Here is a 72089-nt window from a genome sequence, read left to right as displayed (position 1 = left end):
AACACTTCTATTGTTAAACACTTGTGCTGCATTGACCTTTCTCAGGATTGTTTGCAGTTGGATATTTCAACACACCATACCTGCAACTGTATTGACTAGAGTATTTTGCCTGTCAGGATTAAGTTAATGTTGTTATCTTTGGCTGTAATGGGTTTTGAGCCTGCTGATGCTTGCCTGCAAATGCAACTGTAAATTACTTTACAGTAAGACATGATGATTTGCTAAGTCTCTTGATAGGTTCTTTAGTCAGATTTAGTGTAAAATATAAGGTGAAAAAGTTTTTGTGCACTGATGTTCTGCATTGCAGTTGATGTTTTCAGAACCTTACCTCTAATATACCTGAGAAATTTCACTAATTTCCTGGAAATTTCAGCACTCTTCAGAGGATGAACAAAGTAGGAAAAGAGTAAAGAATAAATAAATGGTTATGTGATTTCAGTGTTTCCATTTATTTTGAAAATTACTAGGAACTTCTAGGTCTCACGCAAAAATATTTCTATCCTTGTAACGGAGCCCAGTTGCATGGATAATTGTCACATTCTTTTCAAGCACTTAAGCAAGACCTACCAGTAATGTCATGCTTCCCCAGGTTTCTTCTTCCAAACCATATAGGGGAGACAAGAAAACAGGTTGGACACAGAGAAGCTTACACCTCAGCTGTCCTGTGACTGATGTACCACCAGCTGTGTCTCCTGCCCAACCATGAAGGCAAAACTCTTGTACAAATTCCTGTCATTTGCGGCTCACTTAGTGCAATACTCTTCTTCTGGTTTTGACAAACGCAGTCCTACCTTGTTTATGTTTGTTCAGGACACTTCTGTAAAAATTGCGTTGTTAGGAAGATATTAACTTACAGTTCTGGTGCCTTTCAGCAGTTGCCCTTTGCCTATCACACTGAACATCAAGCTCGTAGTTTCCAATCTGAGTGGCTATTGGAACCTTTCTACATCTTACTTATCATCATGCCAAAGTTAATGGGAGATGAACCAAAATGGGTACTGGAATACAGTGACCAGTGGCATCCTAGAGGTCTGGGAGGACACATTTGTCCTCAGCCGGGTGACGCACTGGGAAACACTGGGAGAGGAAAAAGGAGCAATACTCTAACCTCCCTCCAAAAAATCACCCTTTGACATTGATTATGGCAAACATGAACATATATTTAAACTGAAAGGCAAAGTTGACCTGGTTGAGAAACAAATAATGCATTTAAAAGAGATATCTAAGAAATAAAAAAAAAAAAGTCTTAGCTCAGAATGAAAAGCTAAAACTTAGAAATTTTATTAAATAAAAGTTCAAATTAGTTTGGTCCAAGACTACTGAAAAATTTCATTCCTGCTTCTTTTGTTTAGACTTAGAACTTCAATATGTTAGCTCCTATGTACAACTACATATTATACACAATTATATTGTAGTTTATATTAAGCTATTAATGCCAAGTTTCCTGAATGAAAACATTATTATAAAGAAATTTTGGATATTGTTTGGGGAAAATATAGTTGTTATCTTTTATGTAAAATGGTTAGTTTACAATTAATCTTTTTTACATGGAAGGCACTACACTGGAATGCTTTGGACTGGGTTCACAATTTTCTTGCCAATGGTAACCATTTTAATCTTGAGGACAGGACAGGAAAGTGTGTTCCCATCAGAGCAGCTGTGGTACCAATCAGCTGAACAGAATTCAGTTTTTATTCTGCTCCCAGTTCTATAGACCACGGCTATTGGATTAGCTCATCTGCATTTCAACATGTACATTATAGATATTATATCTGTCTAGTTTTCTAGGCTTTCCTTATAAGAGGTACCATTTAAGATGATTGTCCCTCTCTGCTGAACGTCACTGGAGTCTAATGATTAGTTTAGATGTAGAATTCTAAGGTGAGTTCAGGTGAATGCTACACGATATGAGCAAATTATGCACCAATGCCATTACCTTTTCTTTGTTTCTGTAAGTCATTGGTTCTAAAAGGCAGTAGAAATTTAGGAGATTTCTATGTTTTGCTAAAAACAAATAAATAAACTTTCATGCTAACAGATGGCTATGGTGGAATCTGAATCAGAACTGAACACAGGCTTCGGGATAAATTCAGGGACTTCAACCTGTAGCCTAGTGAATCCCCCCTCATATCCTGCCACAGCTAGGGAAAAACCACTAATGTTCTAATCTCTGGCCAATGTGTAACTCACAAATGTATTCACAGATTTTTTTTTTTTTTTTTAAAGAAACAAGCAATTATATCATCGGATGGTTTATAACAAGAAAAGAAAAAACATGAAAAAGACATCAGTGCTTATATATGCTATAGTATTGTACAAAAGGCAGATACTCTATATAACTCTACTAATAATTATCCACCCAAGGTTTACACTCTATTTGGAAAAAAAACACAGAGGGGAAGGAGAAGAGAGAACTGAAGTTCTAAATTCAGAAAGAAAAAAACAATAAAGTAACAGAAGAACAACTGTCTCTTAGCTGAGTGAACATTAGTCATGATTTATCACACTTTGTCTTGCCAGTGGTTTATAAGCATCATGGATAAGGTGAGGTATTTCACATATTGCCAGAAAAGTAGCAGCACATCCTTGAGTTTTAGGATCATCTATTGAAGCCAAAATACTCATAACTCGGTGTTTAAGGAAAGGCGCCTCGATCTGTTCTTGTCAACTATAAATATTTAAGTGCCTGAGCTGGAATACCACGGGACAGAGCTTGCATGTAACAAAAGTTGCAGCTGCTATTTCCCTAATTCCATCTGGATACTTACAGGAGGGTCCATCAGGTTTCAGTCAATGAAGGTTCTGCAGTGGCTTTACTTGGAGGAAGAGAGCAGGATGTGCTAATATAGACTTGCATATTGTGACCTAAGTACTTCTTTCATATTGACTAGAAACACGAAGATTTCCAATGCAAAAATTTTTAACGACATTTTTGAAACACCTTTTTCTGACTATATAATATACAGTAAAAGAAATATGCACTATAAATTAAAGAAATTTTCAGAAGACTTATTAAAGGATTTTGAAGACAGATTTAGCAGAGTATTCAGCATACATGCAAGGTACTGTATGTTACTGAAAGAAAAAATTGAAGCAAATGGAAACTCTGGGGAGAAAGAGTATACAAACCTCATTGTGATTATGAATTTTCACTCCAGCTGGCTGCACATCTTGCAACAAGAGTTGATTGTATTGTAATATTTTTAGAAACGTTATAACCACAGCTCTTCCTCCCTACCTGTAGAGCCAGCTCTTAGTCTCCATCTACTGCTGAACTTGTTTCACTGTTACTCACACCATTGTTAAAGTGCATGCTAAAAATTGTAGATTATTTCTGTTCACTGCACACTACATTGTTTTACCATAGATAATGTTTTATTTATAAGGAAAATAAATTGTCAGAGTTAAAAAACACGGTGCATTTTGTTCTAGGCAACACATTGCTTTTATCACACAAATAATTTATTGGTTCTGCTCCCAGACGAGTTCTGTGCTGACCTTTCCAGGTATACTGAATATTGGTGCATAATTCGTCTTGTTGGGAAAATGTATTTATTTTAGCCATTAATACATGCTGTCATAACCTTTGTGTTGAGGAGCAAGTTTGTTGTTTTAATTCTGAGACATATTGTTACAGGGGATGCATGGAAAACAAAACTTCCTATCTTAATGCCTTTTGAATTCTGAGGAAGAGAGATGGATTCTAATCTGAATGTATCATATAATCTCTGGTAATGGATTGGGGCCAAAACTAGAACAGCCCTATTTCCCAGTTACAGGGCAGGTACAACCCCATTTCAGTTCAAAAACCACCTCTGCGAATTGTCAGCCCAAAATGGCAGACTCGTCTTCAGAATAGCTCGCTGCATTTCAGTAACACCAACCTTGAGCTTGAATAACCTTCAAATGTTACTTCACAGCATTGCTGTCTTACGCAACCAGTTCAGCCACCACATCAGCCCATCTCTAGGTGAATATTTGCTTTACCAGTTCTATGAAAGGCAGGTCTGCAGGACTGTATGTAGTAATAAAGCTGCACCAAAATATTTTTATAATTTTAAAATAGAACGTGCATTTTGCAACGTAACACTACTGGAAGTTCTTCCCATGAGGTAAAACTCACCATTTACAGGTTACCAAAACCCATTTGTTTAGTCTTAAAAGTTAAGAGAAAGTGGTCTTGCTAAAAAAAAAAAAAAAAAGGCAGAAGAAATGTCAAGACTACCTTTTTCTTAGTTTCAGTTTACAATGAACAGCACATTTTGCAAATTAAAGTTACAGTAAAGATATCCAAGGACTAAAACCAAGCTAGAGTAGTGAAACTATTTAAAGTAATGAAATACGTTTTGACTATAATGCACATAAAGTTTCATGCAGATGTTAGGCTTGAAGTGCTACCTTTGTATATTGTTAAATATATGTCTAATAACTCATTTTGAAATAACCAGTTCAAAATTTATCTTCTGAATATTCTGAAATTTTTGTGATTAAAAATGGTTCATTATAATACCTGCAGAAAGACAGTGTGCAAGCCTGTGGCTTACACTTCTGGAAGAAAGTAATCTCTGAAAATAAAGTTGTATGTGGGGATTTTTTTACTAAACATTAATCACTTGGTATCTGGTGTTTAATTTCTGTAGTTTTCAAGTCCTTCTTCTATAGACTGCTCAAACTCTGGCTTCATGTTTAGTATTTACCCATTCAAGTGATGTTACTGAACATAGTATTTATTACTATGTTGGATTTTTTTAAGGAGAGGGAGAAAAATATTCTGAAAGCAGAAGAATGCTCAGGGATGGAAGATGAGCAATGGCTTGCAAACATTTCCCACTTCAACAGCTGTTCCAGGAGTTTAACATCACTTTATGTTTGGGTGATTTCAATACACCTCCTGTTTAGACAGCTGCCTGAATACATGTTCATGTGCACAGAGAAAAGAATACCCTCTCATAAAATGTGGCACCTCTAAAAAAGGCAAGTCTATGAGTTGGAATATACCTACCTCTGCAATTCTTATCTGTACTGTAATTAATTTGGATAGTTTCTGGCATTTACTGCCTGAGATTTGAAAAATGAACAATGTTTACATCTATGTACTCATGTTCAGTCTTGTGAACTTATGATATAGGTGGCAGGACAAAAATTTCATCAAAATTTTTTATAATTATGACTTTTTTTCTTGAAATGCAGATAAAAAATGAGGCATTTCCCAAAAAAAAACCCAATAAAAGATGTGAAAATGTTATGAGAAAGATCTTAGTGCCAGTATTTCTCCTGCTCTCTCTCTGGCCCATTTATTTAATATTTATTATTTAACAGTAATATTTAATTATTTATGTGAAGTGGAATAACATCAACAAGAGAAGCTGGGAAAAAAAAAAAGACTGACTTTGTAGAGCAGTGGTTATTATACTTGCCCATGATGTGGAAGATGCAAGATGGAAGTGTGAGTTTATATTCCAAAGTAGAGAAAGCAAGTCTTGAAGCTGGTGTGTTCCTATCATGTTCCTATCAGGAGATTAAGCTATTCCATGACACAGACTCTATAGCATTATTTTCCTTTCTAACTTTTCAGGGGATGGCAGTACAATCCACTGCTGCAATTTTTTAAATTAAAAATGGCGTGTCAATATAGAGAATGGACATGATTGCCTTTGGCCTCGAACATCAACTTAGGTATCTCTATAGGCAGCTGTAGGCATCTCAGTAGGGTGGTACACAGCACTTACTTTTGATATATACATTCACTATCCAATCAATGGAGAATTTTAGTTGCTTTCAAAGGGCGGTAGGGAAAGCCTATGGACTGTACTAGGAGATGACTTGAGTTAGTGTGCAGAAAACACAGTAACGTCTTTGAATATCTGCTCCTTTCTAGAGCAGGTACCTCAGACCTGCAAGAACCCAGACTGAAGATTTCTGTTATTTCCATCTTGTCAGTGCATAGACTTTTAGAAAGAAAGATGCTAAAGGCGGGGACAGACTTTGGCACATACCTTCTGTCCAGTTCCTTCCCTGGTCTATACGGATACAAAATCCATACCACAAACTTTCTGATAGGATAGTCTGGCCTGGAAAGTGGGACAAGGAGAGAGAACAAGAAGCTGTCACTCCCAATTAGTGCTGAGACACCCAGAAAAAGGAACTCTGAAATCTGAAATGGTTTCTAGTACAGTTTGTGCCTTAGACTAAGATCATCCAGCCTTGGCAGCTGCAGTATCTGGAAACGCACTGTCCAACCCCATCCCCATCCCCACCATAGACCACTGTGCTCCTTTTCAAGGAAACAACCATTTGCCTTTTCACACCGCCAGCAACAGCTGTCATCAAGAAATCTGTCCCCTCCTGTACCTGTTGGCATGGGTGGCTGGTATGAGGAAGAGAGTAGCAGGGGATGAAGTGAATAGCAGCATCAGTTCCATGCAATCCAGATGCTGCTCTAGGTGGGAGGGTGAAAGAAGGAAAAGGAGAGCAGCAGAACTGGGTGAAATCCAGTGCTGGTACTTCAGGATGCTGAGCTCAGTCCAGGCCCTTCTTCCTGCTGGGGTGGTTGTAGAAGGGTTGGTAGAAGGAAGACCAGTCTGCTGAAAGGCTATCAGGCTAAAGAAACTTTTCAGTCATTCTGGCAGTGTTGGCTGCTGGAATAACCATCTCTGTTTCCAGAAAGATGCAGCAGAGTGGATAGGGGATTCTTGTGGGCTAGACTGGGCCTCTGGTGAAGTGTGCTGTGTTAGGCAAGCAGGGACTAGAGCCCAAGCCCTGCCCTCTAGCAGAGGAATACCTAACAGCCGGGCTCTGCAAGCTTCACAATCTCCATTCATCTCTAGAAATCAGGACGTTCAATACTCTTCTGATCTCTCATCAGCCTTTTAGTGCTTCGTGGTCATGACATACCCTGACCTGAAATTATTCATGCTTGAAGTGTGGATGTGCATATGTGTCTTCAGTATTGTTTGTTCAGCAATAGGGCCTCTGTTTCCATGCAATACACAGTTAAGAAGGCCCACTTTTTCCAGCTGCATCCAGCATCCACTACATTTGTTTGAAAATTAAATTTACCTAATTTCTTTCTTTAGTTCCATGACTGTTGTTCATGATTCTCTGTTCCCCATTGCCCCTTCTGATTACTGGAAAAGTCTTGTGTGTAAATATTTTTTTTCTGAAGACTTTAAAAACAAACTTATGAACTTAAAAGGTGTATCTTTTTTAATATTTCAAAGGGAAAAACTATAGAAATAGCTGTCTATTAAAAAAGAATTTTGATAACTTGTCTTATTTTGTTCTGTGTGGTTAATAATATTTTTTTAAATCAAAATTTCATTGTTATTTTCCAATTCTTCTAGGTAGATTTATTTTAAATCTTCATCATGAATTATCATAATTCTCAGAGAGCAGTCTCCCCTGCCCCCTTTCTAAAATCGGGTTTCCTGAGTCTTTGTCCTGCTTGAGGTTAGATGGGCCTTGAAAAAAGTGTAGCAAATCTGACCAGTTTTAGCATACCATTGCATTTAAGAAATGCAGTGTAACTGCTTTCAGTCACCCCTGGAAGACACTTGCCTCTCTACATTGACTACAGGTCATTTAGGTCTCTAAATTTCAGGAATCTGAATCGGAAGCTTAGTTAGATGTCTAAAGTAAGCTAAAGTTGCTAGTGTATGTATGCCTTAATTGACAAATGATTTGAAGTTGGCGTATTCACTTGTAGGAACAGGCCCAGTCAAGACGAGGATATATATTTGTTTGAATTTGACCGCAGAATGAGGACATGCTCTAATTATAATGTTCACACAGCTGCTATGCTTCAAAACAATTCCAGGCCCCAATCTTGGAAAAAGATTTGTTGTGAGGTACTCTTTGGCCTTGTGGAGTTTTATTGACTTCAACAGGCCTACGAGTATGTATTGGTGCCAAGCATTGCAGCTGCAATAATTAATTAAGATTGGGATGTGTAAGAGTGGGAAAAAGTGTAGTCTTTCTAAATCTTTTAATCCAGAGCTGCTTTGCTGTCATGTGAAGATCTAAAACTTCATAACATGTGAACATCACGATCTTCATGACCATCATTTTGCTGGTCAGCACGCTATGTACTCTATGGTAAGTGTGCCTAAATTCCATGACAATGTTAATTCATTGTTGAAACAGCTTACAACTCCATTCCTTATTCCCATTTTTAAGTATGTACACAGCGATGGCTTGGACTTGAATATATGCACCTTGTGCAAAATACTTGATTATTTCCGTAGTTATTATTCGAAAAAGTGGGGATTCTTTTGGATCTCTAACATTCTCAGGCTGTAGGAAGCTGTTAGGACCTAAAATACCGCTGAGAAGAACCACCTCAGAACCTGTCTCTACCCTCCTCTTCACTCACTATTTTTCAATGGTGGTTTTTTTCTGCAGCTCTTCTTCTTGTATGCCATTTATCTTAACTACTTCCATAGTCACTTGTCAACATCCTTTCATTGTCCTACTCTTAGACCAACAGTGCTGGCAATACCAGCTGTGTAATAAAATTTCGCTCCCTCTTGTGGGAAAATGGGGTTAGGAAGCAGCAACAGGCAGAGATGACTCAGAAGCAGGTAGGCAGAAAATAACACTGGGTGTTTGCTGTTAGCAAAATGGAAAATATCACAGATTTGCAATTGGTTTTCTAGACCCCACCATAAGGGCTAAGAACACAACATTTCCAAATTGAAAGCTGACAGTCCAGAACGTGTTAGTAACAAGAGTTAAATTCCATGGCCAAGGAATCACTCAGTCTTGCTGACACATCTGCCTTGTTAGTAACTGGCAGCAACTCTCCAGGAGTCATTATCTAAATCTGCTCCCAGCTACATCCCCTGTGGTTAAAGTTCCTTTACTTCTCACAGGCTTGGCCAGAACAAGTCTGATCAGGACATGGGCAAGAAAATGTCAAGAGAAATTCAGGATACTTAAAGACATCTCTTCTTTGTAAAACAGTACTGAAGCCATGTCAGCTGGAGTGGTAGAAAAGCTGCTAGGTATCCTGCTGCTAGAGAGGATAGTTTGTCAGGCTGCATGCTAAGCTGGTTTGTTATTTAACCTCGATCTTTATATGCTTGTAGCATGAGGAACATAAAATGTGCGTTCCCATCATGCTAGGCAAGTATAGAGCAATATCACTGTTCTTACCCTGAATGGCTTGCAAACTGAGCTAAGGACAAGCATTAACAGATTAATATAGAAAAACATACAAGTGAGGGGAATGATAGGACAATAAAAGCAATGGCAATTTCAAAATTATTTCAGAATTTCAAAGCTCCATCTATTTAACCACTTTTTTGTTTTGTTTTCTTTTCTTTTCTTGGCTCTGTTTGACTATGAGGGACTGTACAAATGGTATTCAAACAGATTCTTCTGTGTAACATCTAAATCTTTTTGGCATTCTATCAGAATGAAAAACATTACAGAAGCACAATATTATTAAGATGAATTTTTTAGCTTGCCTCATACGTTATTCCTATTACAGCATCTGGAAGGAGGAGATCTGCCAGGTAGTTTAGCAAGTGTAAATTACAGTTGACATGGATAATTGATACTCCTGGGCTGTCTTTTCTGTGTGGTCAACTGGGAGTTTTGGGGCTACACAAGTTTTTATACATCCTTCAGCTAAATTGAAAATCCAAATGTAGAATGCTGCACTAAGGCAGTATGTGAATTTGAGGAAATTACTGAAAGAAAGAAAATCACAGAGTGAGTGAATAGGTTATACTGTCCTATAGCTGTATTGTATCTGTAGCTCTTTGAGATACAGCATTTTTATTTAAGTAACAATAAGCACTATGCCTGAGAATTATGGAATAATATTGCTTATATAAAGCATAGCAACATTTCACAGCCCACTTCTCAGGGAAGTGGAAAGCAAGCAGTGAAACAGCATTTAAGAAGAGCTGGCATACTCTAAATCTTACCTTACTGAAAGAATATTCCTCGAGTGCTTGTGAATGCGTGATGATGTCACACATAGGAACTCTAGTGTTTTGTCTATAAAAATGGTCTTGAAGACTTGTGCCTAGGGCTATCCTTGCATATTTTAATAGATGGTCATGGTATATATGACCAGAGGGCAGGACTCAGGCCTCTGGTCATACACAGAGAGAGAAGCTTGCAACCCCGAACCAGGTGCTCAACCTCTGCAAAATCGTAGGAGTTAAGAGAGACAACTGTGTAAAGTGTTGGTTTTGGCTGGGTTTTAAGGATCGTTTTTCTCAGATATCTAACTTCCATTCACTGAGTGGGAAGCTTAGGTACTGTACTCTGGGTTTTAGATTTTTATCTTGGAGACCCCGTTTGTAAGTCCTCAGGTCTTTTATGCTCTATTGCCCTGTGTTGTTCAGAACTCTAATCATTCCTTTTGGCATGTGAAAACTAAGGAAATTTCGAGTTTCTTGTTTATACATATGTTATACCATATTTTCTTATGTTTTGAAAGAGAATACTCAAAAATAATTTCCTTACTTATGCACCAGGACATCAATTGAAGAGTTCACAGGTCTTCTGAAAAGAATTGATGACATTTGCAAGTAAGGCAAAGAATGAAGATGATTGATTGAGTCTTGGGTTTGTGTGACATTTTTAATGCTCACAGAAAATCCTCTTAGCTGACTTTCAAAAATGGTACATTTCTCAGACTCTTTGCACCTTCTCCTAATGATTTGAGATAGAAATATTTTAGCACTTATTTTAAGCGCTTGCTTGGTCATACATGAATCAGTCATAGTGTTTCTTTGAGAAACAAGTCCACTGCATATAAAGAAAGTTGCAAAATTAAAAGGGCATGTTCTGCTCTTCCTTCTCTTGGGAGAAGTCTGCTGAGTCTTTGATCTTAGACATGTTGCCCTATTACTTGACATAACATCAGTATTTTGGATTGCATTTCTAAGGATTTATAGAAGGGCATAAATAATGATTTTTTAAGAACCTTTGTCAGTTTTAATATACATAGTACCATTTAAAAAATCCAATCCAATTAGCCGATCCAGAGATTGCTTCTCTGATATCCAGAGCTGTTTCTCTGGATATTTAAATCAAGCAAAAAGTACTCTCAGGACTGTCTTTCAGTTAGTTTATTTTCATCCTATCCTGATCTCAGCTAAAGTCTAGGGAATTTGTGAAGTTATATTGAACTTATCATTGATAAGATGTAAAATAGAAGACGGATCTGCTACTTCAGATGTGTTCTTACATTGTAAAATATGGCAGTGCAAAAAAAATGAACCAGCATGAAAAACTGCCGAACGCTTTATAAGTAAACTGTATGAACAAGACATTTCCCACAAAAACTGCATTCTTCAGCTGTGTGGGCAAATTATAATCTTCAGTCTGTTTGGGAGAAGCTTTAGGTCTTAGGGAGACTATTCTGCTTCTGGAACCTTATGTAAAAAATGTGTGAGGATGTACTACAAACACCTTGCAGACATCCTGGGTTATCTAGTGGGGGATTTTCAGAAGAGCTCACTGCTGGCCTAATTTTCGTCTCAGTGACTTCAGAGGCAGCACAGTTTAACTGGAGCAAGTGAGTTAGAAAATCCCACCTTTTTTTATGTAGGGCAAAAGCAACCAACATTTTGATGGTGTCTGGAAATCCAGAGGCATTCAGGCACTTCAGGGATGCGACGATGTGATTTCAGTAAAACAAATTTCTCACCAAGGAGATTGCTGTGAACTGAAGCCACCTCTAGCTTCCAAAAGATGCTACTGCATAATTTGGCATAGCATGGAAGCACAGCAATCCAGTCTCACTGCGGCAAAGACACAAAGCATAGCAGCAAGGTCTCTATTTGAAAGAAACCACCACAGTGTTAGGTTCAGGCAGATGTAGGGGAAAAGTCAACATGCCTGGTCATTATTTTCCTGGACACCATTTCATGATGCTCTAGAACATGTGTTTGATGCACCTGAGATGTAAAAGTGAATATTGACTTCTTTACACCTCTGTTACACAAAACACTGTCCCTATGACCTTTACTGAATATGGCAAATTACAAGTCAGAGATCTTCTAGACCCCTTCTGAGCCAACCTCTGGCATATCAGAAATATAGCCACGTTAAAAATTGTTGACTAAACAATTTTCTTCTCATTTAAATTGCTGACTAAACAAAATCTCTACTTTTCAAACACAAAAAGCTCCGCTTTGATTCATTTCAAATTCCATGTTTTTGATAAATATCCTGAAACCCTTGGAGTATTTTATTCCAAACTTTTGAAGACCAGCAGTCTGCTTTTCACATTCTGGAGGAACTGGGAAAATGGTGTCCTCTCTTCTCTAGTTATTGCCAAGTCCCAGCTTTGTCTTCTGGGACAGCTTGAAAAAGGTAAAATAGCTCACAGAAGGATTTGCTATCCAGCTGGAAGATCCTGGTGGCAGGCTGTGTGTATAAGATGTCCACTTGTAACAGGTTTGTTAATAGTTGATAATGATCCCTTATGTCAGGCATTACTACATACAAAGCTGGAGTGGAAGCATGTCAGGAATCTGTTGCATAAACATTTCCATTATTAATTTCTTAAAAGACTTCCCTCTCTTGGGAGTTATACCTGAATAAATGCTAAAAATGGCAATGCCATCACTATGATGTCCTAAGCAAAGATCTACCTCAAATCCCACCACGTTGTTCTATAGAAGATTGACACCAACAGAAAGGGGCAAATTTTTGGCCTGAATAGTCAAGAGAGAGCGTTTGTTTTTTTTTCTTCCATTTTCTTTTTCATTTTCTTTTTTTGTTTCTTTTTTCTTTTTCACTTCTTTTGAAGACAGGCTAGAGCTATCCAAGTCCAGCAAGATGGTCAGGAAACCTCGTGAAAACTGCACACCAAGCATATACATCTCCTCTTCAACTGTAACACTGCTCCTGAGCAGTCAGAGATGCTAGTCCAAATTAGTGTTAACATCAATTAATTTGGTTGTGGGCTGTGATGCTTGGTGTGGTTTTACGTCTCATCTCTTTCCTCTGTCATGTAATAAATAGTGCCTGTTTTCAGAGAAAGGAGAACCTGTGTGTGACATGAACAGTGACTTCAAGCTTTTGTTGAAAGAAGCTGACTAAAGGGTTGTGAACAATCTATGCGCTTGTTAAGTCTAATTTGAGAATATTTGCCATATCAGGCACAGAAATCTCTTCCTACATTATGCTTTTTGCACAGATGAAAATTAAAGTAGTAAATTTTTTTTCAATGAAGAGTAAAAGGAACAGTCTCCCTGCATATAATGCATTTAAATACCAATTTTCTGCTGCTTTTCACCGACATAACATTGTTAAGTTGTCTTTTAATCACTCTATTTGATATTTAATATGTAGCAGTAAAATGTTTATATTTCAAATTGTACAGTAAACCTTCAGTTTAGGAGCAAATTAATAGTCTGGAACCGTGAGAATCTGACTATATCTGAATATTGATGATCTCACTTTCCGAGTCTCTCTGGGATTGGGGGTGTGAGGTGTTGATCATTGCTTCTCACTGATAAGCAAAATATTTCCAGAGCGTGAAGAATTCTGTGGTGTGTGAGAAGGATAAACCATAATCTGCATCAACACACTAACTTCTCCTCTGCCATTTGCATTGAAAATCAGGTAGAAGTTATGCTAAGCTCTCTATTATAGCCTCATGTATGTGAAAGGTCTTCCCCTTCATTTGAATAAGGCCTCTTATGCATGTGAAAAAAGCACATTTAAAAGGAACGTTCCTTTAATTAGGGTGGCATTTAGAAGCAGAATCCTTAAATGTTCACTTTTTGTGATGCTAAATTGTGGAGTATTTTCAAATATGTTGTAGCAGTCATTTTCATTAACCATTTTTATTTTTATTTATTTTTAAAAGGAAATGACATGCTCTACAATGTGAAGTGAAGGAGTAGATTAATATGACTAGCTAGATTAAGGAAATTTTAAATCAGAGTGTTTGATGAAATGTAGGAAAATGTTTAAATATAGGATTAGACTTACAATATAGAAAGCAGTCAAGGAGATCAAAAGAACTCTGTTCAGAAAGTCCTATTAAAAAGAGAGGAAAAAACCTATTGAGTGAATTCTTATAGCTAAATGATTAAAGTGTTTTTAATATATTACATTCAATCTGACTTTAAAATAAAAATAAACAGTACAGAGTGTGCACGAAGCAGAGATTGTATTCATTTTTTAGTAAAGATGAAGTGACTGTGCCTATATGAAACTGTCATAAAACATATATATGCTACTATGGAATTCAACTTAAAAGGAGTTCCCTGGAGAATAATTTTAAATCTGGCATGCAGCTTTACGGAGACAGAAGTTAACTGATTGGCATCTGTAAGAATATGGATTTCTTTAAATCCATATTTGATTTTCTATCCCTTAAAAAAATCACATGTAAACTAATAACTACATCTTAAGCAAACCTTTAGAAGAACATTCTTAATCCTCTAGAGAGTCAATAGAAATGCCTCTAACTTTGGCATCGTACAACTAACCAAGATCATAGGAGTGTCTTCCATAGCTGTCAGTGTCTTCTGTATCTCAACAATCTAGGTTTGTTTTGCTTTGTTTTTAATTAATGTTAGACTGGGTTCTTGAATCATGGGTAACACTCAGTGTTGACAGGACCCTGCATGCTTCTTTAATCCCCCGTTGGAAAACTTTACAAGATATACACAGTGAATAATTTGGATTACAATGTACTGTTCACATTAGACTGAAGTTTCTTCCTATTTTTTAGCAATCTGAGACTTTAGTAGGTTTTCATTATATAGCATAAACAAATAGTGGGCACATAAATATTGTACAGCTGTATGTGCAGTGTAAATCACCTGTAAAATACACTTCCCATTCTACTGATGTACTTTTGTTTTAGTGCTTTAAAAAGCAAAAATAAAAAAGAGGCTTTAATGTGGTGTACAGCCCCTCAATGCCCAACTGAACCACAGAATTCTTTCTGAATTCATTCCCTAGTCCTTCATTTATTCAAATAAATATCATTACAGCAGTGATGAATTTCAATCAAAATGCATACAAATTTGTATTTCAAAGTCCTATTTTAATTTGGCATGATTATTCACTAGTAGATGTGGACTTCTTACTTTTCCTAGTTTCCTCTATCTCCAGGTGTGTTTGCTACAATTAAAAAAGAAAAAGGGGTCATTTCATTAAGGTCCCCCTTCCCATCAGTCCTTCCCAGTGACATTTACAGCCATTCTTTCCAGATACCATCTAGAGCAACTGTTGGTAGTTTGAATACTGGTGTGTGGAACGGACAGCTTTTCCAGTTGCATATTAGAAATAACTCTGCTCACAGGCCAAACAGATGATAATTTGTTCTAATTAGTCAACAGTAAATGGGATACATTCATCCCTTAGTTCAATAACTAAAAAATATGGGATAGAATAATTTCCCAAATACATACATATTTTGAAAATATTCTTGATGTAAATCGGTGGTTCCAGGTTTCCATTTTTATCTAATGAATTTCAAGCAGGATTAATTTATTGTTTCTTCTTGCTATAGCATCACAAAGGCATGGTCAGTTGATTAGTCTATTAGTGCATACTGACGGTACTCAAGGGCTGCATTCAGAATCTGGGATGTCCTGTAATCAGAGCCGGAGAGCCTTGTGTCAATAAAATTTCCAGTTTTTCCTACAACAAATTCAGTTCCGCAGATAGGAGTGAATGGTGAGAATATCTGTATATAGAGCTACCAGTACTTTAATTTCTGTGCTCTTTGGTACTGCTGTGAGCACAGCTTGGCAATGCAGCTACAATCTAACTGCTGGCAGTTGCTACCATGCAGCAGAATGGGAGACACGCTGCCTGCAAGGTAAACAGAAGCAGTAGCATAAGAAGGTGGAAAGGAGGGAAAAAATCCTGGAGGCCCAGGGGTTAAATGGAGCATAGTCAGGAGCTCAGGAGTGGAAGAAATAAAGACGGAAAAAAATCTAGCATCAGCTTCTCAAAAACGTAGTTTGAAATAATGGAAGACACCATAAATTAAAATAGTGAGGGGGGGAAAAACATCAGCAGAGAAGACTGTACACCTAGCAAGCCTGAAAGAATAGGTGGCCACACAAATCTCTGAAGAAGCCACCAGGCTCTTGGTTTGCAGTAAGTAAACATGATCCATCTCTATCTCACCAGCTGTCGTTTTCTGGTGGAAGCCCAAAGGCTGGCTTACTCTTTACTTCTACTTCTCATGCTTCACTACTCACTTTATCACTTTCTTTTGCACATCTACAGAACTTTTGCTTTAGTCTTTCTATCCTGGCAGTTGGGAAGAGACTCATGATTCAGGGTTTTATTCATTCCCTCCTGCAGTGAGACAAAGTGTAAAAATTAGCATTGATATTGGATATATTTGGCATCTAACTACAATCAGACAGATCTCATCTGAATGTGACATACTAGCACTCTATTAACTTCAAGCAGTCTCATCAGTAACTTCCTAGCTTTCCATATTGACAAGCATTCTTAAAAAACATGTTTAATCAAGCCTTTTTTTTTTCCCTTTACTCTGAAACAGCACTGGGGAGAAATGTTGATATCATGATATGCAGTAAATATTTCAGTGAAAGTAAAGAAGATAGTAATTAGTAGAACTAGAAATTGGAAAGAAGCTGCTAGGTACCCAGGGATCAGGCCTGGGACAGAATGTTTTCATACTGGCATTAATGACTTAGCACAAAAGAGGGTACTGATGAAATTAAATGATAATACAAAGCAATATTGAAATATCATCTGAGAAGAACCAGATGACCTCGAAGACAGACACAGCAGAAATAGGATAACAATTGAAATTTGAACTATTGTGTTTTTTCTGTACTAATGCGATAATTTGATATATCAGACAAGTTATTTCTGGACACAAGATATGATTCCAATTATCCATTTTGAAGATGAATTACACCAATAAAATGCAGAGGACTACTACAGTAATCAGGAGAACAGAAAGGACAACTTATGAAGAGTTAAAGGAATGGGATTGTTTGTCTTAACAAAATAAGGGGTAAGAGGATATAAAATGGACTGCTGCTGTCCATAGGTGCACCAGGAGAAGGATGGAAGAGCAGAAGATAGACTGTAAAAAAGATCATAGAATCATGGAATGATGAATGACACAAGCTTAAATACAGTTTGTGTCAAAGAACTGCAGGGCCATGAACAAGATTAGGATGTTAAGATTGGGAAACAGGAGGAAGTATTTTAATTACCATAGAGTAACCAGTGGAAGAGAACTGGGCTTGATGAACTAAAAGTCCTTTCATGCCTCCTTCCTTTGCTAAGAGGCATTATTTTCCAGTGAAAATCGGCATCTGCAGCAGGTACTATCCTAGATTAATTTACACATTGTTAATTAATTCTCTTAAACATTCTGTTCCTTATCACACAACAGTGGGATTTTGTGAGTTTATGGACATAAACTTAATGGCAGAGGCCACAAGCAAGTACCTGTTGTCAGTGTAGATCTGTGTACTATGAGACCTCATTTGCACACAGTAAAAAAGCATGTGCAGCTGAATCACACAATAGATGACTTCCCTGTGGATCTTCACAGTCTGCGAAGTAACTTTGTCCACTTTCATCTCACAGTGTGTTAACAATACTGACATGGCAAATTACTCCTGACTAGAAAGAATGCATTAAATTCACACCTGTTGTACATTACAAAAAAGTTTTCCATGTAAATGTGTCCTGAATTTACGAGGAATCTAACTGTAGGCTGTGAAAGTGAAGGGAGCTACCTCCCAGGAAAGACCTCCTATCACAAGCAAAAGGACTCAGTTGAGGAAATCATGTTGGCATTCCTGGCACGTTAAGACCTGACTTCCTAAACATTGCCTTCCCTTTACAGAGAAGTCCTAGGTATGAAACTTCAATCCTCATGTTCAACAAGTAAAGCTTAAAAATTTATAGCCTGATTCACTTTTCTATTAGATCAGTATGAAACAGGGGTCACAACATGGTATAGCCCTTCTAATTCAAACAGTAGATATGGTATGCAGCTAATGAGCTTTCAGAAAAACTGGATAAAAACTTACACTGAATCTTAAAACTATGAAGATGATTCATAAAAGTTGATCAAAACCTTTTACATTGTCCCATTGTAAAAGTCACAGGGTCATTCTACAAAATTATTGGTTGACAGATGTAGAACGAATGAAAGATTGAATTTAGCACAGCTCTTAGTAATTTCAGGAACCTTATTTTGAACGACACTTCTAAGTTGTAATAATAACACATGGAAAACTCACTTCCCTATCCAACACACTTAGCCCAGCAGGGTGGAGCATGCAGGTAAGAAAGAAATTCTTCAAAGGAAACATTGGCTCTCAGGAGGTGATATGTTAGCTGAGTTCATGTACAAATCCTGAACTCTACCTGCCTATAAAGTAAACAAAAACATGTTAATTTTAAACAAAACTACATTTATCCATATCCCCCCAAGTGTAAACATGTGTTAAAACATCTCTAAAAATAGAGTTCAAAGACAAATGCCTTTCCTATGGGGATCAATGAGAGAGAATTTCTTTTCATCTCAGTAAAACCCCAATTCAAATGGAAGACTGCAGCCTTTGGGGAAATACCTAAAAACAATGTTAAGATGTTTCAAAAACTGTTTTCCACAGTTTTAAAACAAGCTCACCTGAGTCTAAATTTCTGAGGTATGACAGATCTTGTTAAGTAATTTTAAAAACAAAAACAGAAATAACAATACAAAACCAGTAAAACTCTCAGATGCCTGTTTCCTTTCTCTGCCTAAAAGCAAATATATGCCTTCAGCCTTGTTTCACACCAAAAAATAAAGTTTAATCAGGGAACAAACCCCACTGTTCAAGGCACTGCCTGAAGCTGGTATGGAAAGCTTCAGCATACCTCTTGCACTCTTGGAAAAGTTCCTTCAAGAAGTCAAATCTTCTCCCCTGCCTCTAGACAAAGAACTACAAGTAATGAAATGAACACAGTCATTGTACCCTGAAATCACAGACACCCTTGCTGCTAGGAGCATTTTAAATCACTTGCTTAGTTGGCATTAGAGTTAAACCTTTATGAGGCAGACCCATGGTCAGCGCTAGTACCAGGCCTACATGCATGCCCTGTGTACAGGCTGGTTATTCAAGATTCTAGAAAACACTTATATTAACAGAGGAAAAATTGTCATTGATAAGTATGAGCTACAGCAAATGTTGCCTATGTATCCTCCATTTATTAGCTCCCGAGAATGTAACTTCATGAGAGGAATTTTTGTCATAACTAAATAAGTACAGTTCCATATATGAATACTTTCCAGGCAGTCCCAAACAATTTTGCATGGTACATACCTGTAGGTCACCATTACAAGGGCCTTAGCACTTTGCTGAAACCTAAGGTCAGTTTCTTCAACCCATTATATCACTGATTTTTAATGTAAATGGAATGCTTCCTATTTTTACAGTAGACTTTGTGACCTGTCATTGCAGACTGGCTTTCTGTTATACCAGGCACGGAGTAAACATGGAACAAATGCATGATCCCGGTTTTGAACAGCTTCCAAGCTAAGTAACTCTAAGAACTATACTTCAGTTTGAACATACAACCTCCCAGAAAAAAAATAAAAAAAGAACCAATGCTATTTGTTTGGACTTACGCAAGATCTGTGTCATCATTTTCCAGCTCATTTCTGTTTATTTGTTTACCTCTAACAACTTCTTTATCATCCTCTTTCATATACGAGCTTTCTGGCAAACAGATTAATAAAGTCTTGGGTTAATATGCGAGAAGAGTTTATAGTGTGTGGCACTGGGCCTTATGCGAGACACATCTGACTCATGAGAAATATTGCAGTTGCAATTTAGACCCAAAATCTAGCTGCCTCTGGCTTGATATTCTCTAGAAGAAGATGAAAGACTTGTCTGTATGTGTGTGGGTTTATGGAAGAAAGTCTAGTTTCCAGGTAGCTGCTTCTCTTCCAAAGTAAGTGTAATCTATACAAAAAAGCCTGGATGCCTTTGTCTCCTACACAAATTTAATGCTTCCAGCTCTTGCCGATTAGATGGTGTGCTTGCTCTCACTCTCTCTTCTAAAATCCATGAATGAATGTCATAATATTCATATAAGCTTTTACTAAATTACTTTTTAAAGTGAAATGTATGGGGGGAAAAAAGCAAGATTTCACACTAAAATTATCGAAGGTGAGAAAGAAGGAAATATGTATTCTTAAATGTCTTTGATTAAAATGTAGACTTATTTTCTTTTGAAGAAGAGAGGAATTTGATTTTGATTTTAAGCCTCCTGAAGTGTCCATATGTGTATCTCAACTGTAAGATATGAAAATGAAATACAGGACAGAAGATCTAAAACAGAAAAGAATTTTAGAGCAAGATGATAATATTTCAAGAAGATATATATTCCAGTATTTTTAAAGAGAATATTTCATTTTCTATGAAAACAATTCATTGTACTTTTTAAAAACCTCAACCTTTAAGATGGCTGAAGTTTATTTAATGATTTAAACTATTCAGTGTTTGATATAGGTAGAGACAATTTTTTCCTTGACAGAAATATGCTGAAAGTCTAAAGGAGAAAATTGCCAGGACCTAGAAAGCACATGGTTGATTTCAAGTATATGGAAGGAATTAAGTATGTGTGTATACAGAAAGGAAGTGAAAAAGAAAAGAAATGATCCTGTAAAGAGGATAACAGATGGTTCCATTTGATCAGAAAGCTGGCTAGGATTTCTTTGCAATCACTTTTTGATAATTTATAAGAATTATTTCCTTAGTTTATCTAGCTTGTGGATACTAATTGTCTGATTTCATACATCACTTACTGAACGTTTGACTTAATTAAATGGTAAAACAAGACATCTGTTGACTATCTTTAATATTTGTAAGTAACTAGATGTAATATAGAATGAAGATACTAAATTAGAAGAAAAGAAAAATGTGATAAGAAGGCAATGCCACTTGTTAAATTTACTCTTTTCCGCTTCCCTGGGTGATATATCACAGAAAGGTTGTCTGAGCTGTCACTGTGGCATCACTAAGAGGATGTACACAACATCTTCCATTCAAATTACCTTTCAAATCAATCACCCTCATCAGGCTGCTATCTTCATCTGATGGCTGTAGGACAAATGTTTTGGCTTATAGGTAGGAAATGTTAGCATTTGAAAGAGCTCTGAGAAAGAAGGTTCAATGGTTAACTTTGATAAATTGTGTTAAGAAAGGACAGTAAATAATATACTTGTTGAAATACTTCATGCAACTGGCTTGCAATTTCTGAAATAAAAAGGCTGCTCTATACTTTTTTTTTCCAGAATGAGTAAAAAATATGTCCCTGAAAAACCTAGAATGAATACTTACTGGGTTCTCCCAGAGATGTATTATTCAAAAATGCACTAACATGGCACACCCATGTATTGGTTGTAGAACTGTCTTCTGAATCTTAAATTACTTTGTTTATCTGAAAGACTGTGAATTTTCCCACTAGTGTGTAGAAAAGCATGAAGCAAATAGCTGGGATGGCATGAAGGTTTGTGTTATGTTCCAGTCAGATTAAACCATAAATCAGAAGCCTGATTATGTTATTTAATAACACATTAAACAGTCCTTATGCCCTTAATACTGCATAATTGTGAGTTAAATAACAGCTTCAAATATTTTCTGTGGTATTCTCATTTTTTATACAGTAGCTTTTTAAATATGATAAATGATATTCAGTTTCAAATGCATTGTAAATACTGCAAGCATATTGCCAATACACATTTTAGAATTTTCTAATCTTGCTTTAACACATATGGTATTATCAATTACTTACACTATTTTAATATAATGTAACATTTCTTTAAAATGACATACAATTTATACTGGATGTCACTAGCCCCTGGACTACCTTGGCACATATTTATATATTTCAGCTACAGTTTATCACCTTGTGAAATACACTTTGTGTAATTGAAAATAATGACACAAAAATCATCTACTCTTATACACTGGTAGTATGATATACTATCCTGATAGCTTAGTGTACTATATGAAGTCAGTCTGCAGAGCCATGCCTTTGAAATATGATTTAAAACAGAATTTATAATGTCACAGAATTACATAAAACTGTGTGAAATTGTGCAGATAATCATTTAAATCTCCTTACATGAAAAGATAATTGCTCCAGAAATTAACTGTACCTGGGGTTCATTCATTTGGTCATGGCTAGTTTCTTATATAGTGATGATTTGATATTAGAGCTAATTAAGATCAGGTCAGAGTTGCTGAAGGTCAGACATTAATGCACAGGATCATTGAAATGATAATTATAAACAGATTAGGAAGCTACGGTCTTTTATAAGGGGTTATTAGATAATTACTGTGTGAGTGTACGGCTTACTGTAATAATGGATTATCGACTACTTACAGCGTTTTAAGGGTGAGAGTATATTACTTCCTCAAGGACTAAGAGGAATAATGTTGTTGGAACTCAGGGCTCTGTAAATAACATAGCACCAATTGCTTTTCAATTTTCTTCTAGAGAATATGTTCCCTTCTTGGAATAAACTGTATCATTTTATCTCAATGGGACTTTAAATATTTGTATAGCTGGGAAGGTCCTTTACTTTTTTTTTCCCCTTTTGGAGAAGAAAGAAGAAAATTAATTTTAAAAATAAAGATTTTATTCTGTTTTAGATACATAGCTAAGGCTGCCAGAAGCTTTACCAACAGCAATAGAATGGGAACAATAAACATTTTGCAATGATTCAGGGAAGAGATACTGAAAAGAGTAACCTGAAAATTACTGATGTAACAATTGCACACTTCCTTCTGTTATTGATATGGCTTTTATTCTAACATAATATTTCACAAATAAAAAATAACAACATAACTAAATAATAAAATAATTGTTGTATAGCTGTAGCACACCTTGATCTACTACTGGTTGAACTCCATTTAATTTGGAGCTTTGTGCATCAGAGCATGACCTATAAATCTGTAAGGAGGAAAAGGGCTTGAAAAGAGCTTCTGGAAAGATAGCATCATTTAAATACTGCAGAAGACACTCACGGACAGGTTCCAAAAGTGGCTAGTGTAAAAGAAAAGGAAAGTCATTCATGCCACCTATGGTGACAATGACTGTATGACCAAAAAAGTAAAACAAACATGAAGGACGCCTATGTGGTCTCCTTTGAAAATAAGACTGTTTTTATTGTGTAGTCCTTCTATGCAGAACAAAAGAGATAACCTTTGGAGAGAAGGTACTTTATTCTCTTGGACAAAAATTGTCATACATAATAGCAATGTTGAGTTGTAGATGGAAAAGGATGTATTTAGTCCAATCTTTTCTACAGAGGGAGGAACAAGACACATGAATATGTGACTTCTTGGGTGGGTCCCACACCTGGTTTTAGAGAAGACTGGAAAGGCTACAAGGGGGCTGAGTGGCACTGGTATTGAGGCAAGCAGACCACTTACACCTGCAGACCCCTGAAAATATCTGGCACCTACAGTGGAATAAAACCAGCACAAAACAAGAACAGAAAGGAGTCTTTCCTTGCCCACAACTATGAGAAGAGATCTGCACCACCTGATTCTTCTCAGATCTTTCTCCATCAATGGTAATAGGAGGACTGTTATTGCCTACTATGCCTTAGGATATGCTGCAATACTGGGCCAGTATTTCAGCACAGGAGACAGGAAAGTCCCCTCTCTGAATCTTGGAAAGAAGCAAGCTGGGAGGAGCTTTGAGTCATTGTTTTTTCACCTTTCCTAGGAGACAAAGGTATTCTAGACCGGTCTTATGGATGCCAGAATCAAACACTTCTGGCTGTCCTAAAAGCCTTAAAAAACGTCAGCCCTTGTTGGATGTGAACTGATCCCTGACCTCCGTTCCTCTTACATCCCCAAGTTCAGGCATCAAACTGACCCCCCCCCCATTATCTACCCAGTTTTACTTCTGAGAAAATGTAAATATCATTTAGTAAATAAAGGCAAGTATTGATAATTTAACATTTAGCCTAACTTTGGCTAAACTACAGGCCCAATCTACCTTGCTAACACATATGTATGTCAACAATATTAAAAATAATTACATTTTCATTTGCTTATGTCTGAGGTCAGCCTGTCCTCTATGTTTTCAATCCATGGATGTAAATCTTGCAGCATTGCCATATAAACACAAGTGTCAGCCAAATCTATTTGGCTATATCCTCAATTTTCTATTGAGCATCTTGGGGCTGCTTGGAGCAATGGGTGAAGGAAAAGTCTCAGGAATATAATGCAGGTATAACAGCACCTCCTGGATTAGGGGGAGCACATCACTTTGCCTCGCTCATCTCTTCATGTGAGGTAATATCTGGCACACCAGCCTGATTTTAACAGAATAACTCTTAAAACTGAAGAAATTCTGCACTGTCTGTATTGCAAAAGATTTGCACATCTATATGAGAAAGAATGTGGCATATTAAGGCCTCAAGGATATCATCCCATGCTATCTTTTTACACAGAAAGCTAATGTTTCTGTTACAGAGTAGCTATATTTATTACGTTTAACACTGAACAATGAATACTGATGTCCCACTGCCTTTGAACGTTGCTGCACAATGAATATTTTACAGGTTTTCTTACTACACAGTATGTCTACTTCTCATTTGAAAGTTATTTTAAGCTTCCACTAAATTTGTTCAATTGTTGAAAATGGCAACATACTGATTTTTTCCCCCTAGCTACCACTGCTGAAATACCTATAACTTACAGACTGTCATTTGCCTACTGCATATCAATTGATTATAGGTGCTGAATTGTGATGGATATCCATGTGATAGCAGCAATACTCCATGCTATTATTTTTTTTTCCCGGTGTAATTCTATAGCTGGATTTAAACAGCTCCAATGAAAAATTCTGACTTTTCTTTAAAGGAATGATTCAGAACAAAACAGATATCTGATCTTTATCACGTAGGTTTTTTTCAGGGATTATTCCAAACATGTTTTAAAACAAAAGCACTTTACCTTAAAGGAGGAATCTAATTATAGCAGATATGTTAGATGAAGCTTTCTGTGTATTTGTGAGTCACAGAGGTTTAACTGAAGAGAGACTTTTGTTTGTTGCTATTCAATCACTGAGACTACACTTTGTACAATGGAGGTGTTGAAAGAAGATTTACACAATCATAATGTTATACCATCTCTTTGTTCAGCTTTTGTGGAAGAAAATTACATACATCTCAACAGTTCTCGGAAGATTAAATCTACAGTTTAAATGTGCTATTTGAACCTTGTATTCAAAACAGCATTCCACAATTAGTGAGCTATGCTGTGTGGCCTGGGGTTAAACTAAGCGGGAGACAGGGCGAGGGGTGCCTAGGACCAGTGTTTTCAGGTAAGGTGTGTAAATAATGGTGCTTTGATATTGCAGTTCTCAGCCTACACAGGGCTCATTCATATGTGTCTGTTTTTGACAGTCGTGCAGGTCAGAAAAGATTCTTTTCCGTGGGTGAAAAGTGGCAGCACTTAGGAACAGCATTACTGCCTGTCAAAGAAGAGAAGAAAATCCTGGATGTTCGGATCTTCCCTGTCTTTCTTGCCTTGCATGAATGATAGCAAGATGGCCATGGAGAGAGAGAAAAACAACTCTCTTTGAAGCTAAAAAAAAAAAAAAGCTGAATATTCACCACAACTTGCAGGCCCTAAAATACTATTGACCATATGTCAGTTTTATCTGTTTATAGCCAGTGAAGGCTGGAGTACACTTTTCCTGAGACATGAGCGAAGTGGGGGGCAGAGGAAGAGGAAGGGAGAAGAGGGAGGAGAGGGGCACTTGAAGACAGTGAAATCTTAAAAGGCATTTAGGAACTGCACATTACACTGACTGCTTCTGGAGGATCTCGCAAGATCTGGCAAAAAATCTCTGAAAAACAATACATTTCATGTCTTTAGGGTGGGTGCACAGACAATAGTTTATTTTTACCTCTGATATGTATTTCTATTAATAAGGTCCTGGCATTATACTATGTCTTTAACAGACATTGCACACATGATTTACATGCTTATTTATAACTAGCTACTGCTGATATAATTGAAAGGGTCTTTTGTTATAATGCTGAGGTATTTATCTTATCTCAGCAATAGTAAAACACTTATAAGTTTTTTACTACACAAACACACAGTTTATGCATGTTTAAGTTTGTGAGTATGTGTGTGTATATATATATGTAATATATATAAAATATGTGTGTGTGTATGTATATCTATATCTATATCTATATTTATATCTATATCTATATCTATACCTATCTAAAATGTTTTCCTGAGTATTAAAAGTCCAGACAGAGTTTAGGGTCTGCCAAAGTAAGTGATAATAGGCAATTTCTCTATGCCCACAGCATCACCAGGAAGCAATTCTGAAGCAATCACTTTGCCCACTCCTTTTTTTGCTGTAGTACAATGTAAGTCACAGACAGGTTTATAACATAGGTTGAAAAGGTTTCCCTTTTCTCCTTTGGACCCAACAGGATACTTACACCCAGTAGCTATGGTACTACAGCAAATAACGTTGACACTTCAAAGCATTCAAAACACGTGAGTAAGACCCTTAAGAAATAAGATTTCAAATTAATCTCCTTTTGGAATTTTTCTTTGATTTCTGGGTTGGGGTTTTTTTGTTTTGTTTTGTTTTGTTTTGTTTTTTTTAAAGCTACCTGCTTTGTAGCTTTTGCAGAAATATTTCCACTGCCATGAAGCTGAGATTTTTTTCTGTTCTTGAAAATGAAATTCATAATGTACTGTGTTGAAAGTTGGAGTATGGATGAATGAATGGAGACTGAGAGCTAGGACAGGAAGAGGAGGACAGAAGTAAAAGGGGACAAGAAACAAGATAGAGGGAGAGGAAGAAAAGCTGAAATGGGCTGGGAATGAAAGACAAAAGAGAAAAAAAAAATTTGGAAATGCAGAACCACCCGCTGAAGTTAGGCAAACAACATATACCTGAACTTGTAAATATTCTTCAGGGATCCGCACCTTTATACAGTCGCTGAGCAGCAGTGTAAACTATCAAGCCAAATGTACCTGTCTACGTACCACCACCTATTCATCTAGTCTTTCTCTGACAACAGAAGCATCAGCACACACTAGCATGCTAGCATACTGTACCTTTGCTCAAGAGATCATTTGGATTTCTTTTAATGATTTTTTAATTTTTCCCTCGAATGGAAAAATGTTATCTTGTCAAAACTGTCACCATTTATTTGCAAGCATGAATTTAAATTGAATTAATTTTAGAATGTATCAAAAATATTCATGTTCAAAAAAAAAAGAAAAAATCAAGGTTTTTTTTCAAAATTACTGCTGTTGAGAAAATCACATTAATTCACTATTAAAAATGGTGAAGCATTTCTAGGTTGATGCAAAAGTGAAATATTAAAAATATTTTACTTCGTGCCATCTCAATTATTTTTTGGAAGTTAGGGATTTCAATTTTCAAGATACGTGTAGGATGGGAAACTTTTAAATCTCAGAAATTCTCAGAGGATGGAGAAAAATTTTCTGATTACCCCTCTAAGTATTAAGTTGGCAAGGTGTCCAGAGAAAAGAAAATCTGTAACCGTAGTCCAAAAGGGGAGATAATAAATTCCTGATAAAGTCCTGATTGTACCAGGGCATTGTGAGATGAAGATCCTAGCAGGACCTCTGTCAAAAACGTAAAGGAGGTAGTGTGTGAAAGCTGTGATTCATGAAGTTGTATGTTCTACTTTCAAAGGGAAAAAACACCAATATTCCCCTTTGCTTATCCAACTTCTCTTTTCTATGGGAAGAAGGAAGTGACGTTCCTATTAGATCCCCTACTTCTTTATTTTTAGTAAATGGACAAATAAAAGAACCAAGCAACGATATTCAGGTTTTTTAGTTTACGATTTTGTCCTCCTTAATCTTCTGGCCTATTCTTCAACAGTAGGGGGAAATGAAAAAACATTGGTAAAATATTGTATTATTGACTCTGTGGCTAACAAAGAGACTTATCTGCATTCTCCAAAACCTGTTGTAAGGATTTTTCATAGTCCAGTCCATGCTTTGGTATCTCTCTGCTATAAAGCTGAAGCACATGTAAGAGATTTAGAAATATTCAAGCCTTAGTGCTGTTCAAGGTTTACATCTAAGGAGGATGTATGCTTCCCTTAATGCCATTATATTAAAAAGTGAGGGGAAGGTATAAAAGAACGAGCCTGCCCTCAGAAAGAAGTTCCACTCACTCAAATTTTACAGAGTTTTCCAAGATGAGGCTTTGGGTAGGGAGGACGGAAAGGTGCATCCTCACTACACGATGCTAGGTAACTGGGAGAGATCTCTATTACAGTGAGACCAGGGAGAGATTTCCTGATGTAAGGACTATCCAGAAGAAAGTTGTGTTCAGAAGGATCACATTTCTGGTATTTCTGGATCACTAGATTCCTCAAGTGCAAATTTTGTATCTGAAGGTGATGTACCCTTCATTTGTCTCTCTAGCCATTTCCCTATTATTCTTTCCAGCACATACATACCTATACCAACTGGCAGTTGCAGTCCTGAGGACAAAAATTTTTAGCTCCATACACACTTTATCTACAGTTTAAAATCTGGACATAAAGGGACACAAATTCCAAAACCACAGGTTTTCAACAACCAATATGTTTATTCTCCTTATACCATCATTTACTCCTACCTCAGGAAACTGAGACATTGTAGAATTACCTTTTTACAATGAATTCATTTTATCTTTTTTTTTCCTGTGCTTTAGCTATTTTTTGCAGATTATCATCCATTTAGCTCCAGATACTCCTGATAATTCCAGCTTTATTTTCCACAACATAATGCATACAACAGGACAGTAAGAGAAAACCATTCACAATAAATATGTGCCGAGCAGGCATCTGTGACTGTCAAAAAAGTGTGGTGCTGCCAGGTGGAAGATTCCTTCCATCTGCTCATCAGCAAACAGGGATAAAATTTATTTTCAGATGGGTCAGAGGCAAAAAATGTTAGACAGAAGAGGATGAAAAGTGATAGATGCTCTTTTCTTTGTCACCCAAAATGTAATCCAGCTTGGCATCCTTCGCAGTGCAGCAGGGTAACACAGGCACAGGCACAAGTTGAGTAAAGAATCACCTCATGTTAGGCAGGAAAACACACCGAGGACAGATGGGCTACTGGAACACCTGAGTTGCTTGACTCGAGAGTATTTATATGTGTGTATGGAAGGCTCTGTTAATATGGGATTGATGGCTTGCTATCCCATTGCGACAGTAGGCTTGTGCATCTTTTCTTTGAAAATGAAACAATCTGAAAACAATCATGAGCTGGGAAACTTGAATTCAGAGAAATCAGGTACAAAAAGCTAGTTATTCATATGGCAAAAAAGGATAAAACCCATTTGTTTTGTGACTATGGCATGCTCATCAAGTAGATGGGAGATGTGATTGGACTTCTGCCCTGACCTGAGAGACGCTAATCTGGGATCCTAACCTAGGTGCCTAGCCACTACAGATTTGTATTTGCAGAGTTATTAATAACTGTTTGTGACTCCATTATAACTCCTGGACAAGAAAGGCTTGGTAAAGCAGATATAGAAGGAATTTTGGCGCTCATTTTTAATTTTATTAGAACCTGACAAAATATTTATTCTTTCTCATATGTATAGTAAGGAATTTTAAGAGCTCTAAAGCTGATCAGATCTTCTTTTGCATTTCTCCCAACTCCGCTAACTTTCATGCAGAAAATTAACTTTATACATTGAATGAACTGATTGAAGTAAATATATAGTGAATGAAAAAAAAAGAGAAGCCCAGTTTGTGGTTTGATTATTTTTTTTTAATCATTAGACCTAGAATGACGTTCAGAAAGTTGTTTATTTTACTTGTTCAGATACATGATTTTTTCTTTTTTTTTTAAATAAGAATTTTCAAAAAAAGGACTAATCCTGCTCTCATTTAAAGTAGATGTTTTCTGTTTGTCTGTTTCTGACTAACCTCACAGCTCAGTAGAAAACTTCGGAGCATATAAAAACAGTAAAGTATAGTGATAAGTTTCACTTTTTTCACTTTCAAAGGCCTATGTTTTGGGACAATCATCACATGCAAATGTTCAGTTTCCCTGAAACAGAATTAATTCTTGGCAAGCCATTCATTAGTGCAGAAACTTTTTTATTCCTTTCTTTAAACTGTGAGAAAAAGTTTTTATATTTCCACCTCTTGATTTTCATTCATTACAAAACTGAGTTCCAAATATAAGTAAATTCTATGTTTATCTAGAAATGTCTTGATATTTTGAGGAAAATAAGAGATTGATTCTTCTTTCTTGTCTTGACTAAGTCAGTGCTCACTGCTCAGTGTAACAAATCTTAAGGTTAACCTCAACAGAAGTCAATCAATACATCTTTATTATTCTGTGTATGTGTGTAAAACATCAAAGACTAACTGACAAGAGACAGCTAACATTTCGTTTCTAGGACAAGAACCTGTGAAACTTTACTGTACGGTTAGTAGCTCAATCCTAAATAATTTTAATCTCTTCTTATATTTCAGTGTCTGAAGAGCTCAAAAAGTTGAAGTACATATATAAAGTGAAACAGAGAAAATGTGAGTGCAGGAAAAATGAAACACCTAAAAAATCTAGGTAAATATATAGAACCGTTATAACCATCTTTCAGTATGTGAATCTTCATTATATTAGCTGCCTTTTGTGAGCATGTGCTTCTAGGCAATATTTACCTTATTCAGGCTGGTTGATTTTCTTTTCTGATTAAATGATTTCAGAAACATCTCTAGTTGGTTCAGAGGAAGAAGTCAGTCTTAAATGTCTGCTTTCAATTCCTGTAGTATATTGTACATATATGTACAGTTGAAAGAACAGCTTTCCAAATGCATGAAATGATGCTGACAAATTTTGGCACTTCAAATGGAAAATAAATAAAAAATCTTGTCTAGTAAAATACACACCAACTGTCTATGTTAATCTGGCATGCCATTAGCATGATTTCATAAGACAGTTATTCTATAAATAAGTTGATTTAATAGGAGCATTATTACATGACAAAAATGTAAGTTTTTTTTAATCATATTTAAGTATTTACAGAGCATTGTTATCTTGTATTTTCCCTAATTCCCTTTTCAAACTGTACTTAAACATTCAAAATAACATTGTTCAACTGTTTTTTTATTATAAGAAACTAAAGTTAATGTGAAAATAATTGATACAAGAAAAAAGATGTTCTTAAAGATTGAGAATGTTGTAGTCACAACATTAGCTCTTTTGGTATTACCTGTTCCTACAAAGAATTCTGACATCACCCTTTAATATTTACATTATGTAATATCTATAGTCAAATCACTTTGAGACTTTAGCAGGATGAAGCAACTGCCCTAGTGCTATATAGAACAGAATTATTCAGCTGAAGCTATAGAATTGAAGACCTCTATCCATTGCATTTGAAATTGGTGGGGACCTTTTCCATTTCAGAGTGATAAAAATTGCAAGGGAATGCATATTTTTAGTTTAGAGAGCTGGAGCTGCTACTCATTTATAGAATCATAAAGGTGGCAATGATTATCTAATTTAAATGACAATAGTTACTAATGTTTACTGTGTGACTTAAGTCAATAAGTCTCAAGATACTTTGGTATAAGATAGCTGGATCTCTTCAGTTTAATAACTGGTTATTTAAAAATACACTCTGAAAAAAACCCTTTCAGAACTTGTGTTTGACTATTATTACTTGAAAATCAAAACTGCTTATTAAAAAGAACTTCTTTTACAGAATTTTACTATTTTAGTGTTATTTTTTTCTCTAAGCGTTAAAAAGATGCACTCTTCAGAAAACCAGCTGTGATTATTTGAATGTGTTATCCGTGCCTCTTTTCTTCTCATTCATCTTTGTAAAGCTTCTGGTCTTCCTCCTGAAGGACCTTTCTGCTGTTGCTCAGCTTCTTAAGAGCAATCTTCAGCTTTCCAGGCAGTTTACCCTTTTGCCTGAATGCCTCTCTTGTTGTATTCCTTAATTAATTAGTTACTCCTGAGTAGCTTCTCTACCCTTTCTCCAGAATTCCTTAATGGCTGTCACAGGGCCAGGTATACAAACCCCACTTCTCTGAACAAGTGATGTTGCTCTATTGCTACTCTTCTTTTGCTATTCTGGTACCTCTCACAGCTGCTAACTGGATGGAAGTGGCTGCCTAACTCACAGTAGTTTTGAGTTCTGATAGCTGACATCTCAAATGAGAAACTCATAGCTTGGCAGGTTTGAAACAGCTTCTTCTGCTGTACTGTGCCCATCCACTGAATGTATTATTAGGAAAGGTCAGAAATCTGCAACACTGGCCATAGAAAATATCCATTTTTCTGTGGAGCTTTCTAATAACAAGAAGTCCACTGCAGGACTGAGACTGCAGAAAATACACCCAACAGTGAACAAACACAAGATACCAGTAATATCCAGTCGAGTCTAGATTTCCGTTTCAGTTTGCTTTGGACAGTTTCACTAGATCAGTAGCTTCTAACTAAGATATAATCCCTCTGTTACTCATAAGGTATCTGACGTTATATGCAAAGGCAAAAACCAAGCTGTTTTTGAAGGAACTTACAGTTAAACCATCTTTCTTCACTGTATGCAGTACTGCTGCCACCTTCTTGTATTTTTGTTGTTAAATATCTTAATTCTTGTGTTCCATCATATTTACATGAACAGTACTACCAGAATACCAATGCTACCCTTCCAAACTCAATCCCCCTCAGTTAGGTGTTCTTGCTGTGCTCTGTTCTTGTAGCAGATGGACTATGGTGGAAATCTGTTGTTTATAGTCACCTAAAAGCTTCGGCCTCTCTTTAAATATGTAGCGCATAACATGAGAGACGATTTTCTTCAGCTGCTTCCTACTAGGTTATATATATATATATGCCCCAATCCAGTGTTTGCACACCTCTCAAACTAGGTTGTTTGAGGTATGTTGTGCTTGTTTCCCAAATGGTGCAGGAGATATGCATGTTAATACATTCCAAAAAGTCTCAGACTCCTGACCAGCATCCATTTCAGACAAGGGAGGCTCACTAGCTACACAGAACTAAGCACAGAATCATAGAATCATAGAATCATAAAATCATTTAGGTTGGAAAAGACCTTTAAAATCATCAAGTCCAACCATTAACCTAGCACTGCCAAGTCCACCACTAAACCATGTCCCTAAGCACCACATCTACACGGCTTTTAAATACCTCCAGGGATGGTGACTCAACCACTTCGCTGGGCAGCCTGTTCCAGTGCTTGACAACCCTTTTGGTGAAAAAATTTTTCCTACTAGCAAATCTAAACCTCCCCTGGTGCAACTTGAGGCCATGTCATCATCTCTGTCACTGATGTGAGGACAGGTGGGTGGGAAGGGAAAAAATCGCCAAACATGAGGAGAGTAGGATTGCTTAAATAAATTTGCAGTCTGTATTTGGAAGCAGTACTGCCCATTAACTAAGAAGGCATTTTACTAACTAGTTTTCTGTCTGAGCCAGGTAAAAACATAAGTTTAAGACAAATTGTGGTGCGTTAACTTTGGCTAACAGCCAAACTCCCACCTAGCTGCTCTCTCACTCCTGCCCAAGTGGGATGGGACAGGAAGAAAATAGGAAGAATGGGAGTGAGAAAGCTCATGGCTCAATGTAAAGACAGGGATGTTGTTTATCAGTTACTGTCATGGGCAAACCTGACTCAACTCAGGGAAAATGAATGTATTGACACTTAAATATTTTCTAGTAGTGGTAAACAAAAATACAAACATTAAAACAACACCTTTCCTGTCCCCTTTCTCAGACTCAACTTCACACCTTCAGTCCAGACTCCTCTACCCTCCCTATCCCTGCTCCAAGCTGCGCAAGGGGGATAGAGGAAGGGGGTTATAGTCAGTATGTAACAGTTTCTTTCTTCCGCTCTTTCTTCCTCACACTTTTCCTCAGCTCTAGCATGTGCTGTCCACACAGGCCACAGCTCCTGTCAGGAATATCCACCTGCTCCAGTGCAGGTCCTCCAGCGTCTTCAATGGATAGTCTGGTGCCATGGAGCATCTCCTTCTGCTTTTCCTCCTTCTCTGACCTTGGTATTCCCTCTGCTGCTTCTCACTCTGTTTGTTCCCCCCCTCTGCCTGTCCGGCATTTTTTGTCTTTTCTTAAATACACTTTCCCAGAGGTGCCACCAGTTTGGCTGAGGGGCTGAGCTGTGTCCTGTGGTGGGTTTGTTGGAGCCAGCTAGAACTGGCTGGAACCGTCTGTGTCCGGCACGGGGCAACCCCTGGCCTCTGCTCACAAAAGCCGCCCCTGCAGACTCCCACTGCCAGAGCCTGGGCACCTGCACCCAGTACAGAAAGACATTCATAAAAAGATACAACATACAAGAAATACTGAAGAATGTGCATCTGGTCTGATGTGGAAGAGTAGTCTTGCAATGGTGTGGGACCCAGAGATTGGATTGTGTTTGTGTAAATATCTGTGCTGGCTTTGGCTGGGGTAGAGTTAATTTTCTTCATAGTAGCCAGTATGGGGCTGTGTTTTGGATTTGGGCTGGAAACAGTGTTGATAACACAGGGATGTTTTTGTTGCTGCTGAGCAGTGCTTGCACACAGTCAAGGCCTTTTCTGTTTCTCCCACCACCCCACCAGAGAGTAGGCTGGGGGTGCACAAGAAGTTGGGAGGGGACACAGCTGGGACAGCTGACCCCAACTGACCAAAGGGATATTCCATTCCATATGATGTCATGCTCAGCATACAAAGGTGGGGGAAGAAGAAGGAAGCGGGGGACGTTCAGAGTGATGGTGTTTGTCGTGATGGAGCTCTGCTTTCTTGGAGATGGCTGAACACCTGCCTGCCGATGGGAAGGAGTGAATGAATTCCTTGTGCTTTGCCTGTGTGCATGGCCTTTGCTTTACCTATTAAACTGTCTTTATCTCAGCCCATGAGTTTTCTCATTTTTACTCTTCTGATTCTCTCTGCCATCCCACCTTGGGGGGAGTGAGTGAGCGGCTGTGTGGTTCTTAGTTGCTGGCTGGGGTTAAACCATGACAATATCTCAAAGATAATTAGAAATAAAGCAATTACAGTTTGCCAAGCATCAGAAGTCCACCTACTTCTTGAAGGCTTTACATTGCTCTGACATTGTGGCATGACAGAGGGACCTATGGAAGAAAGGACACTGGATACCAGCTGACAAAGGACAGGGCACTGAGCTTGTTCTGTGGTAAACATCACAAACCAAAACAGATCCTTGCAGTTGAAAAAATTTCTAGTGCCAGCAAGTATGCCCAGATTGTGAGAATAGCATCATTGGCTGTAAGGAATTTTTTTCAGAGTGCCTGTGGAAAACATGTCAGCAGAAGATGAATACAGCATTAAGTTTTGAGCAAATGGATCCCTAGAACCTGATCATTAGATGAGAAGCAGTTCACACAGAATCTACCAGCCTTAGAGTCAGAGGAATGGAAATTGGCAAACAAAAATTTTTAAAAGGGGCCTCAAAGAGTGATCTAGGCACCTGTAAGTCTAGAAAAAGGAGTAACAAAGGTAACAAAGTTTCAGGAGATCTTGTGATATTGAATGACAGTGGTAAAATCATAGAATCATAGAGTCATAGAATACCAGGTTGGAAGGGACCTCATCTGGTCCAACCATTCTTGGCGAAAGCACGGTCTAGACAAAGTGGCCCAGCACCCTGTCCAGCCATATCTTAAAAGTGTCTAATGTTGGGGAATCCACCACTTCCCTGGGGAGATTATTCCAATGACTGATTGTTCTCATTGTGAAAAATTTTCCTCTTGTGTCCAATCAGAATCTCCCCAGGAGTAACTTGTACCCACTACCCCTCATCTTTTCCATGTGACTCCTTGTAAAAAAGGAAGTCTCCATCTTCTTTGTAGCCACCCTTTAAATACTGGAACATGGTGATAAGGTCTCCCCTAAGCCTTCTTTTCTCAAGGCTGAACAAACCCTGTTCTCTCAGCCTTTCCTCATACGGCAGGCTTCCCAGTCCTTTGATCATCTTTGTAGCCCTTGTCTAGACCCTCTCCAGCCTGTCCACATCTTTTTTGCATAGCGGGAACCAAAACTGAGTACAGTATTCCAGGTGTGGCCTGACAAGCACTGAGTAGAGTGGGATAATGACCTCTTTACCTCTGCTAGTGCTGCCCTTGTTGGTGCAACCCAGCATCCTTTTGGCTTTCTTTGCCGCAGCAGCACACTGTTCACTCATATTGAGCTTGTTGTCCACCAGGACCCCCAGGTCCCTTTCCACAGAGCTGCTCCCTAGCCAGGTAGATCCCAGCCTGTGCTGCACGCCTGGATTATATTTTCCCAGGTGCAAGACCTTACATTTGTCTTTGTTGAACTTCACAAGATTCTTGTTAGCTCACTCTTCCAGCCTATCCGGGCCTTCCTGCAGGGTGGCTCTCCCTTCCAAAGTGTCCACTTCCCCACTCAGTTTGGTATCATCAGCAAACTTGATCATGGTACACTTGATCCCATCATCCAGATCACTTATGAAGATATTAAACAGTGTAGGGCCCAATATCAATCCCTGGGGGACCCCATTTGTGACAGGTTGCCAGGTTGAAAAGGAGCTATTTACCACCACCCTCTGGGTGCGGCCCATCAATCAGTTCCCCACTCACCGCAAAGACCACTTGTCTAGACCGTAACACATCAGTTTCTCAAGGAGGAGGCTGTGGGAAACCGTATCGAAGACCTGGAGAAATCCAGGTAGACAATGTCCACCGCTAGCCCCACATCAATCGAGCAGGTTACTTTGTCGTAGAAGGCGATCAGGTTTGTAAAGCACAATTTGCCCTTGGTGAATCCATGTTGGCTTTTCCCAATCATGTGTTTCATTTGGCTTATGATAGCCCCCAGGAGGATTTGTTCCATAACGTTCCCAGGGACTGAAGTAAGACTGATGGGCCTATAATTTCCTGGACCCTCCTTTAAGCCCTTCTTGTAGATGGGGGTGACATTAGCCTTCCTCCAGTCTTCTGGGTTGTCCCCTGATCTCCACAGCTTCTTCAAGATTATGGAGAGCGGTGTCACAACGATGTCAGCCAGGTCTCTTAACACCCTCAGGTGGATATTGTCAGGGCCCATCGATATGTAGGGGTCAATCTCCTGTAATAGTTCACATACCAACTCTTCCTTCACTGACGGTGGTTCTGTGTTTGCATCAACCTGGGTTTTTGTTCCCAAGGCCTGGAGACCAACAGTACTGGTAAAGACAGAGGTGAAGAAAGTGTTGAGAACCTCTGCCTTTTCAGCATTGTTGGTGACTAATTCACCTCTCCAGTTTAACAGTAGGCTAATATTTTCCTTCTGTTTCTGCTTGTTGTTTACGTACCTGAAGAACCCTTTCTTGCTGTTTTTGACATCTCTGGCCAATTTCAATTCGAGCTGAGCTTTTGCTTTTCTAACTGCATCTCTGCACATCCTGGCAATGCCCTTGTAGTTCTCAACGGGTATTCGTCTGCTTTTCCATCGCTGGTATGCCTAAAATGATAGAAGAAATACTCATAAATGATCAGTAAATTATGTGAGGAAACATAAGCCTAACTGTACACACAGAGTGAGGGACCTGAAATTATTACCACTGAAGAAAGAAGCCTCAGAGTTATTGTGGATAGTGCTTTAAAAACATCAGTTTAATGTTCAGTTCATCTGACAAATAGATGCCTAAGATGTGAAGGATTATTAGAAACAGAAAACACAGGAAACCACAGTGTAAATCTAGTGATCTCACTTTTTAAAATATTGCATCCAGATCTATTTCTAGTTCTAGACACCATAATCACACAGCAAAAGGAAACCATCAATGCTTTATGGCAGGAAGGATGATTCTGTGAATGCTGGATGCCCCAGTTTTTTGAAGGTAGGACATACCGGAGGAATTTTAGGTGAGATGTGCCAAGCCATCTACAAAAGAGCCTTGTACAATACAAGCTGGGATTTTTTTGTTTTATTTATTTTTTGTTTACAAATTTGCATCTAAAATTCTAACTGTAAGTCTTGCTTAATGCATGCCTTTTCTCTTTTTTAGCATTAAGCCAATTCGTTACTGTGGAAACAATATTAATTGGGATAATTTGACAAATTAAGGCACATTATGCCTTTAGATATCCTAAATGAAAATAAAATGGCTTGTGGAATGACTCTTGAAGAACCAGAGCCTCAAGACTGGGAAGCTATTCTGCACCAATGAGAGACACTTTAGGAAAAAAAGAGATGAAAGCCTTCATTTACACACAAATTGACAAAAGCAAGTTGTAAATAACATGGAAATGCTCATTTGCTTATACTACCAACTAGAAAACATTCAGAACTGATACTAAATATTTTGCTATATCAAAGGTGTCAGCAGGTTTTCACCAATGACTTTGAAGGGACCATGATATGCAGTTTCATTCCTCTAATCCTCAGGTAGACACTGTTCCCACTCGTAAGGGTGCAGATAGCAACTGAGATATTTCACTGGAAAATGTGAAGGGTGTAGAAGGTACTGATAGTTTGGTCTCCAAGCTGGGGCAGGGCAAAATGTCTGTAGTTTGGGGACACCTTTGAGGAGAGTAAAATGGGTAGTCTGAATGTGGACAAGCAAAAGTACAAGTCTTCACCTAACAGCAACAACATATAAGGGGAAATTCATGGCAGGATGATCAGAGAGACCACCATAAAGACATTCCTACCTAAGCAGGGAGATGATCGAAGCTCCAATGGAGCACTCAGCAATGTAGAGAAATGGGTGACTAATTAGTGCTAATTATTTACCCAAACCAGCACCTAATCATGCTGCTATGCAAAGCTGTCCACTGAAATGGGTAAAAAAGTATTAAGAATTACCTAATTAAGGTAAGTGAAGTGAAGATTAAGGGGCCTTATTTGTGAGATAATATGGCAATAAACATAAAACTAAGTTGCTCATGAATACCTTTAATGAAGATATTGACAAAACTATTGTAAAATTAACTAATGAAAACTATAGACCATAAGTTCCCATGCCAAGTATATGACTAACACTGCAGAGCCATTCATTAAAGGAGAAAAGGAGACCTTGGCCTAAATACAGATGCAAAAAAAGCTTACAAACTTACAGAAAAGACATGTCTTAGTTGACATCAACCATATACAGATTAATGTCATTGCCATACGGGCCCTGGCAACCCATCTCAAAAGCACAAATCTTGGATCTGCATACTGAACACAAATCTGGGGAAGCTGAGATGATTGTATATGTGTTCTCTTGGCCACTTGATAAGTGAACTTTGATATGGAGCTAAATCCAGAACTGCTTTGTGTATGTCAGTCTAATCAATACAAAACAAAAATCATTAACTATGGATTATGATTGTCAGAACTGCAGAGGATAGGAAGTCAGAGAAGATAATTAAGGTTACTATTTACAAGGTGTCTGAGAGCCATATTCCTAGCTGCTTCTACTACACTAGCAAGAGGAAGCTTTTTACACTAATCTGTATTTAGTGCAAAGAGATGAGGACAGTGATTCCTGGGTTTGGAATGACGTTATAGGATATTAAAAATTGTAACCATGTTTAAAAAAAAAAAAAAAAAAAGCATGGAAATCACTTAAAAGTTGGAAAACCTTAGACAATGGCCAAATACATTGTACTTCACATTAGACTCAAATGAGGCTGTGACATCAAAAATGCTATCGTTTTTGACATGGTATGATAACATGGGTCAAACCTGGCAAAAGAACACCTTTGCTGATGCACAGGAAAATCTGACTGCCTGGAAAATGTAGGAAAACTAGGGGGCAAAGGAAAAGAAGTTCTATGCCCTCGCACCGGCTCATCATTTTCACTTCTGTAAACTAATCCCAAGCGAGGTGTGTGATGTAGTATTGGTGCTGGACAGTAGAGGGCACTGCTTATTTGTTCTGAAGTGAAGGGAAAACCAGGCACTCCTGAACGCGTGTAGCTTCGTGGTGTACCCTGCCCCTGGGGCCATGCTGGGCTGTTGCAATCTTTTTCCTGTGCAGTCCTTTAAATTGCCAGAAGTTGATGCACACTTCCATTGGGCAGGACAAATTGGTGATAAAAAAGAAATCCCTCTGTCTCCCACATCGGTACGTATTGTTTCTGCAGCTCCAAGGCATGCCTACAATCCCTTATAGTACTTGGATCAGTGTTGGAAAACAACAAACTTGTAATTTGCAACACAGCTTTTTGAGGAATGAGTGTTGCTTCTTTTACATTGTCTTGGAGCAGAAACCAGCATGTACTCTCTACTTACTCTTTGCTGGTGTTAAATATTGTTTCATTCATGTTCATTTTTTTCTTCCCTTGTCTAAAGGACTCGCCTTAGCTGAATGCTTTAAGTTTTGTCAACACAGACCTGGTCTGAGAAACTGTTGTAAGGAAGCTGATTCTCCCATGCAACTTTGGAAGCTAAAGTGGTCATAGAACACGGCATATGACATGATTGCAGTAACACCAGGCATTATGGAGCACTTACTCCTTGAATCAAACCTAGTGTAACTGTTGTGACTTGGCTGGAATTAGAAAAGTTTAGGGTTTAGAGCAGAGGCTGGGAAAACTGGCATTTACATTTGTAAAGCTATAAAGTTGGGAAACCCTTGACATACAAAGAAAACTGTGCTGTTGATGAGAATCTACACAAAACCAGAAAATTATTATGATCCTACCACAGAAATGCAAACTGAGGAAAGGACAGACATTATGTTCTGGCATTATCATAGATCCCAATCTAAAATATGTGATGTCTCCAGGAGAGTGGGTTCTGTTTTGAACATGAATAATTGCAGTCATAAGTGTTCTGTAGAAGTGCACTGTTAATGTTTTTGCTGCACTGGTGAAAAAAACCCAAAGCAATCTCCCAAAATCCCACATGTGCACACCAAATCAGGCTGTTGAAGTAATATGTGATAGTGTCTTTTTATTTGCTATATCTATTCTGTAGAGCAGTATCAAATGCATGCCTCCATTTAATTCTGTCTAAAGATCATGGATTTCTGTGTGGTTTTGTGTGAGAACAAAAAACCTTATAGAATAAGTAGTCCAATAAGTGTAAAAAATGCTGTATATGTATATTATTGTGTATTGTATATATATAAAATATATATGTGTATATATATTATATACATATAATATACGTATTTTGCAACCAGTACTTTTGAAGACTGGTGTCCCTGATTCTCTGCAGGCAGCCTGGACTCCAGAATTGCCTGGGTGGCGTTACTACACTTGGAAAGATTGCTGGAGGTCATGAGAAGCATACACAGGCATCATTTCAACTAGGCTGAAATAAATTGTTGTCCAAATGTCTTTACAGAGAAACAGTCATGGCTTTCTTGAAGGGAAAGGAAGAGCAGAGAACAGTGTCTCAAACAAAAGTAGAACCTAGCCCAAATGTTTTCTCTGCAGTTACATTCATTTCATGAATACCCATGAAGATTCACAGACAATTTCATTGTATTTAATGTCCTGGCTAGAAACTATATTCCAATTACACTGATTTGGAGCTGCTACAAGCATCTTTTCATGGACCCACATGCCCATCCTGGACTGCTGTCAGCTCATTCCTAAGAAGGAAAAAAAAAATAGTCACCCAAGATCTTACATTATTTGGTTCTGTGCTAACTATACCTGTGATGACTGGAGGCTCAGACTAGGAATATTTTTACTGATAATCATAACCATTCTAAGAGGATCATTATGTTTGTTTTCCAGAGAAAGTACTTTTGAAAAAAAGTACTGAGAGAAGAATAAGCACAAGAAAGTGCTTATTTGCATATTGGCTACACAAAAATGGAGATCCTGCTGTGGAAGTCACAGATTCAAAACAGCCATAGATAACTTGGTGACAGTGTGAGAAAACAAGGACTCAGAAAGGTGGGGATCTGAATTATCACAGAGGTGCTGAGATTCCTTCTGCTCTCATATGACAAGAATTATATTCCAAGAACAAAATATATGACAAAATACCACTTTGAGTGCTTGTTCTTCATTAGGCACTTCACCAGAAGATTGAAATGCAAGAGCAATTATTTCATTAACAAAATTTTAAATTTAAAGCTGTTTGCCTAACAAGTCTAAATTATCAGAAAACATGTGAAGCCCTGGTAGTGATATGCTTAAAAATACTGAACAACTTGGTATAAGGTTCACTCTTCCATATATCATATGACAGAACATCTATGAACTAGATATGTGGTGTGATGTACTCATTTGCTGTGCTGAGGGGAATAGAGGAAAAAATATCATGCAGCCCAATGAAATGTTAGATCAAAATTCTGACTCAAAGGTAGGCATTGGTTGCCACAATAGGATATTCAGATTTAAGGAACTCTAAACTCTTGTGCTACTTCCCAGTGACCATTTGACATGCACAATACCATGAAGTGATATAACAACCTGCTCTTTCCCAGATTCATCAAACCTCACAACTCATATTGTCAATCCGTTTGACAGTGTAGCACTTGAGTGTCCTGAAGTCACCATTATGATAAATGATTTCAGAAAAGGCTGGAAGTAACTTTTATATCTATGTGCTGATTTACAGTTTTCAGAGAGAGAGCACACACCATATTATCTGTATACTATCTTCAAGCTAACTGAAAAGTGGAATATGTCAGTATAACTTTGAAATAGTTTACAGATGACTAATATGAAAGGAAAACCTTTACTACAAACTTTCCTTCATTTGGCATCTTCTGAATTGCTGTTTTGAGCAAAAAATTGCTCAAAACAGCAATTCAGAAGACGCCAAATGAATTTCTACATGGAAAGAGATGTTCTAAATATTGTTAGGTTATGGATGTCTAAGCCTAGAACATAGTCCAGATGGCTAAAGTTCAAGAGATCCTACAGAACTACAGAACGTGCATAAATACATGATGTCAAATGTGGGAAATCAGAGTGATGTTTGTCTGTGCAAGTATGAAGGCCTGAGTATTTTACAAAAAAGGGAGAACTGAGGTTCCCAGTCTTTTACAGTTGTGTTAAAAAAAAAAAAAAAGACCATGTTCATAGATTCATAGAATCATAGAATGGTTTGGGTTGGAAGGGACCTTAAAGATCACCTAGTTCCAACCCCCCTGCCATGGGCAGGGACACCTTCAACTAGAAAATGTTCTACATCTATCCCATCTATCAGACAGCTATGGAATGTTTCTTGCAGGTACTTGCAAGATGTTTCAGAATATCTATTGTAAAATATTAACGATAGTCTCTATTATCTCCAATCTAATGGGTTTCTGAAGATTGATGTCAGAATAAGAAACATACCAAAAATGCTATGTAGTCATATTCAGCTCTCAAGATACAATACAGCACTACTGAAACATAAGGTTTCACAGTAATATTTTCTTCAGTAGAGAATGAATGAAAACAAGCATGCTTGTACTGTGAGAAAAGCTATGACAAAGATTTGGGATCTCCAGATGTATCAGGTGGCAGAGTGCGAAATAAAAAGCTAAACATCATGTGTGTTTGGTGCCATCACCTCCAAGAAATAGATGCTGCATATTTGTAATGAGAAACAATGGTCATATGCAATGGTGGTATCCTAAGAGATTGATCCTGTGGTCATATCAAGTCCTCAATGCACACAGACACATTTGGCAGGGAAGCAGCCAGCACTTCATCCAAATTCCATGAGGGAAAAATTACAAGAGGCTCTGAGAGACTCAGGCAGAGAGCCAGAGCAGGTGGAAACAGCTGAGCCATAGGATGCATCACAACAAGAGCTAACTGACTGCTGACAACAGCAGCGCTGATGTCTGAAGGTGCCTCAGAGTAATTGAGTATCATTGTGTGGGTAATAGTTTGCTCCTTTTTAGCCAAACAAAACACAATTTCAGATTCTTTTAACCAAACAACCACTTCTGTTAACATAATAATAAAATTATTTGGAGAGCTTATGTTTGAGAGGCTCTGGTGGGTTGCCTAACAGTGAGGAGTCGGATGCTGATTAACTTCAGCCTCTAGTCCTGCTGGAAAATTCCTAGGCTCCGATTATTGCCTGACACACCTTGCTCACCACAAAACGCTATTTTAGCACCTTGACCAGAATATTTTTCGGTGTACTAGATCTATACCTTGATTAAAATGAGATCACTGCCTCCTTTTTATCTTTGTCAGCAGTGGAAATAGATGGAGTTTTGAGATGCGAAACTACAAACTTCACAACGAACAGAATGTAAGAGCATATGACAATCTTCTACAGGAAAGTCTCCAGCTTCTCTAAAACTTCCTCCGCCCATTTGAGACCCTATTTTTTTCTTCTTTTGTTGGTCAGTCACCAAGTGGAAGAAATTATTGGCCTTTAATGTCTATTGATAATTCTAAACTAAATATTCTAAATATTAAATGGGTGATAGATGATGAAAAAATCTTACTATCAAAGGCAATCTGATCAAAAATAGTTTGCTGTACAGGCAGGATATCTGAAATACAGTTTTCAACGTCTTTATAAAACAGAGTGAAAATGCAGTTATATTGATGTAAATAATATTTAATCTTGTCTCTAGAAAATGGGTTTCATCGGTGATGTTGGATTCGTACTTTAGGCAGTAGCCACTACATTTGGAATCAATGACTACGTATCTTGACTTTTGCCATTAGTTATAATAAAACAAATATGTATGGATTTTTTTTCTTTTACAGTGAACATTTTACAGGACATGAGTTCAACATATGTGCGGCTCCAGACTGCATGAGCATAATCCAAGCATAAAACAGCACATTATCTCTGAAGTCTCACGTGTCCTTACTTTAAACTTTCCAGTTGGCTCTTGAAAAGCCTTGCTTAAAAAGAACTTTTGTACACAAATAATTGGAAGAAAAATGAGGATTCTTTGTTCTTACCTTGCCATAGTTTAAAAATATTTTTAAAAATACAGGAAATTATGAGGGCAGAACAAAACGCTGTAGATCTTCTGTTTTGATAAAAATGAAGACCCTTTGATGTTAGTAAAAAAAGAATCACAGTTGTGGAGAAGTAGGCCCTCTAGCTGACAAAAACTAATGTCTGACTAGAACTTTTTAGAATTCAGTTATTTTAATGGAAAAACATTTCAGGCTGTCGTTTGAAAGTTAGAAAAGATGATTCCTTCTTCAATCCCCACCTTTCCCTTCTTTGTCCCCTCTCCCCCCCTCCCCCCCCCCCAAGCTGTTTTTCAGTGTTTGCTTTCTCTTTTTTAGAACTGTAGTTGGATGTAGTGAAGTTACATATTTGTAAGTCATGAACATTTACGTTGCACACATTTATTGCATGGCTAATTGTTCTGCTTAGATTCTGTAATGATTTTTTCCAAGGCTGAATCCTCCTCCTTACTTTTCTGCTGTGCTTCAATATTAACTGAAGCAACTTATGAGAATATTATCTGAATATGTATGGCAAGTCAAACAGCTGCTAAGAGTGGGACAGCCAAGAAAGCTGTATAGAGAAGAGCCAGCATCCTTTATTTTTCTTGATGGAACCTTTTTGTGATTCTGTGATGCTTTCACTACCTCTGAATATCTGAAGAATTTAGGATTTTGTCAGATGTCAAGTCTGCCCACTTCATAGCAAGGAAAACAGACAACTGCTTGAAAAAATATGCCATGAATGGCAAATGATCTGGTAGAGAATGAAAATGTAATAATTTCTCCATAAATGTGATAGTTTAAATAACTTCCATAAAACACTTCTGTGCAACTGTTTATATCATTAAGCAGACATACATATGTGTGTACTTAAAACTGAGGTATCTAAAGTGGCAGTTATTAAAAAGACAGAACCAAACTCTTCTCAGGCAAGCACAGCAAAAGAGGCAAGTCACAAGTTGAAGCAAGGGAAATACCGACTACATATGAGGAAAAGAAAATTCACGGTGAAGGTAGTTAAGCGGTGCAAATGGAGATTTTCTAAACCTGACTTGAAAAAGCCATGAGCAACGTGATCTAACTCTGAAGTTAACCTTCCTAGATGATCTCCTGAGGTCTCTTCCAACCTTTTCTGTGACATATATACATGTGCATACATACATAAGTGTATATATATATATATGTATTCTATAAAATATCTATTACAATGTTTTCTGCTGAAAACCCCAATAAGGAAAAGAAAGAGTAGCATCATCTGCCCAGTCTTTTAAAATGATAATCTGAAGAACACTCTAAGGAAAAGAGACATCCAACCAAGAGAACAAAGGCATGAAGAAGCTATTGAGACATTTCAGATGCATATCTACATCAAGGAAGGAAAACATCCTTTTTATTTTTTTCTCTCAGTACATGCTATTTATTAAGGAATCACATGAAAAAATAAAAAAAAAAATCTTTTTTTTTTATTTACAGAAAAAGAAAAGCAGGTTTGGACAAGGTAGAGCCTAGAAAGACAGTCTGTCCTACCTCATAGCCAAAATTGAAATTAAATGATCTATCTTCTTTTTGATCACAGGTACTAAAGCATACTTAGCTGAATTATTCTAGAGTGTAAATACATTTTGTCAATTCAGAAGATTTTTAATCTGCAGTTTAATTACTATTCAAAAATGGATTCCCTTTCCTATTTAATCCATCCCTCCCAAATAAAAAAATCTTAGAAATTATTTTGGATTTCAACAAGTTGGAATCTTGAACTTTTGGCTTAAAACCATCCTTTCCAGTTCAGAAGATCGAAGTTCTGCAATTCATGCTGTGAAGCTTTTTCTTCACTTATTTTTAATTGATCAGAAATTTTTGCATCAGTTTGTTGAGAAGTGCTCTTGCTGAATCTCACATTTCTGCTACTGGGAGTGCAGCATTACTTCAGGAGAGTTTTAAAGAAAGCTTTTTGACTGGATGAAAGAATGATTCTCTGTTCTGAAGTTGCCTTACTGAAACTTGCTACTCACACAATCTTAGTTCTAGAAGGAGAAAGTATTTCATTCAAAAATATGAAAAAGATGAATTTACAAGCACTTAAGACTGACTCTTATACAAAAGTTCCTGTATAGTCTTACACACATGTTGATATTATATAATTCTGCACCTCTTACAACAGTAATGCCTCATTACCTGAGTCAGTCCCTGGGTGAAGAACACCTGAACGATGCTAGATTCAGGCAACACAGAGGTGGAAAGAGGGAAATATTTAGTAATATAGATCACAACTAAGGCCATCTGTCCTGCAATTTTCAAGGCAGTAGACCGCCTCAGGCTCCTCCTGGGCTCTTCATCACTACCAGCTACCTGAATAGTAACAGCTGCTGCACTTTCTTTCATCTGTGGATAGTGAGGAGGCAGTATTCCAGCTTGTCAGATGCTAGTGTGCCCACGTTGAGCCATATATTTTTTATCTTTTGAGTCAGGGTAGTACAATAACACACTTCACACGGGAATACATTCCTATATATAGAAAAACTTCCAATGTTTTAACATTTAAATACAGTAGATGCACTTCAACAAGCCACTTTCTTTCTTTGATTAAATGCTGACTGTTCCTCAGTTATCAAATCAAATTTCAGGTCTTAGTTCTTGGTCTTCAAAGTTCTCATGAGAGTGGATAAATTTAGTGATATAACCATTGTAATCATAATAGGGCTGGTAGGTTACACGAAGAGATCATCTAATCCATCCTCCCTGCCAGAAGGCATAATCAACAAGGCCAGTATCACCTCAGGTATGTATTGGTCGAAGTTATTTTTAAATATCTCCAAAGGAGGAGCTTCCTAGACTCCCCAGACAATCTGTTCCAATGCTTTGCTAACTTTGATCACTATAAAAAAAATTTGTATTAGTAACCTAGGTCTTCCCTGATGCAATTGAAACCCATTATTTCCTGTCCTATCCAACTTGAACGTGGAAAACAGATTTTTCCTTTCCTCCCTGCAGCAGTCTTTTGCATAGTTGAAGACTTTCATGCCTTTCTGTCTTAAATCTCTTCTTTAGGTTAAACAACCCTGACTCATCAAGTCTTTCCATATAAGCCTTCTCATCAATCTCAGTGCTGTCTCTCAGACTCTTTTCAATTGGTTCAAAACTGAACACAGTGGTGCAACTAAAGCTTTACTTTAACTTCTGAATAGAGCAATTAAAAAGGCTGAAATAATAAAAAACTACAGACAAAGAAAATTATCTTTGCAGCTTAATTCTGATTGGACATTAGTAAGGTAATGCTTTCAAAAGGCAGATGAAAAAATGTTATGAAAGTTGAGATACAAGGCAATAAGAACATGAACAAACATGGAAGAACATACTAAACAAAACATACTGAAAGACACTACAAAACAAATGCCATCTGGATCTGAAGTGTTTAATGAGAAGGCATAATCAGAGATGGCACAAATAGCTATGATCCTAAGAAAGGCCATAGCCACAGTCATCCTCATCCACAGTGAAAGGGGAATAGTGGAGGACCTAAAGTAACAAGAATAAATGATTAGGAGACTGCTTTAGCCGTGCTGAGTTTCAGGTGATGTGTAGGTATCCATAGAAAATATTAGAGAGAAAATTGTGACGGGAACTGAGAACTGGGCCAAGAGATCTGAAACCTGATTCTGAAACCTACAAACGTGGCCATCAATTCCATTCATCAGATATTTTTGCACACCCTGTCAATGGAGCTAGAAGAAAGAGGAATTTAGCTATATTCGTATAAACAACATCCTAATTCCTATGGAGATCTATAAAAAGTACATGGCTGTCTTTGTCCAGAGCACTCTGTGGACTCAACCTTCTCTCCCTCCCTTAAAAGTCATCCTGAGAAGTTAATGTTTACTGTGAGCTTCTTCAGATTTCAGTTTTACTGCGGACCAGAGGTGATGGTGATCATTTAAAATATGGTAGTCTATATTTCTGAAAGATCTGACAGGTCAGAGATTATTATTATTATTATTTCTCTGAAGGAAGACTAACCAATGATCAAAAAAAATCCTCCCCTTTAATAAGTTCTCTTTTTCATACAGGTAGTTATCCCAAACAGCTTTAAGATTGTCTTTATTTTCACAGCCGGTAGAAGAGAAGAAAGCTGAATGTTAGCCATATGTTAAATATACCGTCCATTGGCTTTTATTCCTCTACATGCATTTAGATCATCTAGTACAGATGATTTTCTATAAGCAAGTAAATAAACCCGAATAGGCACTCTTAATTCTGAAGACTGTGGAGAAGTCTTCCGGATGTGAATGGAGCTGTAGCTGAAACAGCAGTGTCCATTCAAATCTTAAGCCTACTTCTAACAGTGACTTGGGGTAGGAACTCTCTTATCCCCTATTAATAATGACACTTCGTTGCCACCATTATCTATTCAATCAATTAACCCGAAAGCAAAGGCAATAGAGAAAAAGTGGAGAGGTGAGAGAGAAAACACAGAGAAGCAGGAATTAGGAACTGTTTCAGAAAAGAAAGGGAAGGGAGGAAACAGAGTAAGAGGAAGGTAATACAGTAGAAGAGGAAGCAAGTGGTAGAAATAGCGGTGTCTTTAAGGAGTCTTTTTAAATTGAATTGTACTGAGTGTACCAAACACCTGTTTGTATAGACTCAAAAAATTAGGGACCTAAGCCCAAAGGAAATCTGTTTGTATTACAATAAATTAAAAAGTAGTCACTGACATTTTTAAGAAATCTTTTTCAAAAATCAGTAAGTCACATTACACTGAGTATTTCAGATACGTAATATCAATGAAAAAGAATTCTTTTCTAGAATGAGCAGTTGTATGGGGGGCAAATCTAGTTCATTCATCAGCTCTTAAACTTTTGGCGGTGTTATTAAAAATGCTTGGGAATGATAGTCTCTGTCTTTTAACAACTTCCTCACTGCCATATCCTCTCAGAGATTTCCATCTGAGAAGGTAAGACCAGGCCAAGCATAGAGTGTATTTCTGCCTAGATAGTTGTGAATCTTCCAGGATGTCCTCCATTTAGGAATCTTTTGACCTGGAGATGAATTTACTTAGGGGTAACAGATCTTGAGGAATTTTTCTTGCATTAATTTGCATAAACTATCTCCCTTTTCTCCCCCCTCCATCCCCACCTACCCCCTTCTTTTTTTGAATTTGTAGTAGCATAACAGATCTCCACAGGTCAATGGAACGATATATGAAAAAAAATGCTTATTCTGTTTGATTTTTGCCTGCAATTGGTAATCTCATTTGATGCCTCCTCACTTGTCTGAGCAGCAACTTCCTTACCCATCCTCCTTGTTTCACTCATTATTTTACAGGCCATGATCCTGTACTTCATCAGTTCCCTCTCTGTGGATTCCTTACTTGTAATTTCTTAATTTGGATTAAAAAATCCAAATCTTTTTAGTCATTCCTCATAGAGAGTTTTCTGTACACCTTTACTATCCTCACCTGTAGCTTTACAATCTTACTGTATACTTCTGAGGTGAGTGAGCTAGAAATATAAACTGTGTTCAAGTTCTTGAGTAGTCTCATAACTCGGTCAAAATGTTTTCTGTTTTGTCTTCCATTCCTTTCATTATAACTCTTAAAGTTTGTTTGCTTTTCTAAGCACCTCAGTGTATTGACCTGAGTTTTTCAGAAAACTAGTTGCAGGAAATCCAAGATTTTCTGAGTGGTAACATATAGTTTAGAGCCCATTGGTGTATATGAACAGTTAGGATTATTTTCTCATGTACATTACTTTGCATTTACCAACATTGATATTGCCTGCCATTTTATCTCCCAGTCACTTAGTATCATGACATTGTCCTGCAGTGTTGTCACCTAATTATTGTCTCTCTTTGATCATTTATGCATGTTATAAAATGGAGGTCCCAGGACCCTAGTGGTAACCTTTTGCAGTGTTGATATCAACAACTTTTTAACTCTATCTTTTAATTATTAGTCCATGAGAACTTAGTTTCATTACAAATCTTTACTGAAGAATCTTGTCAAACACTTCCTGAAAAGCCAGTGTCAGATGACTATTTTCAGCTTGGTCATTGATTGAATAAACTCCAAAAATATATTTACAAGAGGCAAATTATGTCTTCCACTTTATGTTCACAGCTATCCATAGAATTACCAAGTCTATTTTTTATTACAGTTTCTACCATTTTCTCCAGTATGGAAATCTGGCTTTCTAGTCTGAAGTTCCATAGTTCAGTCTGAGAACCTTTCTATGAACTGAAACTTTATTTGCCACTACCCATGCTACCAAGGACATTTTATGTTTTAACTGAATCACTTACTTCAGTGCATCTTTTTCATATTTTAGTCCCTTTGAAACTCCTAGGTGAGTACCATCTGGTCCTTGCAATTGCTACAGCTCATGTTATTGATTTGTTCTTCATAAAAATGTAAGAATGACTGCACTATGTCAGACCAAAGGTCTATCTACCTCAGTATCATTCTCGGCCAACACCAGATGTCTAGGGAAGATTATAAGAAGGAAAGGTGTTATGACAGTTCCTCTAAATTCTCCCCTGGCCTTCAACCATTTGTGGTTCAGAGACTGCTGGAGCTCAAATAGTCTGTTAATTTTGAAACTCTTACTGATTTTTTCTTCTGCAAACCTTATGCTAGTTGAAGAGAAGGCTCGACTGACTTTTCACATCTGCAAGATCCCATGGCAAAGAGAACCATGCAGTAACTGTATACTGTGCACAAAGAACCAGATCCTTTTGTTTTGTTTCATGTTTTATTTCTTGCAAGGAAACTTACTACCTTTTCAGCATCTTCATTAAGTTTACAGACACTCATTAAGTTCACAGACTTCCATCTTATCCATCCTTGATTATCACTTTTCCAGGCTGAAACATTGTAGCTTTTTAGTAGTTCCTTGCACGGAATTCTTCCATATACTTACGCAACCTTGCTGACTGTCTGTCCCTCAACTTTGTGTTGGGTTGTTTTTGTGGTCTGCAAGCAATCTCCAAGCTACCTGCAAGTATTATACCTTTTCAAATGCACCTTCTGTTTTCTTTTTAATATACTGCCACATTAGATAATCTCCCTATTTGAAATTAAGTCCCACCTTCCCTCACCTCTGCTCCCACCAGTGGATGAATGTGTGATTACAGTCTACCAGCTACTGCAGAGTAGCTTTTTGGTAGTAAATTTTGAATGGTACCCTAGTCAGTGCTGGGAGTAAGGCAAGCACTAGCTGTCTTCTCTTGGATTTGCTGACTAGCTGCTTTCAGTGTCTCTGGATGAGATACTGGAGTGTCATCTCTGTCATGACCTAACCTGATATTTAGCCAGTCTGTCTATGACTGAAGTCTGCTATCATTCCTGAGTTTTCTTCTGCTGCAGCCTTTCTGGTTTGCCTTTCTGTGTCCCCAGTCACTGTGACTATCATGATTTGGAGAGGAATGGGGAAATCATTAGCATAACTCTAGTATTACCCGCTTCTATTTATTCAATCATAGGGGCGGAACACTGCTGATTGATAGTGTTACCTTATGCCCTTTCTCATTTGACTCTGTTTATACTACAGTGTCCCCAGTACGGCCAAATGCTTGAATAACTTGTACCTTGTATTTATGGCCTTAATACTTATTTTCCTTACATCACGTTTGTAATATGGCTCTTAAGGCAATATCTTCATTTAAAAACAGGCATTCTAGTAGAATGGTCTTGCTTTTGGGAATCATCTATGCATTTGGCCCCAGTGAAGTCACTTTGAGGAGCTCTGTTGAACTAGATTGAAAATTAGATTCACTGCAGCCAGGGTAAATGTCATATGAGGTGGGTATTATGCTTGTGGGAATACGTTTTTCATCTGTCCTTCCCTACCTTTTTAGATGCATTTTCTTGCTCTCTTTGATTTGCCAACTATGAGGGTAGCAAATAACACTGATCAGGAACTGACTCCCTGAGGAATAGACTGTGCTGAGAACAGTTACCTGTTCAGTCAGTGCCTCTCCTATTTTACTTACTGGCATTTCTGGGAAAACACACCTCAAAGAAGAAAGCAAGCTTTTCTGCCTATCTCTGGAAGATATGGAGTTCCTCCAGTTGCTCTCTACAGCCAACCTCTGTCTTCTCTTCCTCCAGCAGAGCTCAAGATTTTGTTGACCATTCATTTGGTCAAGCTGAGAAAGAAGGGAAGGAGAAAGTTCAGTCATCAGCACGTCCAAACAAAGGTTGGGTTAGTCCATAGTAGTCCATAAGAGCTCTCATGGAAAATTATGCAAACCCCATACCTGCAAACATAGATAAAAAAAAGACTAGTTTAGTTTTGAATTAGTAAAGTTCTTACTCGGCAACCATATGAAAACAAGGCATTCATCTTGGATCACCTCCCTTTTGAACGACCAAAAAATGAATGGGAAAAAAATATTCAGGATAGAGAAACTAACAGGGCAAGCAGTGCGTGAAAACTGGTGCGAAAAATCTAACAAGTAATTTAGAAAACGGAAGAGTGAAGAGATATACTGACTAGTGAATTGTTTAATGAAGATGGATTGTTTGGTGCTCTTAATTTAGTCTCATAATGTGAGAACAAGAAGGCACTCAATTACTCTGAGTGTTAGCAAATTTAAAAGTGATAAAAAAAAATAATTCTTTATGCTGTGAACAGTAAATCTTTGGAACCCAAATGCTCTAACTTGAGTTACGTGAGCAATTTAGATTGATTTGAACTGGGCCTTAGCGAATGAGAACAAGCATAGATTTGGTTGCTGTTTTGAAATAGGGGAGCATAGTGAAATAGCATCGCTATATCTAGCATGCCTTTCGGGACTTTAGACTACATTTGCAATTTGATTTCAAGAGCATGTTCTGTCTAGGAAAACATTCTATAGTGGACCAAAGTGTTGGACTTTCACAAAAAGTTCTGACAGCTTTTGGTGTTATATGGTCTCTCAAAGAGCAGCTATAATATGCTGTTTAAGTCCTCATCTACAGTGGTAGATTCATTCTCTTGTGCTAACCAGAGAATTGGAGCCAGCATACCACTCTTCCTGTGAGGACTGTAATAAAATCTGTTGGGCAACTGAGCTGACTACTACAACTAAGTCTTAGATAAACACTATCACTTGTCTAAGGCACACAGAATTAATTTTTCTTGTCTTATTGTCATTATGCTTGATGACATCACTCCTCATATTGAGGAATTATAACTGAATTCTTGTTCACTGGACAGTTAGTTTATCTGCATGATGTAAGTATCTGTGAGAAGTGTGCTTGGTAGAACAAGGTGCAAGCGAATTAAAGTGAAGAAATCGAGGTGAATGTTTACAGCTGTCAAGGGCAAACTTCAGACATTAAGGCTTTCAGATAAGTCTACACTGTTGGAGTGATGATCAGGTATTCTCAGGATTAGCTTCAACAGTCTGTTTCGGTCATTGACATAGTACAACAGACATTGCAGTGTTAAGATCCTGCTGTTAATGAGAAATGCCCTCCCTAGGGCAGGCCAGCAGTCCATCTAGCCCAATGTTATGTCAGGGGCAGGTCAGAGGATGCTTTTTAAGCAGAGTGCATGAGGCTGGCCAACTTGCAAGCCATTACTCACGTACTCCCGCAGCTTCTACAGCTACTTTATTAGGAACATTGCAAATTAAATCTTAACACATGTTTTTATTATCCATCTGTGAGCCTGTTGTTTATGACTTTGTCTGGTCCTTTTTTCTTCAGATCTATCTGCTACTACAGCCTCCTAGGGCAGCAAGTTCCAGATATTCTCCAACCACTGGAAAAACTGGTATTTTATTCTAAATCTGTCTTGTACTAACTTGGTGCCACCTTACTCGCTGCCACAACATTTGTGTATTGCTGAGTTTAGTGAAAAACAGCTCTTAATTTCTGTTTACCTACCCCTTTGAATTCATAAGCCCTGATCATATCCTTTCCTTAGCCTTCTCTCCAGAAAGAATGCTAACCTGTACTTATGAAGTAGCTACTCCATCTCCTTGATCATTTTAGTTTTTCTTCTCCACATGCACATTCTCTGTATCCACTACATCCTTCTGAGCTGCAGAGACAAAGGAGGCACAGGCTACTAGGATGTAGCCATGCCAGATGTGGCCATTGCCACAGAAATGGGCTTAGCTATGACTTCTGCAGTTGTAACTGCCAGTTTGAAGCACATCCTAATTCACCACTCACAAGAAGTTAGCAGCCTAGGAACACAAGCCCATCAATTATCCTCCCACTCAGACTCTAAAATGCCTTACACAGGGCTTGTCATTTGCTGCCAGTCAAACTTCCACTTTAGAGACCCCTGTGACTTTTTTAGTTTCCACTGCTGACAGTTTGGTTCTGTTACAATGAAGGTGCAGCCAAGTCTTTCTAATATAGGCTCTTCCTTTGCCATACATGGAGATTATGGGTCCCTGCCTGCCCTTCACACCATGCAGGATTTCAGAGAATGCTACCATGCATGTCAGGGACATGCATCTTTAAGCAGCTTAAGTATTTTAATCCACTTGATTTAAAATATAATAAAATGGCCTCAGATTTGGAAGAGTCCCTTCGGTTTTGGGAAAGCTGGTGACAAAGACAAGCACTGTTACAGTTATGCACTTGTACATGAATGTGGTGGGAGGGGTTCTGTGATGGGTGGTAGAGGATTTTGATGTGAAGGAATACATTGGCTGAGGTTGGCTGCAGAATGTGGTTAGCTGAAGGGGAATTATGAATATAAATACTTAATAAACATTTCATATGCACTACATTCTTCATTGCTCTCTGAGGAAATAATGTTCAAATGGCCTGCAATCTTAATGACAGAAGTGGTGGGCACAGATCTTCAGCTCATCTGTGGAGATAGGCTCAAAGGCCCTACAGTATTCCCACTGCAGCATAGGATGTTTTAAAGTTCATCTCCTTCACAGTTCTGCTTCGTAGCATTTATCCAGCTCTGCTTCCACAGTTACCATTTCATGGCAATTCTCTAAGGAATTTCTTTAGCACCTCTCTTTTACTTGCAGAGTCACAGATCTCTCCATTAGCATCACTAGTCACTTTTTTGCTCTGCTTGGCCTTTCTGCTACCTACCCCTTTGCACTGCTGGGGCCAGCACTCAGGTTGTTACTACAAATTAATATTTTTTTTCCCGAGCTGCACACTTTTGCATGCATTGACATAATTAACATACACAAATCATAATTAGCATGTTGGAGTGACCTCTTGGGCAGATATCTTCTCAGCTTTGAGCAAGCGGGAAATATGCATAGCCATTTTTGCAAATCCTGCCACGCATCGGATGCTGACACTTCCGTGTGCACCCCGAGGTGTCCAGAACTGTCAGTGCCCTGCGCTCAGGGTATTAATTGGCCAGCCAATAGCATAACAGCCAATCAAACAGCTTAAGTAACAAAGGCAGCATTGTATATTTACTCTGATTATCTTACTTTTGCCTAATGAAGCTGCTTTAAGGTTTCTCTCCTGGCAAGCATCCAAAATGCTTTTATCTGCCTGCATGCAGTGGGCTGTCAAGCTGAAAGAAAAAGCCTCCTTTGTGTGCACAGTCTGTCTTTTTTTTAGAGGAGGAGCTGCAGAGAATAGGGTGGATATCATTGTGGGTGCCTTGACTTTCACATGTTGAAGGAGGCCTATAAGGGTGTCTTTTTCATAAATGTTCTGATTTTTTTAAACTTTGATCCCAATGAATGGAATGTGTGTTGAGAGTGCATCGGGCATACGTAGTTTCATCACCATGCGGCTCCTCCATTCTGGTTAATTTCTGTGTCACTAGTGATATTACTGGGCCCATTGGTTATTTGCTTATGTACCCTAGACCTGCATCTGCTGGATGTCTTCCCTTGCCCCCATCCTTCTCAAAAAGAATAGAGGGATCTTAATGCAATTTTTACAGAAGACATTTAGGGAGGTTTAGATTGGATGTAAGGAAAAATTTCTTTACTGAAAGAGTGGTGAAACATTGGACCAGGCTGCCCAGGGAAGTGGTTGAGTCCCCATCCCTGGAGGTATTTAAAAGACGTGTAGATGAGGCGCTTAGGGACATGGTTTAGTGGGCCTGGTGGTGTTGGTTGACGGTTGGACTCGATGATCTTAGAGGTCTTTTCCAACCTCAATGATTCTATGATTCTATGATTCTATGATTTCTGAAGGGAGAAAGAAAAAAAAATCAAGAAATTAACCTGAGATAGACTTCAAATTGTACATTGCCTTAATTCCCAGTACAATATCCAACATAAGGATACAAATCTGTGAGAAAAATGGTGAGAAGAATTGGGGAGAAGGTGTAAGCAGCATAAGAGGAACCACAGGCCTCTGTTCTCAGGACAAAAAGTTTCGCTAGTTTGTGTACTTATTTCTTAACTTTTAATCCAAATTAAAGCCTGCTCTTGATTCACAGCCATATTTTTCTTCAATTCTAGAGTGATTTAAAACACTTTAAACAAAACACTTTCCTAAAAGTTTGCACAGGTTTCTTATATTACAAATGAGAAGATTATATGTTGGGGATTTTTTCAATTATTTTATAACTGAAAAGACATGTTTACACTCTTGTTTGCACATGATCCTATTTTTCTTTTAAGAAGTTTCTTGCATAGTCAAGTGATAACAACTGTAGTAATTATAGGCCATGCAAATAAAGCTGTGCTGGAATGAGTCCATTCTGGCTTCAACCAGGTGTGCCATTTTTACTGCTGTATGTCAGAGTACTTCAGTAGACCCTAGGTTGGATTTGCAAAAATACTGTTTTTTCACTGGTTTTTGTTTTATATTTACATAAAAATTTATAAAACAGGGCTGCCTGGCTTCATAGTTTCCATAAAAATACAGCCTTTTAGGGGAAAAAGTAAAACTGGTGGTAGATATTTATTAAGTGAAACTTCTACCATAAAGCCATCCTGACAGTGTAGTAGCTGGGGTTTGACTTGTTCACCATTGCTTCTAATTAATAAACAAGTACCTTTTCTCCCAGGTGTTAAGCACATCTCTGAACTGCATGAGACTATCAGAGATTTCAGCAATTGTCTTTTCTTCTTGTTTAGAAACTAACTTCCCCACCAAACTGAAACTCATTGAATAAGTTTAGGATTGTTTCCTAAACAGATGTCAGGGTGCTGCCCAGGTGCCTCTGCTCATCGTCAGCAGGGATGGGGCCATCCGCGGCTGCGCTGGGGCTGAGCTGTCCCTTAGCCCTGGCAGCCAGATCCCGGGAGGGATGCACTAAGGGCTCTGGCACCAAAGTCCTTAAAAGAAATGCACTAACCTGGAAAAAATGCAGGGCCTTAAAAGAACTGAGATCAAATTTGTGGAAGGTGGTAGTGACTTGTTCTCTGCTCTTTCATATTCAGGACGGTTCTGTGTTTTTTACAGTCATGACACCTGAATTTACAGATTTTTGTGAGTGATTTGGGAAAAGCCCAGGGACAGAGTAAGTTAAATATGAGGCATGCTCCAGGGAAGCCAGCATGGGGAGCAGCATGGCACTAGGTCATGTCTCTGTCAGCCACCTCATAAAAGCAACTACTTGTTTTTCCAGTGGCGGAGGAGAGTGAGATGCATCTGGGAACTTCAAAGAGGAAAAAGAGAGCACAGAGATTACAACTGTTCTTATGCAGAAGTCGCCATTTACCTCTATTAATCCATCTCGGCTACAAGGGTGACTGAGTTAAAGAGGAAGGAAGTGAGGTGCTAGCGGATGCACTGGGAAGCTAGTTCTATCCAACCAACGCTTTCCCTTTGGAAAGCCCTAATCAATGCCAAATCATCCCCATATAAAATCCTTTAACATATGCAACCTTCTTAACTTACAAACCCACATTTTTTCCCTATCTAGTCCTTTTGATTTAATTTCCCTTGTGCTGATGTCTATTTCTATTCTAAGTTCTTAAGTAAGAACTTTTTAGGTGTCTGTCTTGGTAGTGCTTACTGCTACTAATAATACTTAATATAATATTGTTATTATTATTTTATTATTATAGAGACAATGTTTTCTCTCATGATATAATTTGACACTAACCATTCAAAATGAGATGAAGAATTTATTTTATCTAATAACAATAAAAGGTTATTAGATATAATAACCTTTATAATAAAGGTTTTTCATTAATATGCAGAACAGCTTGCATTTTTACTACAATAATTAACTACCTAACCTTCCAAAATTTACAATTTTTAGGAACCACAGTATCACACAGTGTTAGATAAGTTTGCTGTTTTTTATAAAACAGATAATGAGTACTCTTCCTTTGAGTATTCAGTGTAAAGTAATTGTAATTATCTTGTGGTTTTAAGAAATGTCCAGCCACCATAAACAACGTATTTCAGTTTACGAAAGACGTACCATATATGTCAATTTGTGTTTAGTGTGTGCCTATTCCAAGATACCAAAGGAGCTGAAGTAGGTTCATAATGGATGTCATTGTTTGCTTTAGGTAAAACAAATACATTTTTTTGATCCTGTGTGTATGAACAGAAAATAGTGTGTGACAAATCCATAGATAAAAGACATATGCAGCTGTTTCTCAGTATCTCAAGCATGGTGCAGTGCAAATAACTAATCAATTTTCTTTTAGGTCAGTAACAAGTCATGTATTAATGAGTAAAACCTGTTTCACAGTTACGTGTCATATGAAAATTTATCCTCTGGAAACATAACGCGGTTGCTGGACAACATGCAACGTTTCTGTAGCAGTCAGTGTTCTATTTCCAGTATCATGTTAAGCTATTGATAACCAGCCCAAACACTCAAATATCTTAGGTCATTAAATCAACAAAACTTTTTACAGAAACTCTGTTACTTTATCAATTATAATCCAGAATTCAGAAGATTTCCTTGTACTTCTTATGCAATGATAAAACAAAAAAGGAAAAGAAAACAGAAAAGCAAACCAACCTCCCCCAAATTATGAGAAGAATATAATTTACTTTTTATTTCTGCATACCTGTTACTGAGGGGTAACTGTTAAGTGCTGCATCAGAATGGAAGGTTCCCTACAGTGAAACTGAGATAGATTACTGCTCAATATATTCAAAATCTAATTAGAAAAGCTGACATTTTTCCTATTTTGACTCACTTTCAATATTACAGTATCTTTACCCAAATATGGTTTAAGTATGAATTTTCATTTGGGGAGGGCTTATTTCACTATGAAATTATTTTAGGAGTTTGTATCTGCCCTGCATGGATCTTTAAAAAGTAAAAAAGCTTTTTTTATTATTGTCTACGTAAAAATTATAATACATTTTTCCTCCTGTGCAGAGTCAACATAAGTATTCTTAATCACAATAAATCATCATCTCTGTATATGCGTGGGTATGTGGGTGTGAGTTTAGGTCTTAGATCTGCTAGAGAAAATTGTGAAAGGTAGTTGGGACTGTCTATGTCTATGTTATATCTACAGTAGCAAGTAGCATGGACCAGTAGAAGCAAGATCTGTAGTATGAAACACTCGGTGTTCATGCCCACACAACATGCATTTTAACGGAGAGATAAGCTCTAGGCTGTCCTATAGACTGCAGCCCATTTGCAGCTGACGTGCAATGGGTATACTCCTTCTTGTTTAGTTTCACCTAAAAGGATTTCAGTTCACGTGCTCCATGACAGCTCCATGATGCAAATCAAAGTACCGTAACTAGGGACAATCGGTAATTCAAAAATGCTCTCCTGATACAAATTAAAACACAAATGTAGGCACATGTTCTATGCCTCAAAAGCCATAATTAAGTCATAATCAAGAAGAAAGGAAACAGCTTTGAAAAGGCCAAAATATGACCTAAGAAATGGCAGATCTAAAGGAAAAGTATACCTATTATGGATATCTGTGTACAAAACCAAGGGAAGAAAATGAATGCTGAAACCTGATCAGAAGCTACGAGTTGTAGAAAAAAAGAAGCAAATGGTCATCTGTTGATACTAGAGCTAAGGGAAATTAATATCTTCTTCAGAATATTAAGGAACAAATGGAATTAAAAAGCAACATTCACTGGTTACTAGATGAAGAAGGTCTGTCAACTAAAATACTGAAAAAGCACAAATATTCATCAAAGAAATCTGTGTAGGGGCAAAAGGCAACATAGGTGTAGCATGCTTCATTCCAAAAATGTCTAAGGAAAATATTAAAAAAACAGCCTATATACAAGCTTGTACAAGTAGAAGGACTGGAGGATTTGAGAAAAGACATAGTGTGCAGAACCATCTGCTGCTGAAACAGTGGATTTACAAACTGAAATTCTCTTGAGTCGCATTGGACAAGAGCCCCTTTTCTTCTTCCCACATACTTCTCATTGCAGTTACATGTGTAGCAGCATGATATATGAGGGAAAGAATAACAAAAGAAGCAGGGAGCAAAGCAACTCTGCACAGATGTCTTCTCACTGCCCCTCCCCCTGATTACTCCTGCAAGTTCTGCTTAGATATTAGAATGTCTATGAATTCATGGGTGAGAATCTGTGCCATCTAATGAAGAAAACTGTCTCACCAAAGGAAGACCTTATTTCTTGCTATTTGAATGGGAAATTTCCTCATAGCAGAACATTTGTTACCATGTAAACATGATGCAATAAATAACACAGCTAGCGTAGTCCACTTTGTATTTCTTGGGCAATGTGTTTACTGTAATTCACTTGAACTCATACAAATCTGTACTAATAGTTTTTTACTAGATGCTATGCTTGACTCAGTAGGTGTTAACTTTGACTTAGTAGATTAAATATCTGATTCAGCAGGTAGTTCACATGTTTCAACAGGTTGTATAGCTGACTCAACCTGTGAAGTATCTGGCAGTGTTTATTTTTACCAAAGGTTAGTTTATCCATTTTAGGATGAACTCTGTCCAGTTCTCCATATGGCACATTAATTTAAGTGCAAGTTAAACATTTTACTGGGAATGTATATTATAAAGTGTTCATTTAAATATATCTATACAGTCCTTCTAAATTTTAAGCAGAAGAACATTCCCTTGTGAAAAGTTTTGTTTCTAAACATTATCCTTCTATTAATATTAGGTTTTGTTCAGTTATCATCCTGAAATCTCAGAAATAAAAAAAGATTTTTTTCTGAGATATTTCATACCAAAAGGATGACAGAAAATAAAAGGGGAATAGGGGGAAGATTCAGGTTTCAGAATATGATGGTTCACCTTTGAGAAATGGGTATCTATTTTTTTTCTTTTTAATTCTTTTATATCTTACAAGATAGACAGCAGAAATTAATTTGAAAGAAACCTTGAAAATAAGGCAGACACAGGAGATTTGGCATAGAAAAATATGTAGAAGAAAGAGTAAAAGGAGAAATCGAAGAGTAATATGGTTAGCACTCTTTGAATAGCTGGGGACAGGCTGTGGAAGAACATGTTACAACATACTTCTGAATTAAATGTTTTGGTATTAGGTAACATTTAAGTTAAGTTTGAAGCAACTGCATCAATGAATGGGAAATGCAGGTGAATACAGAGAAGAACCACAGCATTTCATACTGACTTGTGTGACAGCTAACAAACAGCAGATCTTTTACCACAAACATCCAAGGAAGAGAAGTCGTCGCACTGCCTGTCATACTACCACCTAGTGGTTCCTACTAAGATTACCACTACGCACAAAAGTAAATGAAATCTTGGCTAGTGGAATGGATTAGTTCTGAATCTTTTCTGAACTTTTAGCAATAGATTTATCTGGATTTTAATTGTTAAAATAATGAACTCAGGCAAGCAGGAGTTGATGAGTAGGATCCTAAATATGCAGACTGAACTCCGTCATAGTTAGATACATATCTATTTTAACGCTCATCAAGTGCTCAATCTTCTGTACCTGTTTTTCCTTTCGCACGTTAGACTGCTGATGGCAAGACCTAAACCTGTAATGAAAATCATAGGGTTTTATTTTGTTTGACTTCTTAGAGATGTCACTGAAAGTTACCATTTCATGCAACTTGGGAATCCCATGGTAGCAAATATTCCTTTGTTTAATTGGAATTCTATTGTTTCTCACTTAAAATGATAATTGCAATCCTTCATTGTAGGTGGATAATCTTGCTTTATTTTACTATTCTTGCTTTATTTTGTTTTTTGTTATATATATAATGTTTTCTAGGTATAAGTGAAAGTTGGATAGTTCTGGAAAATGCTAGACAAAGCATAGGGAGCTACAAAATAATAAATAGATAAGGCAGGGGAAGAATCACTGTTGAACTATGGTAAATGTGTTATAAATTTTTAGCCTTCCAAGCTTATCTTAGCTTATTCTAACTTTGCATTTCATAGTCATTGTACTGAGTACTGGCTGTACTGAGTATGTTTGTATTTGCATCGGTATGGATTGACAGAATAAATATGTGATTTTTGCATCTCCATCCTTAATTTTTGTAGAATGTAGAAATTAGGATCTGCTAGACAAGGTGATTTCATTTATTGAAATTGATTTTGGAATGTTCTTGCAGTATACTTTAGAAACAATGGTGTTAAACAACTGTAAATATGATGGTGATGTACTATGCTGTTGAACTATGCTGGAATGGGCTAAATTTTACCTTTGTAATGCATGACTTCTTAATGTATGACTAAAGGTATAAAAGGTAAAGAGAGCATGAATATCAATCTGTTTCTGTACTTAAAATGACCCCTGGTTTTATTAGTAATGGAATCTAAGTGACATCATCTTTTGACAGTCATGATCTTTAACCCAGTTTGATCTAAACCAGACTCCTTTGGAATGATATCATTAAGGTAAATCCCTGAAAGGAGAGCAAACCATTTTAGTATAAACCATTTAAGGGTATTAAATTACTGGGAATGATTTCACTAATTTTTTTTCTTATAAAGGACAAACAATTTCAAGATTGCAAGTTAATATCAAGACACAACTGAACTTTCAAATTTTTTGCAGCTGATTTAAGTTTAAGGTTCTTAAATACAGTATAAGTCTTCACATCTTTTAAAACATGGTTCAGAAGTCATAGTTGATTATTTCTTAAGTGAACATTGCAGTACAAACTATATTATTATACCTTATTTTATTAAATAACATTGCACTGAAATAAAAATGAAAAAAATTGTAACTGTTTTATGCAAAGAATCTTATTCTTTCCACCCTATCCACTCCCAACCATTGAATTCATGGTTCTTTTCAAGAACTGACCATGCTGGGATTGTTTTCCTTTTCTGTCAGATATTGACTAAGAGTTTTAATGAATTAACCAAGGTCTTTTGTGTATGATGTATCATGCAGGATTATTTAAAAAATCAAATCTTGATACTAAATGAAGAATAATAAAGTTTTGATTTGACACCAGAAAGATAAGTCCATATTGTCCAAATTACCCACCTAGGGAAGGAAAGTTGTGAGCAAAAGATGTGTGATTTGCCTCTGTGCCTGATGCAAATTTTTACACTTGAGTTTTTCCTTTTTAAAAAGCCTTTAAATTACTGAATGGAAATGAAAATAGCAACTAAAACTCTCCCAATAACAAAAATACACAAATATACATTGAAAAGCTTTGCTGTTACCAACATGAACATTATCTTTCAGTTAATTGATTAGTTTTGTCAATGTTTTTCCCTGAAAGCAAATTGCGTACGGACAGTGTTATAGTGGTGTTATCTTGAGCTTAATCCTGATATTTTTGGTAGCATTACTTTTGTTTTTGTCTTCCAGCCAGGTGTTTCCAATAGTTTTGACTGTAAGATAACCCAAAAGCTGATGATTAATGTAGCCATCGTAAAGAATATAAACAAGCCCAGAAACAGAACTCAAAGTTCAAATATGGATGCTAACAGTAATTGCTTTTAACAAGTGCAAGGAAGAAGTGAGAGGAAACCTGGTATTGAATTTTGTGTTGCCAAAGAGAAACTGACCAGCGATAACAGAAGCATCAGAAACACCGAGTGCAGAGAGGTAGCACTTTGCACAGGAAGTATCATGAAACAGCCCATGTCAGCCCAGTAGTAATTGGGTCTTTGAAGTTTCAAATGTGAGAAGAGATGAACATTCATCTTTAAAGTGTGCTGAGTCTCAGGGATTGCTTTTGGTTAAAGTAGGAATGTGCAGTTATTTGAAACCTGACCCTGAGGTCTCTAAAAAGTTTGGCTTGGGTTGTGCTAGAACTGACCTTGTAAATTTAGACAGCTGCTAGACTACTGCTAGGAGCAAATTATTACAGCAATTGTGATTTTCATGACTAGCACAAAAGCAAAGGGCATCTATTTAAGACCTGTGGGGTCAACTTTCACATTTACTACATTGCAGAGAAGTAGAAGCGGTGAAATCTCGCGAGAATACGGTACCGTGAAGAACTTTGAGATTCTGCATAAAGCTAGAGAAAAAAGAGAAAAAAACACCTAAGTATAGGAGGATAGTTCTTTCAAGACATGACTTATTCTGGTGTAAAAAAATATTACTTAAGAATATTTTATTTTTTAAAAAATTCTCATTTACAAACAAGTATTTATAAAGAATGTGCCAAATATTAAAAAATATAGCAAACCTTGAAATTATAACAGATATTTTTATTTGATTGTTTTGCTTATGTTATTAAAATAAGAAATAGTTCAGTTGCACAATGAGTCTTTTAGAAGAGCAAAATGGGTTTATCAAAATTCAGTTGATTTTCTTTCTGAGTTTGTTATAGCTGAAGACTGGATATAAGCATAAGGTCCATATCTAGATATGATTTTGTGGTCACTTTGTTCTATTATTTACGGCCATGCCCGTTGGCCGTAGTCTGGATCATCCATCAGAGATTGAAATCACGGATGCAAATTCATTATTTGAACTTTGGAACAGTTGTGATTTGATCTACTTTTTAAAGTTGTTTGGGCAATCTGAATCCAGTGGTGTTATTCACATGAAGATATAAAGTTGAGAACTATTTCTTCATGAGAGATTTTAGAATTTCCTGTGGAAATAAGTTTAATTTTTTTTTCTCTTGACATTTGATAACAAAACCAAAAGTAGTAATAATTACTGTTATGATTTTTAGCCTGTTCACATCTCTACCTAGCATCTGATTATGTGTTTTCTTCAGAACACTTAATCTCTGATGGACCCAGAATTTAAACACTCATGTACACTCGTCTTTCCTTATTCAACTTACTGACACATGACAGTTCACCTGCTTACCTGGCTTATTTTCACCTTTGAGACTCAGATGTTCATCAGCAAACAATCTGACTTCTAGAGTTCACTCTAAAGAAAAACACAAAAATTGGTTTTGTATGTCTGTACTGAGATGTGATGGTTTCACAGAAATGTGGGGAATCCAAAAAGGTACTTCCTTCCAGAATGTTGAAAGCTAATTTTCATATGAATAACATTACTATAATTTGGAGCTCTAACTCATGAGCTTCATTGTGTTGGATACTATACTCATAAAATGCAGGGCTTACAAACCATCTATAAAAAGAAACAGCAAATGAGATTTTAAAGAAACAATGAATGGTATTGGTTACAGCATTCAGATGTCAAATTATTGGGACGTTTTTGTGAGTTTCACATTTAAGAAATACTTTGACAGACAAATTGCAGAGATTAAAAAAAGAACCTGAAAAAAGTAATGGAAGATAGTCATAAGAGGATAGGAGTTTTCAAAAAAGATTGGAGTTGATGGGTAGCTGAGAGAACAAGGAGGAAAGTGAATACTGGTTCTAAGGTTTGCCTAGGAAGATGCCATTAGGCATTTGGATGAGACTGGTTTTGATTTATTGCAATGTACAGGGACTTGTCTGAGAGGATCTAGGATGGAAATGCATTTTAATTTGAGTATAATATAGAACTTTAGCTCAGAGGTGCAAGACATAGACTAGGTAGGCAAGCAGATCGAAAACATTTTTTTGTGAGATGGAAGACAGTAAGCTATCCATATATCACAAGGAGAAAGAGCCACAGGAGAGTTAGAAGTGTAGAAAAACAAGAAAATGCATAAGAATGAACTCGGGAAGGATGAGCAAATGGACTGGATTCACTAGTGAGAATGTAGAATGGGTTTGGCCTTGGGTTTTGTCAACCATTATTTAAAATAAATTAGTGAGCTCCTGTGTGCTGAAACAAACAGAGATTTGAACAATAAGCCAAATGTCAGAAATGATGACATGGTGTCATGGTTTAACCCCAGTCAGCAGCCAAGCACCACACAGCCACTCACTCACTCTCCCCGCCCCTCCCGTGGGATAGGGGAGAGACTCAGAAGAGCAAAAGTAAGAAAACTCATGGGTTGAGGTAAGAACAGTTTAATAACTGAAACAAAACAAAACAATAATAATAATGATAAGTAATTAATAATAATAAATAATTGCAATGAAAAGGAAAACAACAACAGAGAGAGAGAAACAAAACCCAGGAAAAACAACTGATGCAATGACTCACCACACACCGACCGACGCCCAGCCAGTCCCTAAGCAGTGATCACCACTCCCGACCAACTCCCCCCAGCTTATACACTGAGCATGACATCATACGGTATGGAATATCCCTTTGGCCAGTTTGGATCAGCTGTCCTGGCGATGCTCCCTCCCAGCTCTTGTGCACCTCCTCAGTTGCAGAGTATGGGAAGCTGAAAAGTCCTTGACTTAGTATAAGCACTGCTTAGTAACAACTAAAACATCAGTGTGTTATCACATTATTCTCATGCTAAATCCAAAACACAGCACTATATTAGCTACTAGGATGAAAATTAACTCTATCCCAGCCTAACACAGGACACAGGGACAGGGAACATGAGTTCCACTAGGAAGAAAAGCAGTTCTGTTTAGCCTGGACATAGATCTGCTCATTACATAAATGCCAGAACTGAAGAAGAACATGAATTTAGATATTTCTTAGAGACATTCACTAATGGTAAGGGTACCATCAGAGTAAAAAAGTGCAAGAATGAGCCATGGCTGGCAACTGTAGAGCAGACCTTGCAATACAAGAAATGAGCAGGTGAATGAAGGACAGAAGAAAGTGAGGAACGTTAAAGATCACTATTTAGTGATGACCATAGGCTCTTCTTTGCCTTTGTACACTCTCAGCAGCCATCTCTTCACCATTTAGGTCCATTAATACAGACAGAAATGGTTTTGTATATTTTATACTGTGACTGTTAGTCCCCTGTAGCTAAGTAGAGCTAAATAACTCCTTTGGTCTCCATTATGTTTTCTAGAACCGGAAGCATTCCTGTATGTCTGTTCTTAATCCTCTTTGGGTTTTCAACAGTCTTTTAAAGTGTGGGTACAGAAATGAAGTTTTCCAGAAGGTATTTCTTTAGTCCATATTCAGTCTAAAGTCACATCACTACATATTAGCATTTTCTTGGCGCATCAAGGAGCTAAATTAAGTCTGGATATTCTAGTATCTTCTAAAATTTGAAAAACTGATTTTGCTATCCTTACTGTTGGTAAGGTAGAGTTTTCATTTTTGTGGAATTCACAAGTTTTAGGGAATATACTGAAGAAAGTTTATGGAATTCAGAAATATTTGGATGAATTAGTTCACTGACTGTGCTACCAAAAGATTTGGGATGAGTATAGATACCCATCTAGAAACCTCACTTGTCAAGAGGGGAAGCTAACAGGTCCGAGAAGCATGTATTTGGGATGCCATGGTATAATTTTGCTATTGATTCCAAGGACAGAAATCAGTGCTTGTTCATTAGTATTACTCAAGTCGACCCTTACCCTGTGCTGTTTGCTGACTTTTTTCTGTTTAAAAAGTATGAAATTTCTTTGTGAAGCTTACTCCCTCCCTTCTACTGATGAAGTTGTAATTCTAGTGTTTCCTAAGTGTTTTATATTTGTAAGTGACACTAAGTAATGTGTATTCATATTTTGCTGTTTCTGACTGGCACTTCACACATAGCCCTTTCACTCTCATCTCAGAAGTGTATCAACATTGTTCACTATATTTTGGTTGTCAGTGCAGATGAAAGTCATTCCTAGCAAAATCTGCCATGGAGCTGGCAGTCAGAGAACCGCTGACATCAAGCACAAGTCCTTATCTGTCAGGGCTATGGCATGGTAGTGATTGAAAAACTTTAAGGTATTGCATGTCATCCACCTCTGGTGGATACACAATGGATACACCAGTTGGACTTCTACTTGACACCTAACACTAGTGCTGGTAACTGTAGTGGAATATTCCTGAAAGTGAATGCATTTTATTTGTGGTCAATTATTTGCTCTTCTGCCTATAGAAGTGCATGTGTATTGTATGTATTTCTTTATAAAACCTTATAAAAGGTCAGGCCACTTATTAGCTAAACTACTGAATGTAGATGTAAAGACTTAAAAAAATATTAAGTTCATCTCAACTTTATGGGCATCAAGCTCTCCTAATGGTTTTGTAAAACGTGTAGATTGAACTTTGTTGTTGCATTTCACTTGGATAGTGTAGAACGGAGTCCAGTATCTGGATATTCTGCAGTTTAGGACCCACAGATGGTTTAATACATGTGGATCTAGTTTCATTGTCTTTGTCAAATGTGCTAATCCTGATGAGCAGGCCACAAATGCAAGACTGGTTTAGGCAAATGCTGTCAATAATCCTTTATGGTTTAGAATATTACTTTAAATTGCCTCCAGTGTTAGATCAGATATGTTTAGTAGGGTGAAAGTTCTTAAAGATGGAGTGTTCTACTTTTGGTCATGGCTTGCACTGATCTAAACTGGACACGCTGATCAAACTAGGGATTTAGGTGGAAGAAGATAGAAGAATTTGTAGTCTGAAAGTAAAAAAAAGTTACTTAGTATTGTTCTCAGATTCAGGAATAATAGACATAATCTTTTAGATATACAGAATGTTAAGAAAGTTTTATGTTTACTAGCAACTTGTTTTTCAAAAAATCTTGAAAACTATTGCCTAAATAGAACCTTTATAATTACGGGGGATGCCCTTTGTAACCACACTCATTGAATTACTCTATTTTTGTAGTACTTCTATGTATAGCCTTCGTGTTAGTGGCAGTGAAGAGAAAGACAGGCAGAAGAGTCAGGTGTAGAAATAAAGGTTTTGAGGAGATGATATAGGAAGTGTGCCACCTCTGGGTTGAAATAGCATTCAGCAGAGGGATAGCAAGAGCAGCCACTTGTCTCTGCAAGCATTTGGTGGCATGTACCTTGTAAGGTGGGAAGAGTAATTTTCTCCTGTTGAGGAATGGATGCTAGAGGCTGAGTCAGAAGAGCGATGAGAAAAGAAACATCAAAAAAGCACAAACCAAAAAGTGTTTCTCCTTTCCAGAAGAAATACTACCTAAAGCTTGGAGAAACTCACATAAAATAGTCACTTTGTCTTGAAGAGTAAGGTGGATCTAGCAGGGAAGAACCTGAGTGTAGCCTGGGAGCAAGCTCTGTGGCCTGCCCCTGCAATTACCCTCTGCAATTACCTGCTCCCTTCAGCGTGGCCTGGAGAGCATGTTCTTGTGCTACATATCTAACCCAAAAATGAAGTAAGCTAAGAGTGGGCTTCCTGCTTGGACCACTCAGGTTAGACTTCTCCCACATGGGGAGTGCAGTTGCCTGGCATTGCAGCTTTTCTGATCTGGAGCTCCTCTGCTTCTCTTGTTTCCATTTCATGGGACTTTGATTCAGTATACCCTGAAGGACTGTGTCCCAATTCTGATAGCTCCTCACCTGCCCTTGCACTTTGGTTCTTCACAGGGAGCTTTGTGGCAATCTCTACAGCTATTTTAATTTCCATCTCTTCCTGCTTTCCTGCCTCCTAAAATGGAGCCAAGCATTGCTCACTTCTCTTTTTCTGGGCAGCCAAGAGGCTGGCCCTGGCATCTGGGAAAGACTTTTGAGACACCTTTTTGAGAAGTGACTTTTGAGCATGACATGAAGTCAAACGTTATCTCACCAGGCTGAGGAGGAAGGTAATGAGCTGTGCTGATAAAATGGGTGAGAGGAAAGGGGTGACCCCTTCAAGGGCCAGAATAGCCTGAGGCCTAGGTAAACAGGTAGGAGTATTTTGGGTGAGGGAAGATATTTCTGTGAGCTGGGTGAAGAGGCAGAGAGGGAATTCATCAGCCTGGATCTTCTAATAATTTCTGAAAAGTGTTTTTCTGTTGGAATTTATCTTTCTTGTTCCATTTGATGTCCTCAGTTCTAGTCTTATATTAAGAGAGGAATTTCTGTGTCTCCTCACTTCTGAAAACTAGCTCCAAAATAAGTTCCCAAGCACTGTTGAACTGTCCCAGTTTGACTGATACTACTTTTCCATCTGAGTAATCATTATTCTGTCAAATAACACATTGATCCTTTACTCTTAATTTTAGTAATGTCAGGGTCTAGTTAACGATTTATGCATCTTCTCAACATTAAACAAATGGAGGGGGTGTGTGTGAGCATATTGACTGAGCTGCCTTCAGTAGACAGCAACTGATGTTTCCTACACAGAATAGAGAAATGAAAATATCACGACTAAACTGTACCTATACAGCAACACCACAGTGTCACTTGTCTATTAATTTTCTTTCATCACTCATTGCTTACTAATGTATTTTTCTATCTTTTACCCTTAATTGACTTGACAGATCTTGATTCACTTTAGGAAGAGGGTGGAAATTGCAAATGCTCAGGAACAGACAGCAAGAACACCCGTATCAAAATACCTGCAGTGAGTGCATGAAGCATCTGAGATCTCTCAGAATGGTTGTCTATAATACTATAAGATAGTGTAATGATAATATGGCTGGTAAGATAAAAAAGTCACTTTGGGAAAAACAATGTGTATCAATATATCATTGAAGCATTTTGTAAGTCTTTTTCACATATCCAGGGACAGTTCTAGATAATCTTGATTATTCTATCATATATTTTGCACATTTGTGACTTGTGTTATGCATTTTCCTACATATTGAGAAATAGCTTTGTTGTTATGCCAGATAACCTATATATGACCCCCTCCCCCATCAATTCTTAACACTGTGCTAATTTAAAGAAATATTATGCGTTACAATTTTACTATTTATACAACACCTGAAAGCGTGTTTACATTGCTCCATTTCAAAAGAAACTCACTGCTCTATGAAATATTTGAGGTTGACTCAAGTCCAGTCAGGGCTCACATCATTAAATAAATATCAAAACAAACAACTGAGTTTTGTCTTTGATTGGGGAAATTCAAGGAATAAATATGCCAGTATACTGTAGTCCTGCCATAACTTACCATGATTGCTTATATGCTTATGAAATGAAACAGTCTATTAGTACAAAGTAAATGTTAAAAATGCAAACCAATATTTATCTCTATCATTAGCCAAGCTGTTTCTTTTCCAAACTAAACATGTTTACAATTGTATCTGCCTGCTGTGACTGA

Source organism: Aptenodytes patagonicus, chromosome 2, assembly GCF_965638725.1.
Source record: "Aptenodytes patagonicus chromosome 2, bAptPat1.pri.cur, whole genome shotgun sequence".
In the NCBI taxonomy this organism is placed as follows: domain Eukaryota; kingdom Metazoa; phylum Chordata; class Aves; order Sphenisciformes; family Spheniscidae; genus Aptenodytes; species Aptenodytes patagonicus.
This window is presented reverse-complemented; position numbering follows the sequence as displayed.